The sequence below is a fragment of the Lactuca sativa genome, chromosome 4 (assembly GCF_002870075.4).
Source record: "Lactuca sativa cultivar Salinas chromosome 4, Lsat_Salinas_v11, whole genome shotgun sequence".
NCBI lineage: Eukaryota > Viridiplantae > Streptophyta > Magnoliopsida > Asterales > Asteraceae > Lactuca > Lactuca sativa.
Window position 1 is genome coordinate 249,744,997 of NC_056626.2, and position 72,089 is coordinate 249,817,085.

The window sequence follows — 72,089 nt, forward strand, 5'->3', positions numbered from 1 at the left end:
ATGGAGAAGTGTGAGCATGATGATTAAGAATCAATAGAGCTTTGATACAACTCATTTGAATGATCTCTACAATTAACTGAAAATACATGAAAGTGAAGTTTCAGAAATGTATGAAGAATCAAAATAGAGTATTGGAGGTCCTTTGGCTCTAGTTTCAAAGGTCTCTGAAGTTGATGTGAATGAAAAAGATGATTCAGATAATGAAGGATTTTTGATGAATTCGGATGATGAAGTTGTGGCATTCTACTCAAACAATAGAGTTAAGAAATTTTTCAAGAAGCCATTTAATTCAAAAGGAAAGGCTACTGATGCGAAGAGTGGAGTCACAAAAACTGGAGGAGAGGAGAGGAAGAAAATGGAGAAAGCTGAAGAAAAACAAAAAGATGCAAAAGAAGTGAAGAAGCTGAAAGGTGACTCAGGAATTTATTGTCACTACTGCAATGGTTCGAATCACTTCGCAGCCGATTGCATGTTGCGAAAGAAAGAAGAGAAGAAAGAAAAAGTTAAAGATGAAGCATACTATTCTAAAAAGATTGAAGAGATACGTGCTAAGAACAAAGGAGTGTCTCTGGTTGCGAAAGGTGAAACTGATAATGAAGAGAGTGGTACGTATCAGATCTGGTCTTCAGGATCTGATGACGAGGAAATGAGGCATCCCACACATGGATCCATGTTCGCAAGGTTTGAAGATTGCGAAGAGAAAATTTCAGGGGGGTGCTTCGTATCCAAATCCATGGAAAAATCACCCATGACCACCAAGGTACGTCTTATACTTGAATCTTTTAATATTCCTTTATCTGCTTATGATGCTGAACTCACTTCATTTGATGATACTGTGGCTTATTTTGATTATGTAATTGTGTCTGCTAGTACTGAAGCTCAAAAATTAAATATGCAACTAGGAGGGACACGAAGAGAATTAGAAATAAAAAGAAGCAGAGTAGACAAACTTGAATTACAGCTCAAAAATGTAGATTGTGATAGGAATAATCTTACAAATGATGTTAGGTTGTTGCTAGCACAAAGGAACATATATTGTAATTCTGCCAAACGATTGTATGCAAAATTAACTGCTTTACATCATTCTTCTGACATTAGCAAAGAACAACAAAGGAAACTTTTACCTTTTCTTGAGTATGAACGTGAAAAAGTAGATGTTGTTTCTTATGATTGCGAAAGTACAATTGCTCAATTTGACAAAATACCTGATGATAGATATCCATATGGTATTGTCGAAATTGATGAATTTCTGAATGCTGATGAGTTGGTTAACATTGTCAATGAAAGTTTGACAAAGAGTGAACAAGTGAAAATCTTAAAGAAAACAGAAACTTCATCTCTTGCATCTCAATTCAATTATGCTGATATTGATGACAATTCAGATAATGTGAGTGAAATCAGTGAGATAGAAGAGGAAGAAGAGGATGATTGTTCTAAATTGTCAATCATTAATATCACATCTAAGATCAAAGGTAAAGAAATTATTGTTGATTCGATAGTAGAGGAAGAAATTGATAAATCTTCAACTTCGCAACATTGTAAGTTTGATAATGTGGAAGTTGAAAGCTGGAAATCTGATAATAATGAAGAAAACAAAGAAGAAGTGAAAGATTCACATGAAATACCTCCACGAGTTGTGGTTGATCAAGTGTTTGAGAATACAAAAGAATTTGAAAAAATTTTAAATGACAAAGGTGCACATTATTTGGAAATCAACACTGTGGTATATCCAAATTTTGTATGCACTGATAAAACCATTTTTCCAAATCAAGTTTTTGTCACTACTGGAAATGCTGAGAAAATTCATCCCGAATTAAACAAAATGATTGAAAAAGATAATCTAAGGTCAACCACTGAAGGTTTTTTTCGCAAATTAAAACACAGAAGAAAACAATTTAACTAAAAATTCTTATGTGTTTCAAAAACAAAAATCATTACAAAAATGGGTGGTTAAAGGTGAAAAACCAAACAAAGTTTTTGAAAAAGTTGAAAAATCAAAGGCTGAAGTGAAATTAAATTCTCATGAATTCAAATTGATGGTTGGAAATTATTCAACAGAGAATAATGTTTCAAAAAGAAAAGCAAGAAAAGCAATATTCTGGAAAGTTGTGTCTAATGATAAATCAAAAGTTGAAAAAGAACAAATTTCCAAACCAAAATCATCAAAATTTCAAAGCAAAAATACACAAACAGATACAAGTTTTCACAGACCAATAAATTCTGTTGACAAAATTTCATATGTTCACAAATATGACAACAATAGAAAATTTGAGACTTTTCAAAAATTTGTGAACAATCAAAAGTTTCGAAATGTTGACAAATTCACGAATACTTCATCACCTTTGAACAATTCCAACAAAGCTAAAGGGAAGTATTCACCAAAACAACCAAATTTTCCAAATCCTTCAATTTCACAACCAACCAAAGTTTCATATTCAAAAGGAAAATCTGATGTCAATACAATCAATCGTTGGCTTGAAGGAAAAGGCAGAAAAGATCAAAGTGGGAAGTTTTCAGAGCAACAAATCAAGAATGCATTTGACAAGTTCGCAAATAATTCTTCCACTGCTAGTTCATCATCTCATCATTCGCAAGTTCCAGTTAAAAAATGGAAACCGGTTATCAAAAATGCGAATGTTGTGAAGGAAAAAATTACAATCAATGGAAATCCAAAACTATTGAATGATTATATTTCAATATCTAGACCTGATGATGTTGATATAATGGATTCTGTCACAAACAAAGTGAAAACATGGTTTTTAAATTCAAAGAATTTGTTTCATTCTACTAATGATGGACCCAACAAGTCTTGGGTTCCTAAAATTTTCCAATAAATGCAGGTGATGTGTGACGAGCAATATGATACGAAATGGTATATTGATAGTGGTTGCTCTCGTCATATGACTGGAAGAAAGGAAAACTTGCGAGATTATAGAAGCTTGGAAAATGATGGAGTAGTCAAATTTGGGAATAATCACAATTGTTAAGTGAAAGGCTATGGGAAAGTCACAAATGGACAATTCACTGTGAACAGAGTTGCTTATGTTGAAGGACTTCAACATAATTTGATAAGTGTGTCAGAACTTGTTGTTGGTACTGGAAACCAAGTTGTATTTAATGAAGAAGGGAGTATCATTTCAAATGCGAAGTCAAATGAAGTACTTTTCAAATCCAAAAGATATGGTGATATGTTTACACTGGACATCAAACCAATTGTGGGAAAACCTGCTGTGTGTTTACTATCAAAAGCATCTAATGATATCAGCTGGCTTTGGCATAGAAGATTGTCACACTTGAACTTTCGCAATATTAACAAACTTGTCACTGAAGATTTAGTTCGAGGGTTACCTGTACTAAAATTTGACAATCATTCTCTGTGTGCAGCTTGCGAACAAGGAAAAAAACATAGAAAAGGTCATCCGATTGTGATCGATTCAAAAATCGTAGAACCATTGGAATTTCTTCACATTGACTTATGTGGACCGTCGACTGTTGCTACAATCAATAAAAAGCAGTACATTTTGGTTATTGTAGATGATTTTTCTCGATTCACATGGGTATTTTTCTCAGGTTAAAATCTGAAGTTGCTCAGACGATAATTGATTTTATCAAAAAAATTGAGCTTAGTCTAAAAAAGAATGTTCGCAAAATTAAAAGTGATAATGGTTCTGAGTTTAAAAATCAAACTCTTGATTCTTTTCTCACAAGCAAAGGCATTTCGCATAATTTCTCATCACCATATACTCCGCAACAAAATGGAGTTGTTGAAAGAAGAAATTGATCTCTATGCGAAGTAGCCAGAACCATGTTAACATATGCGAATCTTCCTCAATATCTTTGGGCTGAAGCAGTTTCAACTTCATGTTTTACTCAGAATCGATCATTCATTCATCGAAGATTCAATGTTACTCCATATGAAATAATCAATAATAGGAAACCTAATGTCAAATTCTTTCATGTTTTTGGTTGCAGGTGTTTTATCATGAATCTCAAAGCTAATTTGTCCAAATTCCAAGCTAAAGCTGATGAAGGCATATTCTTAGGATATTCACAGAATTCAGTTGCATACAGAGTGCTCAACAAAAGAACCAGAAAAGTGGAAGAAACTTTCAATTTAACGTTTGATGATTACTATCTTAAACAAACGGATAGTAAATTTGAAAATAAATCAATACTTGTTGATTCAAATACTCAAATTGATAATTCTGAAATAAATGATTTTGATTATGACCTAATTTTCGGAATTACTGACAGGGCAATTGAAGCGGAAAATAATGCTCCTGATAATCAAATATCAGAATCCTTAAAACATACTGATGATTCGACAATTACAACAAGGACAATAACTTGGGAAAGTATGCCTGATGCTGGTATGACGGGGGTGCATACGAGTATCCATGAAGATTCTCAGCCAACTTTCGAGGGGGAGAATGAAATTATGAATCATCAAGTTGAGGGGGAGCATTCGCAAAATCAACAGGAACATCATTTTGAGGGGGGGGGGGCATCAAGATGAATATCATGTTGAGGGGGAGCATGATGAAACACAAACAATTAATCTTGATGAAAATGATGAGTTTCATGAACTAAATGATAATTTTTCTGTTGCAGGAACTGAAAATGAAGATATATATGAAGATGCACCATTGGAATTTGATCCTAATTTTCCACCACTTGAGAAATGGACAAGAAATCATCCAAAAGATTAGGTAATTGGTAATCCACAACATGGTGTGCTAACAAGAGCTCAAATTCGTGTGAAAATGAGGTAATGAATGCGAACCAAGAACTATGTATGTTTAATGTCTTTATTTCGAAAATAGAGCCAAAGACAGTAAAGGATGCTATGGAACACTCAGATTGGGTTGTTGCTATGCAATCTGAACTGGCTGAATTTGAACGAAACAAGGTTTGGAGATTAATTTCTAAACCTTCTGATGTTTCAATTGTCAGATTAAAATGGATTTTTAAAAATAAAACCGACAAAGATGACAATATTATTCGTAATAAAGCTAGACTAGTGGTTAAAGGTTATTCGCAACAAGAAGGAATAGAATATGAAGAAACATTTGCTCCTGTTGCAAGACTTGAAGCAGTTCGCATATTTTTAGCTTATGCAGGTCACAAAGACTTTGATGTTTATCAAATGGATGTTAAGTGTGCATTCTTAAATGGAGAACTAGAAGAAACAGTGTATGTTGAACAACCACTAGGGTTTATAAACGATGAACATCCTGATTATGTTTACATTCTAGATAAGGCTGTATATGGATTAAAACAAGCACCAAGAGCCTGGTACGCAACACTTACAAATTTCTTGAAACAATCTAAATTTAAACAAGGATCTGTAGACCCCACATTATTTCGCAAGAAAGTTGGGAATCATCTAATGCTTGTTCAAATTTATGTTGATGATATTATTTTTGGCTCGACTGACCCAGCATTGTCAATTGAATTTGAAAATCTAATGAAAAGTCAGTTTGAAATGAGGATGATGGGAAAAATTAATAATTTTCTTGGTTTGAATATAAGACAGAACAGGGATGGAATCTTAATCAATCAAGAAAAATATACGAAGAACTTGCTTGAAAAGTTTGGAATGACTAATAGCACGAAACTAAGAGTACCAATGGCAGTAGGAACAGGACTAACTCCTTCGTTAGATGCTCCTGCTGTTGATTTAACACTTTATTGAAGCATGATAGGGTCTTTATTGTACTTAACTGCAAGTAGACCTGATATTATGTTTTTGGTTTGCAATTGTGCTAGATATCAAGCTAACCCCAGAGAACCTCATTTGACTGCAGTGAAAAATATTTTTCGCTATCTTAAAGGAACAGTTTCATTAGGACTTTGGTATCCTTCGAAAACGGGGTTTTTCATTCAAGCTTTTTCCGATTCTGATATTGGAGGATGTACTTTGGATAGGAAAAGTACGAGTGGTGGATGTCAACTATTGGATGGGAAGTTGGTGAGTTGGCAATCAAAGAAACAAACTTGTGTGGCTATATCAACTGCTGAGGCTGAATACATTGCTGCTGCTGCTTGCACATCACAAATTATTTGGATTCAGAGTCGACTTCGTGACTATGGAATAAACATGAAAAAGATTCCCTTGTATTGTGATTCGCAAAGTGCAATTCGCATTTGTCATAATCCAATACAACATTCAAAGACAAAACACATTGCTCTTCGATATCATTTTATCAAAGATCATGTGGAAGATGGGAATATTGAAATTCATTTTGTTAAAACAACTGAACAACTTGCTGATATTTTTACAAAACCTCTTGATGAAAAATCATTTGTTAGAATTTTAGCAGGTTTGGGGATGATTGATGCGAATTCAGTTCCAAAAACTCAAGCATGAAAGTCTCGTTCAGCAGTTATGAGTCAAACTTGTTCAGATGTTACTGTTCATCCAGAGGCTTCGCATGGCTTCGCATCCACATCTTTTCGCTTTTGCGATCATAACAACTTGTTAGGTTTACGATTCATTTTGTAGTTTTTAATTTTTGAAAAATCCAAAATCCAAAAAGATTTTATGTTTATTCATTTTTGTTTTTGAAAAATTAAAAATCCAAAAAGATTTTATTTTGTTATGTTTTTAATTTTGAAAAATTCAAAAATCACAAAAATAATTTTGTTTTCTTTGTTCTTTAAATATTGTGTGCTAATAATTTAGTATAGGGCTTAATGCGAAGAGGTCATGCTTAGGTGTTTCTACGGGAAGGTATCAAACTTTTTTAAAACTAGTTAGGATGTCCCTAGAAGCATGCTGTTGTATGTAGACCAAAAGCCTTAACAAGACTCTATGTGTGAGAAAAGAAAGCCTTAATGAAATTATCTCATGAAAATTTCTTCCCAAAAGGCTTATATTCGCATAAGTCAAAAGAGCTACCTTACTCTTCTCGAATGAGTTAAGAGTTTTCTGTTTTGTCCATTATAACATAGGTACACTTCGATTCTTAACCAATCTTTTTATACCAAACAATTCTTTCAATCCAAATTTTCGAAGAGATTTGTCCTTAAGGTCTTTGATCAAACCAATCAAAACCTAGACAAATCACAAGTCTGTGTTTATGATCTAACATCATGAGACCGTGACGGAAGTGAAACCCAAATATCATAAACCTTAAGGAATTGACGGGGAACATCGTTCCAGATTTTAACGAAACCTTTGTTTCAGTATCAAAATTTTGAAACTCCAAATCATATTTAATTCGCATGTGTGGCCTTGATCAAACATTCGCAACCCACGATGTTTGTTACCCAACAAGATCCAGTTTAAAATTGTAACAGCCCGGAATTTCAGATATTGATATAATTATGTTTTGGGGGTGATTTAAGAGGGGACTCGGCGAGTTGGAGCCTAGACTCGCCGAGTAGGATCGCAGACTTGGTCGCGAGTTCGCGACTGGACTCGACGAGTCCAGATATGGACTCGGCGAGTCGACGCTGTTCAGCAGAAACCCTAACCGTTCGGTTTTGGATCGTATTTAACGCCTCTTAGGCCGTCATTTTCAGTCTTTTGGTCAATTGAGAGGAACCCTAATCGCTGTGGACGCCTAGAGCAAGGGAGAAAGCTTTGGAACTTGGAAGAATTGGTTAGGCAAGAAGAAGAGGGATTTGGCTAAAGGAATATCAAGGAGGATTGAGTCCTGAGATTTGGGGGACACAGAGAGTGCGTTTTCAGGTAATACTCGGACCAAATCTGTTATTTTGATGTATTTATGAAATTAGGGTTTATAGAACCCATTTAGTGATTTGATGAAGTAATGCCTTGTTACCCCACGATTATAGTTTTGCATTAGGACCTTTAGAGGTCCAGAAGGTCCCATGCATGCGTACTTTGGGACGAGACCCATCTCAGGAAGCAGTTACTCGTCTGCATGGCATGGACTCGCCGAGTTGTTCTTCAGACTCGGCGAGTAGCTTGAAGATTAACTGGGACTCGTCGAGTCGTTCTTCAGACTCGGCGAGTTGAGTCGGGGTGGCCCCACGATTCTTCCAGGAGGAACTCGTCGAGTAAAAAGGGGATACTCGACGTGTAGAAAGGGAATCTTAAGGAATCGGTGAGTCAAGGGCGAGTGGACTCAGAGTCGTTGAACTCGGCGAGTCTTGGGGTGACTCGGCGAGTTAGGTCGCGGGTTAAGCGAAGTTCTGAGTATGGGGACTCGGCGAGTCATAGGGTTGACTCGGCGAGTAGGGTCAGTCAGGGGTTGACTTTGACCTTGTCCTTGACCAAGGATTTGACCAGTTGTCTTCCAGGGGGTATTTTGGTAATCATGGGAGTTTATTGGGTTGTTGTTGATGTTCAGTGGAGGAGTTGTGTCAGAGTTCGGAGCAGCGGGATCTTATCTTTTCAGCCGTCAGTTCGAGGTGAGTTATCCTCACTATATCAACAGGGTCTAAGGCACCAAGGCCGGCCCTTTATTGTATTGAGATTCAGTTACGTTTATCATGTTAGTGCTGGTTGTGTCTGCATTCTGGTAGTTAGGATGGTACATGCTAGGTGACCTTGTAAAGGTCAGTTCTCGATATGCTGAGTAATGCTATGCTAGTGATCGAATAGGGCGGTAGCCCGGTTATGGTAATGATATGCTATGTGATCTGTTTACTCGGTTTGTTGATTATGACTGTTATATGACTGTATGTTTTGTGCACATGGTTGTTTGGACTAGAGATGGGTTGAGGCGGGTCCTGCTTCGTGCTGTAGGCCAAGATACCCAGGGCGGACCGGTTGTTCCGAAGGCCCAGCGAGCGGTCCGGATAGGCTGTAGGCCCCACGAGGGCGGACCAGACGTGCCGAGGCTCGGAGAGTGGACCAGGATGACTGAAGGCCCGATGCGGGCGGACCAGTCACACTGTAGACTCGAGAGTGGACCAGGTGGGTTGAAGGCCCAATGCGGGCGGACCAACCCCACTGTAGACTCGGAGGACATGACTAGACCCGGAGGATAGATCCGACGGACTGAAGGCCTGATAAGGCGGACCAGTCACGATAGACCCGATATGCATGACTGTTCTATGATCTGTTTTGTTATGTATGATTTATATGTTTTGGACCGGAAGGTCATGGCCTGGAAAGGCGTATACGTGGTTGGTATTTTGGGGGTATCTCACTAAGCTTTCGGGCTTACAGTTGTGGTTTAATGTTTTTCAGGTTCTTCAGGAGGCTGTGGCAAGGCGAAGGTGCGATCGTACCGTTCCTCATGATTTTGTAACAACGTGATTCTGGGAATACTTAAATGAATTATATTGAAAACCTTTCTGTGAACATTTTAATGAAAATCGGGTTGCTTTGAAAATTTTAAATTGGTTGTGTTTTTCGGATGTTACAAGTTGGTATCAGAGCCTTGGTTTGAGTGAATTGGAGGAACACTCGTGTGACTCCAGTCTCAAATCGAGGAGAGTTTTCAAAAAGAGAAATTAAAATGGTTTTCAAAACAAGTAAAGGAGGACGCGGAGGTACGATCAGCCGGAGCCAGTAAGTAACCCCAAAATATCATACATGGCAATTGTTTTATTGAGCTTTGATAGAACAGCATGCTAGAGTTAGGCTAGGGATCTTCAGGATTTATTGATGAGTTGCCTGATTTATGATGCCTGCTAGCCTAGGGTTCCTTGCGAGAGATTTCTAGTGTTCCTCTAGTGGTGAGGATAGAGCGTTGTTATATGTGTCGCTAGGGTGTTGTGAGAGTACTTCATACAAATATGGGTTGGTGCGGAAGGTAGTATGGGCCCGTACTACTGGAAGCACGGACTCATACGCGTATCAGGGAAATCATGACCTCTAGGGTTGGAATGAGAGCTGGTTCCCGATTAGTGGAATATGTCTGAGATTGGTGTTTTATTTTCAGTATGGAGATTCCAGGGCACGCTGGGGGTGGATCCGGGTCAGGATCAGGAGCAGGAGAGGGAGCTCCAAGTGGGTCTGCACAGCCAAAGGTTGTCAGTCAGATGAGTACGCACGAGTTGGATGCGAGAATTCGCGAGATTCTGCATGATGAGGTTGCCGCATTGATTCGGGCTGAGCTGCCAGAGTTGTTTGGGTCGATCAAGACCGCCATGGTGGAGTATTTTGATGAGCGTTATGCGGCTCTCACGGAGACGGCTGCCGCGGCGGCTACCGCAGCAGTAGCGGCGGCAGGAGGAGGAGCCAGTAGAGGTTTTCAGTATCGGGACTTCGATAATACGAAGCCTCCCACTTTTGATGGAGTTCAGGATCCGATCGTTGCTATGAGATGGTTATCAGATGTGGAAGGATGTTTCTTCACGTGTTCATGCCCTGCTGATCAGAGGGTGAGGTGTGCTTTGAACCTGTTGAGGCTCGGAGCAAAGGATTGGTGGAGATTGACCACGGGATCGTATTCGGATGTGCAGAGGGCTGCGATTTCATGGGATCGGTTCAGGGAGATGTTCAGTACTCGCTATGTTCCATAGGTCGAGAGGGAGAGGTTGGCTCAGGAGTTCTTGGAGCTAAAGCAGGATTCGGAATCGGTGACGGAAATCACCAGGATGTTTACGGAGAGGGCGATGTTTTGTCCTGAGTTCGCTTCGGAGCAGGCTCAGATGTCCCGATATCTGAGTATGCTAAAGAGGGATATCAGACAGTTTGTGTCTGCGCAGAGGTGCGAGACTTTGCTGGAGTTGCAGGAGGCCGCCAGGCGGCGTGAGTTAGAGATTGAGTTACAGATGCGTGAGCTGAGGCAAGCTCCGGTTCAGTCGCAGCCGGCGACGAAACGGTCTAAGACCGTTGATTTCAGGATGGGAGATCAGGGTGGCCACGTCTGTGGTAAGTGTGGTCGGGGTCATGCCGGGGTTTGTCGGTCCGGTGGAGCATGCCGCAAGTGCGGGAAGGAGGGACACTATGCGAGGGATTGTCGGCAGTCGGTGCCGGTTCGGGATTTGAGGATATGCTATCATTGTCATCAGGTTGGACATTTGAAGGTCAACTGTCCACAGATTGCTGCAGGATCGGTGCAGGCTCCAGCACCGGCTTCGTTGAGGATCACAGGTGGAGGTCAGGGTGGAGCGGAGCCCCCAAGGGCTTAGGGTCGTGTTTTTCAGCTTGCTGTTGCGGGTATGTTTCTTTCTGATGTTTTGATTATTTATGCTTGTTGTGGAGTATTGTTATCTGCTAGTTTCGTTGGTTGGCTATGGAAATTGCGTTTCGGATTTCTTGTGGTAATTGTTGTTCCTTGAGGGATTGGCGAGTTGTGATCGGAATTTTGGTTTTAGTATCTTGTGCCCCTTGAGGGATCGTTATGGTTTTGGGATTGTACTTCGAGCCATCATTGATTATCTTTGAGAAGATTGGTGGCGGACGCGGTGTTAGTTTGGAGGCTAGTTGGATTCTGCAATCTGAGGAATGGAAAGATGAAGATTGAGTCGCTTTCGAGCGGGTTGTACGGCGTAGGAGCATGATTTGTGTGAAAGTTGTCGGTACTGGTGAAACGCACTTGGAGTGCATGTGCTGATTCCTACGAGGTGCTTTGGGAGATCGGTGATGGCGACCGGTGATTATCTGTCAGCGTCTTAAGTGGGGGAGAATTGGAAATTCTCTGGATGGTCGTTGGGCATGGAAGGTTGTTTAGCCGCTTGGGAATTCAGCGGTATTTCTATCAGATGAGAGCAGGCTCGGATGGGTGAGCAGTAGGCGTGCGGGGCGAAATACAGACCTAGAACAGTTGATTGAGGAAGGCATGGGAGCAGGCCGGGATCGAGTATGTATGATGGAGGTAGAGTTCGGAACCCCTAGAGGGCTAGAACGGTATGCACGGGAGGATTTCCCGAAGAGATAGTTGGAATGATGAGTGATTGTGGGGCGGTCCGGATAGACTGAAGGCCGGTAGGCGTACCAGTCAGGCCGAAGGCTCGGAGGACGGTCCAGTCAGATTGGCTGAAGGTTCTGAGAGTGGTCCAGATTGGCTGAAGGCCCGGGGAGGCGGTCCAGTCATGCTGAAGACTCTGCGGGTAATATTGAATCGGTTAGAGGCTATGGGTTGCGTATGTCGCGATGGGATTACATTGGGAGGTCTGGCCCCGGCTAGCGATCTTGAGCAGTGAAGGTAGTGCATGGGCTTGAGAGTCCTTGTGCTAAGAGCCAGAGTAGCGGTAATGCATGGATATTGGGTACGCCCTAAAGTGGTAATGTGGCGTAGGATGAGCACCATGGTGCCTGTCATGGTGGCTGGGCAGACAAGTGGGGTTTCACGGAGGTGAAAGCGGCAGTGCAGAGTTGCGATCGCAGTGGTCCGTCGATGATCTTTGAGTAGTGTGTTGCGGCGGCGGAATATGAGTTTATTCGACTCGATATGTTGCTTTGGGCGCAGAGGGAATATCGCGACGTGGAGTCAGGGAGAGGAGTTAGGAAGGGATGCAGAGCAAGAGTTTTGGACTCTCAGTGAGATCATGATCAGGGTTCTGGGTATGTATCAGTGGTTTATCCTGGAAGGATGTTGAGGATATCGTCTATATACCAGGTTATCCGCACCTGAGGGTGCTAGCGCTAGATCGGCATGTAGGTGTGATTGCGATAGGAGAACTCGGGGGGAGTTGCTCCGAAATGGAAGAATGCGTCTTTCGGTCGTTATGGTAAGGGTAGGGTGGAATTTGGATCGGAATCCGAGGGTGCGTGGCTTTATAGCCATGTGAGTCAAGTGGAAGATGAGAATAGGAGCAGTAAGGCATCATGGGTAATTCTCGGTTGTTGAGTGTGGTTATCGGAGGGTACAGTGGGTGCCGGTTTGAGTAGGTGGTGGGAACACCGTATGGGATGAGAAAGTGAGCTTCTGGTTCTATGGTTGTACTTTGAGGGGCTTGGTTCGGTCAAGGTCAAGTGGCGCAGAGTGGGAAGTAGATTGAAGATGAGATGCCGAAGGCTTCGAGGGCGAAGCCTAATTTAAGTGGGGGAGAGTTGTAACAGCCCGGAATTTCAGATATTGATATAATTATGTTTTGGGGGTGATTTAAGAGGGGACTCGGCGAGTTGGAGCCTAGACTCGCCGAGTAGGATCGCAGACTTGGTCGCGAGTTCGCGACTGGACTCGACGAGTCCAGATATGGACTCGGCGAGTCGACGCTGTTCAGCAGAAACCCTAACCGTTCGGTTTTGGATCGTATTTAACGCCTCTTAGGCCGTCATTTTCAGTCTTTTGGTCAATTGAGAGGAACCCTAATCGCTGTGGACGCCTAGAGCAAGGGAGAAAGCTTTGGAACTTGGAAGAATTGGTTAGGCAAGAAGAAGAGGGATTTGGCTAAAGGAATATCAAGGAGGATTGAGTCCTGAGATTTGGGGGACACAGAGAGTGCGTTTTCAGGTAATACTCGGACCAAATCTGTTATTTTGATGTATTTATGAAATTAGGGTTTATAGAACCCATTTAGTGATTTGATGAAGTAATGCCTTGTTACCCCACGATTATAGTTTTGCATTAGGACCTTTAGAGGTCCAGAAGGTCCCATGCATGCGTACTTTGGGACGAGACCCATCTCAGGAAGCAGTTACTCGTCTGCATGGCATGGACTCGCCGAGTTGTTCTTCAGACTCGGCGAGTAGCTTGAAGATTAACTGGGACTCGTCGAGTCGTTCTTCAGACTCGGCGAGTTGAGTCGGGGTGGCCCCACGATTCTTCCAGGAGGAACTCGTCGAGTAAAAAGGGGATACTCGACGTGTAGAAAGGGAATCTTAAGGAATCGGTGAGTCAAGGGCGAGTGGACTCAGAGTCGTTGAACTCGGCGAGTCTTGGGGTGACTCGGCGAGTTAGGTCGCGGGTTAAGCGAAGTTCTGAGTATGGGGACTCGGCGAGTCATAGGGTTGACTCGGCGAGTAGGGTCAGTCAGGGGTTGACTTTGACCTTGTCCTTGACCAAGGATTTGACCAGTTGTCTTCCAGGGGGTATTTTGGTAATCATGGGAGTTTATTGGGTTGTTGTTGATGTTCAGTGGAGGAGTTGTGTCAGAGTTCGGAGCAGCGGGATCTTATCTTTTCAGCCGTCAGTTCGAGGTGAGTTATCCTCACTATATCAACAGGGTCTAAGGCACCAAGGCCGGCCCTTTATTGTATTGAGATTCAGTTACGTTTATCATGTTAGTGCTGGTTGTGTCTGCATTCTGGTAGTTAGGATGGTACATGCTAGGTGACCTTGTACAGGTCAGTTCTCGATATGCTGAGTAATGCTATGCTAGTGATCGAATAGGGCGGTAGCCCGGTTATGGTAATGATATGCTATGTGATCTGTTTACTCGGTTTGTTGATTATGACTGTTATATGACTGTATGTTTTGTGCACATGGTTGTTTGGACTAGAGATGGGTTGAGGCGGGTCCTGCTTCGTGCTGTAGGCCAAGATACCCAGGGCGGACCGGTTGTTCCGAAGGCCCAGCGAGCGGTCCGGATAGGCTGTAGGCCCCACGAGGGCGGACCAGACGTGCCGAGGCTCGGAGAGTGGACCAGGATGACTGAAGGCCCGATGCGGGCGGACCAGTCACACTGTAGACTCGAGAGTGGACCAGGTGGGTTGAAGGCCCAATGCGGGCGGACCAACCCCACTGTAGACTCGGAGGACATGACTAGACCCGGAGGATAGATCCGACGGACTGAAGGCCTGATAAGGCGGACCAGTCACGATAGACCCGATATGCATGACTGTTCTATGATCTGTTTTGTTATGTATGATTTATATGTTTTGGACCGGAAGGTCATGGCCTGGAAAGGCGTATACGTGGTTGGTATTTTGGGGGTATCTCACTAAGCTTTCGGGCTTACAGTTGTGGTTTAATGTTTTTCAGGTTCTTCAGGAGGCTGTGGCAAGGCGAAGGCGCGATCGTACCGTTCCTCATGATTTTGTAACAACGTGATTCTGGGAATACTTAAATGAATTATATTGAAAACCTTTCTGTGAACATTTTAATGAAAATCGGGTTGCTTTGAAAATTTTAAATTGGTTGTGTTTTTCGGATGTTACAAAAATTTTTTGAATATGATTTCTGTGTGAGTTTTATTGCCAAATCCTAGTCATGATAAATATTTTCAAAAGCCAACTTGTCACTGACTACACTGGTCAAACAAGTAATTTCATTTACAATTTCTTACCTTATGTTAAGGATGATATGTAATGAAATTTGAAACCAACCCAAAATATCTTTTAAAAGAAGCCCTTCGATACCTATCTAAAAGTATTCGATTGTAATTCATGGGAAACTACACAAGCTGTTGATTGTCTCTCTTGATGATTAACGAAGCAACCTTTGCCTGGGGTTTAACTGCATTCATGTCAAATTGAATTTTTGACATCACAGAATTCCAATTTTTTTTTGTTTCTCATCTTATTCTGTTGACACAATGCACACACGAAATCCTTGAGGTTCTAAGTAAAACCAACTCAGGCTGATGATTTCGCAAATCTGGCATATGACTTCACTTTACATCCCAAAAGTGAAAGAGCCTTGCCTCCATACGAAGGGTTTTAACGGTTCAGATTCTATAACGGGAAACTTGACAGGCTATATACTCAAGATGGTTGGTATTCTATCCGGTTTTCAAGGAGATGGGACAGTTACTTTTTACAGCATGGTTATCTTTTACAGTATTGATCCGATTTTCAAGGTGCCACATCGGATAACATTAAATGCATCCCGATTTAATTTCAAATCAATTTTAGGTAAACTATAAAAGGGGGATCAAGAACAGTATATACGGCTACGCGAACATAATTCTCACAAACCTCCAAAGATTCAAACTTGTTCAACTTCATCTCTTTCAAACCCTAACAATGGGAGCCACTCAATCCAACACTGATGAAGTTCTTTCTCAATCCCTGATGAAAATCCAAAGCACCAATTATCAAGTTGATCCAAATGTCTCTTCTTATCCCAAAGGATTGAATATGCTCATCGTTGCTCTGAAACGATCATCTCTATCAACTGCCATGTTTAGTTCATTCTTCGTTCCGATGACATGGTTATCCTTGGAAGCTTCAATAGCATCATACAACCATACAACTGATGTGATAACCTTCAACCTGAGAAACAACAAACGGGTAAAACTTTCCAAGAAGATGTTTGTTGAATTCTTGCAGATTCCGAACAATCCTCCATTTTTCAAACCTGTTAACTCTCAAATCATTCATATATTCAATGAGACGGGCCATCAACCAGAGCTTGAGAAGATAAGTGACTTTCGAAAGTCTGGGTTGCCGTGCATATGGAATTTCTTATTTGGAAATTTTCTTCGATGCCTAACGGGAAGAACAGTTGGACTGGATAAAGGGAGAATGGAAGTCTATGCCATGGTTATGGGCTTGTACTACAATATCGGTGTAGATTATGCAACCCAGTTGTGGAAGGAGTTTGTCAAGAGTCTAGAAAATACAAACTCTAAAAAAGGAATTTCGTGTGCGAGGTATTGGAGTTTGATTCTAGAGAAGGTGTATGGAAGAGAAGGGATTGTTGTCCCTGAGGATGTTGAAGTTGCTGAATTCTCTTTATATCAATTTCCGAAGGTAGTAGAAGATGATGAGGCAATTTTTACTCATGTTGCTCGCATTCCAGATGTGATGCTTCGCAAGGTCTCTCAAACTCACAAGGTCTTGGTGAGATATTTGAAAACAATTGATCAATCGGTGCCGACTGGAGTGTTATTAGAGGTTGCTGCACCATCAAAGAAGAAGAAGTCCACAAAGAAGGATGCAAAAGCCCCATCTTCGCAACAGGCTCAGGATGAAGATGTTCATATTGAAGAGACTTCATCTCAATCAAAGAAAGAAACAATACCTTCCAAGTCTGGGGTATTGAAAAAGATTCGCAAGACTGAGGTGAGCAGTAAAGGGGTTACGATTCGCAGTATTCCAGCTCCGGTCTCTCCAGGAAAGAAAAGGCAAAGAGCTGAAGACGTTATGAAAAACATGCAACGCACTCTAATAAAAAGACGGAAGCTGGTGGTTCGCAATGAATCATCTGATGAAGAGATAATTCCAGAAAACTCCACTGGTGACGTCTACGGTAAATGTTTCCTTACCAATAATTTCCATTACCCCGACTTCGCAAATATCTACCACAATACCACTCACCAAACCACTCGAAATAGTCACTACCAAATCAATTTCTAAGGAGCTACCTATTTCTGATACGGTTGTCAATGTATCTGATACGGGGGCACCTATCACAAGTGTTGAAACCACATTACCAATCACCTTACCCATTTCTTTACCACTTGTCTCCTTTCCATCTACAACTCTAACCACAACCTCATCAAATTTTGATCATCCACTTCAAAATCCATTTACAACCCTTTTTCCCTCACAATCACCAGAAACTCCTCAACCTTCGCAACCTTGATCTGATAATGAAGCTGAAGGAGGAGCCTTTGGAGGTGTAATTGAAGACATTCATTTTGATTCAGAGGAGGAGGAAATTCTTGATCATATGCTTATGGCAGGAAAACAATTTAAAATCCTGAATCATAAGCTGAATACTATAATTAAGTCGCAAGCTGATTCTGGCAAGATGTCTTCTATCTCAGCAATGGAGGTTGATATAATGCTCAAGGGTGCTGAGAAGCGTATCATGGAGAAATTTGATCAGTCTGAAAAAAATAATGAGCTTCGCATTAAAGCTCAAGGGAGTAATTTTTCTTCAGTGGTCCAGGACTTGAAAACAGTTGCAAAAGAACGTCATGTTCTTTTTGTACAGGATGTGAAGAAAGTTCAGGAAGATATCAAATTTAAGCTTCAAGAATTGAAAACCGAACTTGCGAAGGAGCTCAAGGATATTCATTCTCAAAATGTCGAAGTTCTAAAGAAGATTGATGATGTTTCTTCAAAAGTGCAAAAGGTTGTTGATGTTCCTATTCTTAAAGCTAATCACAAAGAAACCCAGGAGAAGTTTGATCAGCTTATCAAATTGGTGACTGAGCTCAAAACGGTAGTTTCACAATCTTCATCTACACAAATTCTCACTCTTGAGTTCTTGTCTCTAAAGGTTAATACTTTAGAACAAGCAATTCAGAAAGCTCTAGCTCCAATCGCCAATTTTACCTCTTTACTACCAAAAAGTACCCCACCTGCTTTCACAGGGGTGCAAGGGGGATAGAAGAATTTAAGTAAAGAGGAGGATGTGAAGACAGCTTAATACTACTCTTCCCATACTTACGAAGCCAATTTCCTCAACTACAATAACCACAAGACCGATTGCCAAAGGAATTTCTATTGGGGAAAAAGAAGGAGGTTCGAGTTCAAAACCTCAAACAGATGTAGTGGGGAAAGGAAAAGGGATAATGTATGAAAAATCAAAGGAGGAGAGAAAGCTAAGGCTGAGGCAGAGTTGGAGATAATGAGGCAAGTACAAAGTATCATGAGGCAAAGGGCAAGTGATCCTCCCACGATGAACAAAGGAGATCCTGCGAAGCTTTACTCTTACGAAACCATCGAGTCAAAAGTTGTGGGGAGGGAAATGTATGAATTCGAAAAGAAGCCAAAGAGAAGTTATGATATTACGAATTCAGACAACTGTCAGCTAGATATTCCAATTAATGAAATGCTCTTCATTACTGCTCAGTACAAGATTAGCGAGAAATTTGATAATCCTGATGATTATATACACATGAAAATCAGATTTCATGCTGTATTGGGGAAGAATCCGGATGAAGTTTGCTATTTAATGAAGATCAAAAAGGTGCTAACAATCAAGAAAGATGCGATGTTTGAATACATGCATCAAAATTTTTGTTACTTTGTCATTCGAGCAGACAACGAGCAGTATGACTTCACTGTAGCTGATTTTCCTCTGATGCACTGCAATGATTTGATTCAAGTGGCTCTGATTTTGAAGCATATGGAAGAGAATAAGCTCAAAGGCTCTGAGACTGAAGTGTTCAAGATAGGCTTCACACATGTTAAGACATACATCGAAAATTACTTCGACTGTTTGGCTCTTACTGATGAAGAATTGGCAAATGTGTTGGGACAAGAAGTGAACGTTCCTTGGGAAGAAACCTTATCTCAGTCAGCATTATCGAAATATGTTGTTGGGGAGATATGCCTGAAACCTTTCGGCATGGTGTTTTCAGGAAGAGATACGAAGGGGAAGCCTAAGAAATTCTTGTTTAAAGTATCTGAGGTGGAAAGATATACTTCTTCACAATATACGCACTTTATTGATCGTACGAACAATTGCAAGAAGAACAATGAAGGTGACAAGAAGGAGATCAAGAAGGTGATGTCCTGGTATGGAGAAGTGCGAAAGACAATTCACTCTGCTGTTCAAATGCTTATGGACTGAATAGCTTCGACTGTTTACAAAGGGGGAGATTGTAGATGCAAAATTGTAAAAGTCGAATATTATGTTTGTATAGTTTCGCATTTTATGTTATTTTACTAAGTCATATTTGTGCGAAGTGTAATGTTTAGACTTAGTATATTTTTTGTACACTCATGTTCCCTATAAATATGGACTGAGGATAGAAGTAGAGGATAACTTTCGTAAACGCAAATACCCTTTCTGCTTATTCTGTAATAAGTCTTCATCAATATAAGATCTGATTAATATTTACTCTTCATGTTCTAACTCTTCAATCACTCAAATCATATTTTGCTTTCGTAAATCTCGATAACAATTCTCTTCATATTGTCAGGTGCATTTGCTTCAGAATGAATGACTTTCTCTGGTTCATCAAATAATGACATGTATTGCTCAAATAAATTCGAAATGGAAACGATGACTTGACCAAACATTGGAAAGATTTCCTCTATTGAACCTTCTGTTGTTTGAAGCTTCTTGATGTAGTTGTCATCGAAGGTTACATAATAGGTTTCTTTGATTTTCTTGGAACTTTTGTTCAGAACCCTATATGCCTTGGAGTTTATTGAGTACCCAAGAAATATCCCTTCATCAGCTTTGACATCAAACTTGTTTTGGTGCTCCTTTGAATTAAAAATAAAGCATCTGGAACCGAACACATGGAAGAACTTGACATTTGTTTACAATTGTTCAAGATCTCATTGGAGTAATAGAAAAATGCTTGTTGAGAAGAGATCTGTTCTGAGTGTAGCGAGCAGCAGCAATAGCATCAGCCCAGAAATATAAAGGAAATGAGGCGAAACTGAGCATGGTTCAGGCTGCTTCACACAACGAACGATTTCGGATTTCAACGACACAGTTTTGTTGTGGAATGTAGGGAACAGAAAAGTTGTGAGATACTCCCTTTTCAGCAAGAAAGTCTTCAAATTCATTGTTTTTGAACTCCAACCCATTGTCACTTCGAATGTTTCTTACCAACTTTTGCAGTTGAAACTCTATTTGCTTGACAAAAACCTTGAGTTTTGGTGTAGCCTCTAATTTCTGTTTTAGAAAGAACACCCAGGTAAAACGAGAAAAATCATCTACTATTACTAATATAAATTTGTTAACACCAATGCTTTCAATAGCCGAAGGACCACATAAATCTATATGTAGAAGCTCAAGTGGTTCGATGATCTTTGTGTGAACACGTGTTGGATGACTTTTCCTGCTTTTCTTTCCCATTTCACATGCAGCACACAGATGTTCTTTATCAAACTTGAGTATTGGAAGTCCTCGTACATGATCACCAAGAACTAGCTTGTTGATGTCTTTGAAGTTCAGGTGCGAGAGCCTTTGGTGCCATAACCAAGTTTCGTCTGAGTGTGCTTTCATTAGCAGACACACAGCTGGCTTCCCTCGAATGGGATTGAGGTTTAGTGGGTACATTTCGCCTTTTCTTTTGGATTTTAACAAAACTGTTTTGGTATTTTTCTCTGCTATTTTAGACCCTTCATCATCGAAAGGAACCTTCAGTCCTGTTCCCACCACTAGTTGCGAAACACTGATGAGATTGTGTTGTAAGCCCTCTACGTATGCTACTTTTCTGATCGAGGATTCGCCATTTGTGATCATTCCATAGCCTTTTATTGTGCCAAATAAGTTATTGCCATACTTGACACAACCACTATCCGTAAGAGCTCGAAACTCCTGAAGCTCTTCCTTTCTCCCTGTCATGTGACGTAAGCAGCCACTATCAATGTACCATTCATCATCAAACTGCTCGTCACGCATAACCTGCAAAAATTAAGTAGATTTAGGAACCCAAAATTTCTTGGGTCCTTGTGAGCCTTTTTACAAAACAGAGTATCGCAATAGAAGAATCAACCAAGTAAGTTCGTTTTATTAGGGTTGTTTCGTCTTTTTGTTTGATTGTAACTACTTTGATTTTATTATCTTTTGATGCTTCCACCTTAGGTTTATTGATTTCTAACTTTTGGTTTTGTTTCCCTAGGTTAGTATTCATTTTCTTTTCGTCTTGTGAGACGATCTTCCCTTTTCCCTTCACATTTTGTTTAGGATTGTACTTTGAGTGAGAGGAATGTGTTTTAGAAGCAAAACTTTTCTTTCGAGTCCTTTCGATTGAGGATGAGTAGCCGAAAATACCCTTTTGGTTGTTGGGTTGAGAACCGAAACTACTCTTTCGGTTTCTTTCGCTTCTATTTCGGGGACCAAAACTTCCCTTTTGGTTTGCTTGGCTACATTAATAGCATTGAGTACAAGAAGTAGATCGATTCTTTGACACTCCTTTATCCTTAGCAGTTGAACTCTTGTCTGATCAAACGTAATTTGGGTTTTGGGACTTCCAAAACTGTTTCCTTTCAATGAGATTCTTCTTGTATCTCTTGTTACGTTGATGTTTCTTTTTAGACATATTTTTTGGGAGTTTTATGGATGTTTACCTTCGGTTTCGATCTTTCATTATGAGTTTCGCTCTTTAACGAGGAGGTTTCGCTTTTCACCTTAACTAATTCACTTGGAATATTTTTGGTACCACTGGTTGATGGAATATCAAAACGTGTAGGCTTGTTAAGTGGTTCTGCCACATATCTGCTTTTAACCCTCCATGAAGTTTTCTCAGAAAGACCGACTGTTTCATCAACATTGTGTATTGATGCTGGCCAGAAAAATTCATCACATCCTCCAACATTATCTTCGTCAACTAATGCTGTGAGTTCGGCTGTTTGCTTCTGTGTAATGCCGGTAACCGCATAAACTTGATTTGGTGTGGTTTGAACCTTCTGATTGTCACACCCCGCTAAAGCGGAAACACAGGGCGTGGCAGTATAAAGGGTTTCATAGCAAAAGTTAAAAGACAACATCAACCATAGTATTAAAAATCATTACAATTTTACAATGGGTTTGAACAACTTTTAAAAGAAATTACAATGTAAATTGAAATACAACACATGCGAATGCTCCTAAAAGTGAAGTGTCCCTAAGTGTCACTTACTCGATGATTCCTGAAAAAGCATGTAAAACAAGCGTCAACTATAAAATAGTTGGTGAGTACTCACAAGTTTAATAAAATAATATTGGTTCATGAATTGAAATCAAAGTTTTGATAAAAGTTTCCAATAATAAAAGTATATTGTTAAAAGGAGTAAATAAGTTTGTAAAAACAAAGTTCTTTGTCATCATGAGAGATATATGTTGCCCAAATAGGATGCAACATTCATATTCTCATGGAAGATAAAGTTCGTTACTTAAACGAGTAAACAAGTTTCATTGCTAAAAATGAGCAATCAATTTTGTTGCTTTCATTGCTAAAACATGTATATGAGTTTTCAGTAATAAAAGTTCGTTGTTGTAATGAGAAACAAAGTTCGTTGCTATAATTAATAAACAAGTTTATTGCTATAATGAGAAACCAGTTGATTGCTATTATTGATAACAAGTTTATTGCTATAACGAGAAACGAGTTTGTATGTGTATGAGCAAACAATGAGTCTCAACCAAACCTATGACTGAAGCCCTATCAAGATCTATGCTTATCGTTCCATAGATGAATATGGTATCATGCACTCCAGCAATAGGGCGAGTGAGGAGTTGTCAATTCCTAATAGCGCTATCCATAATGACCATTGGCTCAAAGAGTTAATGGTTAGAGATAAGGGAAGGGCCTTAGTACGATAAGTTCTCATGTTCCGTGTTGCAGAGACATACATAGAGAGACATAGCAATACAATAGCAATCGTGTTTGATACAAATCAATTTAAATACAACATGCAAATAATAGTTTTTCTGGACATGCTTTTCCACCCCAAAACATAAAAAAATCGAAAATAGGGGATTGGTGAATACTCACAATATGCATTGAGATGATGCAAATGGTGCCTTGAGCTAAGTTCCACTTGTACCACTATCAATTCCTACAATAATGGTATTCGCTAGTGAGTCTCTAATCGAAATCTAACACTAGTATACTTACTACTACAATAGAATTATGCCAATATTGTGTCAAAATTTAATATTGATAAGCTACAAACATTTTTCTGTGAAAATTTAATTTCAATGAATCAATTGTTATATAACAATTTAAGTGGAAATTTTCCGTTATTGAAATGTTAATATTTAACATTTTAAGAGGTGTTCCAATGATTAAATACTCAAAAACTAAATTAATTTAGTTCTAAAATTTCCCAAAGTTTGCATTTCAGTTTTAATTGAAGTCAAAGACCTCAAGATAATTTTTCTTGAATTTTTGATTTGTCTGACTATTTTTCACGATTTTTGTTTCTTGAATAACCATAAAATCATGAAAAATACTAAAAAATTAATAAAAATTACCAAACTTCAGATTTTGGTTCTAAATGTACTAAAAGACTTCTAGATAAAATTTCATGGATTATGAATATCTATAACCATTTTTCATATATTTAATCTTCTAAATAGATACAAATTTATGAAAAACAGAAATCAGGTTCCAAAATTACCCAAACGTTTTTTTTATTACTGTTATTAAATATTATTAAGCTGGGAAAAATATAAAAATGGATTTATAAACTGTTTAACCCAATTTTATGATTTTTGTACATTTAAGTGTATTAAATCTTGAGAAAATAGAAGAAAAATAGCATACAGAAGATAAAAATCATCAAAATTTTTATTTATCATCCGAACATACTTTAAGAGTTTCTGGTAAATTTTTATTAATTTTGGATGAGTAAAACTATTTTTCCTGTTTTAATTCATTATAAAGACAAAAACAATGGAAAAATAGATATACATTGTGAAAAATTCCCAAAATATTTTTTTGTCTCTTAAATACAGGTTACAAGCTGCGAAAAATAAGAAATAATATTTTCACTTTCCCTAAAGTTGTTTTGTGATTTATTAGAGCTAAATAAAAAGAAAATTAAAAATCATACTAAACAGTAACAAAAGTCATTGAGACTTCATGGGAGATGTTTATTAACTTAAAGAATCATCCAAGAATTTTTCCAGAATTTATTTACTCGTTTAAGTATTTTATATGATTTAACACTCTATTTTTTTATTATTTTCATATAAAAATAAAGAAAATATATATTGAGCTGAAAATTTCCAGAATGCATCTTCAAATAATTTAATAACAACGAAATTTTTTTTTCTTATTTTTGATGTTGAATACCATGCCTAAAGGCTCAATAAAATTTATAGAGAAAACTTGGTTCTTGTGATTTATGTAAAGATTATTGATGTTACTTTGACAATTTTTGCAACATGTTACAAGGACTTTTGAATCAAGATCTTTTTGTTCCTATTAATACATGATACTAAGAGTTCAAAATAATTTTTGAATGATTTTTAGTGGTGAATAAGTCCTTTGAACATGCAACACAAAACAAATGTTCATAAGGAAAGTGCTGTTTGAGCAACAGTTTTGTAAAAATTGGTAAAAATCTAAAGATTGGAATTTTCCAATGAGGTCAGATGGGTTTGAAAGCTAACTCAAAATATTATATTTCAGAAAAAGAATCACGAATTTTGGCTAAGAAATGAGTGAGATATGACAGTTTAAATTCAGGTAAAGAAATCTGGCAGATTGCATGCATGATGATTGGTTAGAAAAGTGGGTTTTCATCATTTCCTTGAGTAAATCTTTTCAAGTATTTTAAATATATCATGATAAACTCATATTTTAGTCATGTTTCCAGAGATCAAAATATTAAAACTTATCAAAATATATACATGCATTAATGAACAAAATTTTGTTTCTCAAAAACTCTTAACTTGAGTTTGATGTTTGAATCCTTAAAATCGATTTTTGCACTAAGATCATGAAAATGCAACCTTGTTTATCATACATGCATGGTGTTAAAACACATCCATCATGTTGTAAAAACCATTTTAACAAAAAGAAAACAAGTTTGAAGAAGATGAAGAAGGAGAAAGTGTAAGAAAAGAACAAAACTTGAAGGAAAAGTGAAGTAGAAATCGATTTTACCTTCAAGGATACCACAAGATGATGAAGATTTCGAGTTTGAGGAGTGTTCTTGGGTTTGTTTTCTGGAAAATTTATTGGTTCTTAGAGGGAGGAAGAGAGAATGGAGTGGTGTTTGGAGAGAAAAAGTAGAGATAAGGTAGAGAGAGTTTTCTAGAGAGAGAAAGAAGAGAGATGTGTGTGTGTTGGAGAATGAGAGTGTGAGAGAGATATGGGGAGAGAGGGATCCGATTTTTGGGGAGGAGAGGCTTTCTCTCTCTTGTTTCTTTTATAAAAATTCAAATCTTTTATAAAAATATCTAACTTTTTATAAAATGTGAACCTTAACCTAGTTTTTATGCATAAAACTCTTGATTTTTGACTTATAAATCAAGGGTAAATGTTAATAACTAAATCTTTATTTTTTATTGAATTGTATTTCATAATAATTATTATGATAAGATAATATTATAAGGTTCATAATTGTTTTTATAGGATTTTTAAGGTTAAAGTTTATAAATATGAGTTTTTAGGGCTTTTAGGATTTTGGAGTTTAATAAACTTTGAATATCAAAATAAATAGAATATTTGAGACTTTAAATTATCTTATGGTATTATAACTCTTTTATAGTTATAAATAATGTTTGTAATTTATTTTTATCGGTTTATTGGCATTCTATGTAGTGATTCCGAGATTCAAGCGAAATTGAGGAATCGAGTATACTAGTCCTAGTCTTCGACTTTGAGTTAAGTTCCTACGAGACTCAGACCTAATTTATACCACTAGGTCAAGTGCATGATGTGTGTATATGATTCATAAAAAGGTGTTCGATTCAAAGAGTGACCCGAATATGGATAGTCACTACAGTTAAGTAGTTGTAGAATTCACATATCAATGTGAAATCTAAGTACACCATCCATTGTTTCTATCTGTTTCCAAGTTTCTACTAGGTTATAACTTAGCTTCTAATTACTAAGTCTAATATGTGATGTGCCTATATGTGCAACTAAGTCTAGCCAAATCTAGAACCGACTCGAATTTTGACGGTTGTCACATTGATACACCACAACCTTTTCTTTCATGACTTTGGACTTATTTTGGGACAACGAGCAGACTCAACAAAATTTTCAGAAATGAGATTTTTGGTAGGTTCGGGTTCACTCTTGTCAAATTCAGAACATTCTACCTCATATTCTACAGATATTTCACTCATATCATCATCCTCATCAAATTCAGAAGTATTTTCAACATTAATTTTTGTTTCTGAACTCAACTTGGCATTCAAAGAGTCAAATTTATGTATAGTTTCGGTTTTAATTTTCAGTTTATCATTTTCGTCCAATAAATTCTTAAGCATGTCCTTATGGTATTTGGACTGGATAAAAGATTCAATTTTGTCAAGACCAATTTTATAGCCAGGAGAAACTTCATCAGACGAGACAACAACTTCACAATCATAAACATCAGCATCAATTTTGTCCTCCTTTAATTCAAGGAAGGGAAGAATCATAGTGTGAATTTTCCTGCCTATTTCACAATCCAGATGCAACTGAGTAATATTGGAATATAAACGTTTAGCAATTAAAGAAAAAACATTTCTCTGTTTTAAAAGCTTCAAATTATCCGTTTGTAAATAAATTGTCTCATCCTTAATTCTAATTATCTCTTTCTCCTTTTGCCCAATCCATATTCGCCTCTCCTCACTCTTCAAAGACACCCTCCTGAGTTGATCAGTTAGGTTAGAATTTGTGAGGCGATTTTGGGTTAAACTACCACTTAAACTAGAAAATTTAGATTTTAATCCGTTCAATGCTTTTTCATAGTTTGTGACAGGGATTTTTAATGATTCGAGAATAGATTGTACCGTCTTGATCAATTAATCGCACTCATTGATCTGTTCTCTAATAGGCTTGGCAGCGAAGCACCTGTCTTCTCATTCCTTTGCTTCTTATTGACCCCCATCAGTGGTGTAACCCCTCATCTGTGATACTCCATCTGTCACCATCAAACACTTTCCTTCAGCAGCATACTCATCTTCTTTTGCCACGAAAGCCCTGCCATGTGTAGGCTTTCTCACTTCTTCATCCTTTGAGTCAGTGGACCAAACTTCAACACCACCAAACTCATCATCTGCAACATTTTCCTGCACAATAAGAACATTCATAGTGTTATTTGCAGCAATTTTGTTCTTCTTAATCTCTTCTAGCTTTCGCAGGTAGTCTGCTTCATCATCTTCACTCTCATTCTTCTCTGTCATCTTTCTTAACATACAGTCCTTGGCAAAATGGTTTTTGCCTCCACAAAAGTGACAATTAAATCATGAGTCACTTGACATCTTGCTCGCTTTCTTCGGTTCTTCTTGCTGAGGAGTGATCTTCGGTTCCTCCTTTGCCTTTTCGGAACAATAGTTTCCTTGCCAGTTTTGGTTCTTATTGGTGGGAAACTTTCTGCGAATGAACTTCTTTGGGTTTGAAACCATCAAAGCATATTCTTCATTGGTCAAATAAAATTTAGAAAGATCGAAATCTTCTTCCTCCTCAACTTTATTCTTTCCTTCGGAAATTAGAGCCAAGGAACCCATGCTAGAAACCACATTTGCTTCTTTAGTCACAGCACCTTCATGTGACTTCAGTATCCCCATTAGCTTCGCCAAAGAGTAAGCCTTGAATTGTTAATGGGCCTTATAGTAGACACTACAACCATCCATTTAGATCTTAGGCCGTTCATAAATGTGACCTTCTGTTCAGTAACTTTCCTCTCTATGCCATGCTTTATCATTTTGCTAGGAAGATGATTAAAGTAATCAAAGGCTTGAATAAGCTTCTCTTCAGGTTTCTGCTTGAAGTCTCCAAACTCTGAAAGCAATAGAGTCTGAATCGAATGCTTAAGATCCTCATCGGTAGAATATATGTCTTTCAGTCTGTCCCAAACTATTGAATAAAAAAAGTGACCCTCTTGAACTTTAGCTACCGCAGCCTCCAAGCCACCGTAGTCAAGCAATCTCATCAACTTGTCATCCAGAGTCTTCATCACCGCAATGTTTATCTTTACTTAGTTTATTTTGTCTTTTATGTGAAACACTGTAATGTCCAGTATGCCTTGCATGGCTACTCTTAGAGTTGTAAACTTCTCTCTATAAATAGAGTTCATTTCTCATGTAATCGATACCGATGTGAATCTCTTATAAAATTCTAATACACATCTTCAAGTTCTCATTCTATCTTACTTATCAAAGCTTCTTACTCTCATAATTAATAATTATCTCTCTTCGGAGCAAGTCACTTGTGACTTAATCACTAAGCTAGATCTCACTTACTAACTTGGTTTGAATGCATTCCTTGTTATGAATCTGCTTATGTGTATACTTGATATAAGAATTGCTGTCATTTACATTTCTTTACTTTTCCGCATCTAACTCACTAAATTCTAACTCTTAATATTATTGTTGAGCTAACAGATCCTTCGAGATTAACTATTTCGTTGTATACTTGTTCTAACAATTTGTTCAAGTGTGTCTCAAAGTTTTTCTCTCAACAATTGGTATCAGAGCCATAGTGGTTGCTTTTTGAAAATCGAAACTCTGATTTTTTGAAGAGCTTTCTATACCATTGAAGATCATTTCTGAAAACAAAAACAAAATCTTCAAAATGGCACAATCATTATCTCCAACAATGTTGGTGGTTCTAATCTAGTCCCAATACTGGTTGCGAATGAATATCATCACTGGTCTCAAAGGATGGAAAGATATCTCAGAAGACTTGGTAGAGATGTTTGGAGATCCATAGAAGGACTCCATGTCCCAGTCCTTACACAAGTCCAAACTGATGGAGCCACAGCAAGGCTAGGAGGAGGTCAACCAGCTTTGATCCGTCCCACCAAAGATGATCTAGACAAGATGGAAAATGATGCTATTGCCTTTTATGAAATCTCTTGTGGAGTTGCTCCTGACAACTTGGACATCATCATAAACTGCAAATCAGCAAAGGAGATTTTGGATGTTCTCAAAAACTTGTACGATGGCTCAGAGCAGGCTCAAGACAAGAAGCTCACTACAACACTCAATGAATTCAACAACTTCAAAGCTCACTCCGGTGAAAGTTTGAAAGACTCTTTTAAGAGATTCAACTTGATTGTCACAAAACTGTCCAATGTGGGCACCATCCACAGCAATCATGAAACAAACCTATAGTTCCTTAATGGCTTGGGAAGACACTGGACAATAGCCAAAATGATTGTACAAGGTGACAGGAAGATTCACCAGTTATCCCTCTATAAGATCTATGGAGAGTTGCAAGCTCAAGAGTCCACCGTACTCAAGGACTTCTCAGACTTCGGAGGTTCACTTGCACTAGTAGCACAATCACCTCACACTCAAACCTATCCCACTTCGTATGACTCACCACCACAGTCATATGAAGCTGACTCAGAATATGACGATGAAGAAGAGTTTCAGAATGCCATCGCCCTTATCAGTCAAAAATTCAATCGCTTACCACCTTCATTTCGCAAAACCCAACAATACAATCGACCACCTTTCAACCACAACTTTCGAAACAATCACTTTCGTTCCACCTAGAATCCTCTCCCTCCACCACAACCTCAACAAACACAGTCTAAAGACGTACCACCGCAGTCTCAATCAACTGACTCCGGTACCTCTTTAGAAGACAAAAGTGACATTGTTATATGTCACAAGTGCAACAATGAAAACCATTTTGCCTAGGATTGCAAGACAAACGTAGTGAAAGATAGAGCCTTCTATCTCAGAATGGATCAAGAATTGGAAGACAAAGAAAATGGAAAAGCCTATGTTGCTCAAGCGAAAAGGAATCATCAAGTGTGGTCCTCATGAGATGAAGACGAAGACGATCATAGTAAAGGAAAATGCAAGATCTATATGGTAGCAACTGCTGATGAAGACGACTCAACCAAGCTAAAGAAGAACCATTGCTATATGGCGAAAGATGGAACTCTCAGTATTGTGGAATAGGTAAAACTTATGATTCAAACTTCAAATTACAACATGCATGATTTTCAACCTTTCATAGACACACTCAATGACACGTGTGCTGCCATCCTTAAAGATTACAATAAAGCCTTAGATGAGAAGAACATCGCTTCGCAAGAGATGTTCCATGTTAGAGGACGTTTGGACAATATGAGACTCAAAATGACAATGTTAGAGAAGGACTTGATGCTAGAAAAAGATGCTAGGATGTTAAGTGAAACACAACTAGAAATAGCTTTAAATCAGAGAGATTTAGCAGAGAGTGAAATTGTACGCTTAAATCTCTTAATTGAAAAGCTTTTTAATGAAACTGGGGCCATTGAGAATCTTGTTAATAATGGGAATGTTGACAACACTTTTAATTGGGGTTGGTCCAATGGATACCCAACCGTAACGGACTCCTCACCTCGGTTCACGCCGGAACGTCCCTATGACCGCAACTTCTTATTCCCAGTCAATGACAAAACATTTCTTGAGGATATCCAAGCTCATTTTGGTAAACTCCATGATCTGAGTAATAACTGTATTATCGAGGAAATTCTCCATGAATTTTCTAATCATGTTGATAACATAGTTCATTCTGATTCTCAGACATCATCCGTAGCCGATGAGGAAATTGTTGTAGAAAGTCCTGAAGTCTCATTAGACTTCCCATCTCTGCAGACTGACCGTAGTGTTCTAACCGCAGTTATGAACTGCACACCGTCCCATTACCATGTATCAAATATCCCATTGAAGTGTCCACCAAGACTTACTTTGCGGTTGTCCAAAGCACTACACCGCAGACTATAGTCAAAAGTTCTATGACTATTGAACCAATTAATCATGAATTACCAATTGAAAATTTTGAATTTGGTCAATGTTCTCAAGGTCCTGACTTCTCCAGTTCGGACGAATCAAGTCCTTGTTTTTCAAAATCTCCAAAAGATTTAAGGAAACCGCAATTGAATGTCAGTGACTGCCGTTCTCCTAAGTCAAAGAGTCCAGAAAAACTAGTTTTCTCAAATTATCATTTCAAGAAAACTGTTTCCAAGAAAACAAAAAGGAAGGAGTTCACTGTTTCTGACACTACTCAAAAACCATCTAACTCTAAGGATAGGCCTTTTCGATCAAATGGTTTTCAGGTCTATTATTTAGACAATCCAAAATGGAAAGGTATTCTACATACTCCAACCCTTCCAATGTCACTTTCAAAAACTCAAAAATGGAAAGGAATTTTTCCAACTTCGGTACTCAAAAGGTCACCTCAAGAGTTTAAGAAATCACCTCACAAAAGGCCTGCACGTGTCTACACACCTGCTAGACCTGCCAAAAACACCTTTTCAAAACACACAAACAAAAGCGTCAAATCTTACAATCCTCGGACTGGACAAAAGCATACTGTTTCGTCAAAACCTCAGACTAAGTCACATGTCAGGGGAAATAACAAAAAGTTCACGTGTCAATGTCAGTGTCAAAAGATCTTCTCTCATGACAAATCTCATCGTTCTCAAAAGACTCGTAACTTTCCACAATCTCACAAAACTCCAAAAAATCTCAAACACTCAGGACTAGGCTTGAAAGTTGACTTAAAACCTGTCCCTGCCACCTCACATCATGCATCGATTAATACATCATATGTGACTCCGGCCTCCAAACTCGCTTGGATGCCCAAATTAACCACTTAATTTCTGTAGGCTTTGTGCAAGGAGGATCAATAAGAAGAATGGTTGATCGACAATGCCTGCTCCTTGCACATGACCGGAAGGTTAGAATACCTTCAGGATTTCAGGCCTATATGCAATGGTGGAATTTTTACATTCGGCAACAATGCGAATGGCGTTATCTGAGGTTACGATGTACTCACTACGGGGAACTTCTCAATACAAAAGGTTGTCTATGTTGAAAGGCTTAAACACAATCTCATCAGTGTTGGCTAACTATGTAAGGCAGACCATCGAGTGGAGTTTGATGATCAATATGTTACATCATGACGAGTGATAGAAGCACTTGCTAAATCAAGTCACGATCCGAAGGCACCATGTATCCTCTGGTTGTTTCTCTCATCATTGATAAACTGTAGCTGTGCTTTCTCTCAAAAGCCGTATTCGAAGTTAGCTGGTTATGGCACCGCAAGCTCGCTCATCTCAACTTCAAATACATCAACACCTTAGTCACTGAAGAATTGGTTAGAGGTCTACCCATTCTTAAGTTCAGCAATGACATCCTTTTGTCCTGCTTGTGAATGTGGAAAACAGTCAAAAGCAAGCCACCCTATGGTGATTGACTTCTCTATATCCGAACCACTTGAACTTCTCCACATTAATCTCTGCGATCCATCAACCGTAGCCAGTCTCCATCATAAAAAATATATACTGGTTATAGTTGATGACTTCACTTACTTCACTTGGGTATTCTTTCTCAGACTTAAATCCGAAATACCGCAGATTCTAATAAGTTTCATCAAAGAAATTGAACTCCAGATCAAGCTTCCTGTAAGACGCATCCGTAGTGACAATGCCACTGAATTCACCAATCATCCTCTCAACAACTTCTTGGTGTCAAAAGGTATCTCTCATAACTTTTTAGCTCTGTATACACCTCAACAAAATGGTGTAGTATAGCGAAGGAACCGCACCCTTGTTGAAGCAGCCAGATCCATGCTCAAGTTCGCCCATATTCCTCTTTACTTATGGGCTGAAGCTATAGCAACCGCATGCTTTGTTTAGAACCGAAGCATTTGAATGCAAACGCCTCAACAAAACACCATATGAGGGTCTCAAAAACCAAAATCCTAATGTTCTTTTCTTTCACATCTTTGGGTGTAGATGTTTTGTGATCAACAATAGAGATCAACTCAACAAATTTGCACCGAAGTCAGATGAAGGCATCTTTCTCGGTTACTCCACAAATAAGGTTGTGTATCAGGTTCTCATCAAATGTAGAAGGCTAATCATTGAAAGTTTTGATGTAAAGTTAGATGACTCTTACATCCGTAACACCCCTCCATCTACTGAAACCACTGCCATCATGGAAAGCGACATTCCTCCTTCTTTAGGTCCTCTAAACCTGGTTGAAGTAAATTATGATGATCTTTTCAACCTTATTGAAATGGCAAAACTATCCGAGGTTCTTGTATCACCAACTGCTCAACAACAACACGCTGATGTTTCTGGTCCATCTCTATCCGTAGTAGCATCTCTCAATACTTTCACCTCTCCGGTTGAGGGAGAAAGTTCTACTCCGGTTCATACTACAACCATCGAGGTTCCAGTACTTGATGATGCTTAAGGTCCCATTCCGAGAAAACCACTTCCTTCAAATGTATCTTTAGATTTGGATGATGAAATCATAGAGAATATTGAAACTCGAACTGACTCAAGGATCATTTCTCTCCTATCAGCAGTCTAGGGGGAACCTTCTCAGGTTCCAGAGGAACTCCCTTCAACAATCCAGGGGGAACCTCTCCAAACTACTCAAGAAAATGTCATTCTCGCTCCAACAAGTCAAGATGATTCCGCAGGCTGTTCACAAATCCAGGGGGAACTTCCTTCCCCATCCGAAGCAACCTCTGATATTGAAAACATTCCTTCTACCACAGTTGCTGATCATTTGTTGCCTCGTCTACATGTATGGACGAAGGATCACCCACCAGGTCAAATTATATGCAACCCATCCGCAGGTATCCAAACTCGATCTGCCAAAGATTTATCTGATCATTGTCACTATGCAGCATTTATGTCCGCAGTCGAGCCTCGATCTATCAACGAAGCATTATTGGAACCAGATTGGATTTCTGCAATGCAAGAAGAACTGGAAGAATTTGAAAGAAACAAAGTGTGGCAACTTGTTCCTATTCCACAAGGACATACTATTGTTGGTACAAGATGGGTGTTCAAGAAAAAGCTAGATGAATCTGGTGCGGTTATTAGAAATAAGGCAAGACTAGTTGCTAAAGGCTATAGTCAACTGGAAGGTGTTGACTATGATGAAACATATGCTCAGGTGGCTAGAATGGAAGCAATCCAAATCTTCTTAGCATATGCTTCCCACAAAAAACATCAAAGTACACCAAATGGGCGTTAAGAGCACTTTTCTCAATGGGGAATTGAAAGAAGAGGTTTATCTTCAACAACCTCCCAACTTTGAAAGTATCGAGTCCCCTGATCACTGTTACAAGCTTCAAAAGGCTGTCTACGGTCTGAAGCAAGCTACTAGAGCTTGGTATGAGACTCTTTCTGAATTCCTAGTCTCTTCTAGCTACAAAAGAGGAATGATTGATCCCACGCTATTTAGAAAAGCAAACGACTCTCACCTTATGATTGTACAAATATATGTTGATGATGTCATATTCGGATCGTCTAATCAAGGAATGGTGGATGTATTTGCTAAGCTCATGACAAAAAAATTTCAAATGAGCATGACTAGAGAGATTACCTTCTTTCTAGGTCTTCAAGTCAAACAAATTCAGCAAGGGATATTCATTCATCAAGAGAAATACATCACTGAACTTTTGAAGAAATACTTTATGGACAACTGCTCCTCTGCTAAGGTTCCTATGGCCTTCAGATATAAGATCTCTGTTGATACTTCTGGCGAATCTGTGGATCACAAGACTTATGGAGATATCATTGGCTCTTTAATGTATCTCACCGCAAGCCGAATGGACATTGTCTTTGAAACTGGTGTGTGTGTGCAAGGTATCAGGCTGACCCAAAAGTATCACATATGACCATAGCCAAACAAATTCTCCGGTACCTAAAAGGAAGCAAATCTCTTGGTCTATGGTACCCCACAGGTAATGACTTCAGTCTTCAAGCGTTTAGTGATGCGGATCATGCCGAATGCAAACTTGATCGAAAAAGTACATCTGGTGGATGTCAATTTTTAGGAGGTAGATTTGTCAGCTGGTCCTCAAGAAAACAAAGTTGTGTTTCATTATCTACCGCAGAAGCAGAATACGTGGCCGCAGTCAGCTGCTGTTCCCAAGTCCTTTGGATGAAGACACAACTGTTAGACTATGGATACAGAATGCTGCGGATACCAATCTATTGTGACTCTGAAAGTTCCATAGTGATTTCTCATAATCCTATTCAGCACTCCAAGACTAAACATATTGAACTATGGTATCACTTCATCAAAGACTACATTCTGAAAGGTAATATTGAACTCATCTTTGTCCCTACTCATGAAGAGATTGCTGATGTATTTACAAAAGCACTTGACTCTACCAAACTTAATGTGTTCTTACAAATGTTGGGAATGATGAATCCGGACCCTAAATTCTTCTTAAATTGACAGGCACCGCAGACCTTCCTGGTCCCCATTGCGGTTCTAACTGAAAGTTATTGATAATAGATGTTTTTGGAACATTCTGTGTCCCGCTGTCAATGTACCGCAATCATATATTATATCTATCTTTCATGGGTCTTTCTTGTTTGTTCTTACTAACTTTTCTACAAGTGCTCTTCTCAGTTTTTATCAATGCAGTCATCCGCAATACCAAAGAAGCCATCCGTAATGATGTGTTCATCCATAGTCACATTAATTGATTTACAGACGGTTCATTCTTTTTGAAAAACAAAAAAAACATAGTGTGCTATTTAATGATCATTCATTAAATAAAACATTAAATAAAAAACATTCCTTTGAGAAACTGTCACATTCTTGTCTCCCAAAACCTAGTGTCAGACCTATTTTAGGTATGATGACAAAATAAAAGATTTTCCAAATCAAATCCTCTAAAATGTCTTTTCCTATTACCCCAACCTTCCCATCCGTTACAACGATATTTTTCTCACCCCCTCCACATGTTCTCATGACATGATTTTACATCAAACATTTCATGAAATGCAGAGTTCCTTTTTGGTTAATCCCAATTTCAATCTTTATCCCTTTTTGTCAATATGTGGTTAAGATTAAAGATGCTTTATCAAAGATAAACCCATTTTTTTACCCAATTTCACCTAGGTCAAAAACCTAAATGTTTCCCACTCCTGCAAATCACTATAAAACCTTTTTTCTCTCCAAAAAGAAACCTTTACGCTCTCAGAACTCTCAATCCTTTTTTGCATTCTTCAAGCTCTTACCAAATCAACAATGGTGAAATACGGCGCTTCCAAGAAACAATCCAAAGCTTCTGGCTCAGAGAACCCAACTGGTTCAGACTCTCCCACGATTGCCTCGAGCAATTTCAGAGCAGTGTTCGACGATCAATGTCACACCCCCAAACCAAGGATGGCGGAAATGTCCGGGGGTGGAGGACTTCATGTAGTATCACAACAACGGGTATAATAGTGCTCAAAGTAAATACAACCATCATAAATATAATTGAAAAAGTTACACCAAAGTATATGTTTACATGATTCAAATCAATTACATTATGATGACAAAATGATATGTTTGACGATTCAACGTCCCATCCTCAAAATGCTGTTGGTTTTCCTGTTTCACTGATTTCCTGAGAATACAAGTTGTTTGAAAAAGTGTCAACACAAAGGTTGGTGAGTTCATAAGCTTTTTAGATAAAGAGTTTGGAAACCGTTCTTTGTAATGTGCGGCATGTTACCAAGAAAAATCTAATATTTTCCTTATAAAAGTTATGTGGTCCAAAATGCCGGGACCGAGAATGAACAAGTATTTGTCATTCTTAAAGATATAAAAGTGGTTTTAAATTGGCGTAAAACCCTTTCTGATTTGAGAAAAATCCCGTAATGAATGGTGTGTAGTCTTAAATACCAAGACTGAAAGTATACAATAATATCTGTACTTATTGATATAAAAAGTGATTTTAAATCGACATAAAACCCCTTTTGATTTATGAAAATCCCCGTAAACTTTATGTGTTGTAAACTGCCTATGTGAGCCGCTATAACCATACTATGACTGAATGAACCTGCCACGACGTTTCTCAGGCGTCGCGAAACTAAAATGACACTTGTCACCACAGACCTGCCGGTCTAGCTGTTGCATGCAGCTCAGGTGTGGGTTCTCTAACCCAATATAGATCTATACACAACTATCACGTTCTCCCTACACGAGACTCTGATTATATCTACCAGGAATTTAGATCCCGTACTCGGACGTACGGGGAGAGAATGTCGCACAATTTAGGTTAACAAGTTTACGTGTGGTGTGCATGAGTGTAAAGCCTTTTTCTGTGGGAATAAAACCTTCCAAAATGTGGTTGTTGTGTTAATGGAAACATAAACCATACCTATTATTGTTTATCAAAACAAGGGTAAAAGTGGTAATGCACATGAACTATACTTTAACATAGTTTATTCAAATGTTTGTATGTAATAGATGTCCTATGATTTTAACAAATCGCTATTTCTATGCTTTGTCTAGCAACTCCATTTGTTAACTGATGTATGACTATATACTAAGTCAAAATTTCATTTATTTGCGAAAACATATATTCACATAAAGATATACACCTTGCTCAACATGTTACAAGGTGAAATGAAATTGATAGCATTTTTCTGTTATTAATATTTTCATTTACTGTTCTTAGAAAATTTATAGAAAAATCATCAAAGGTCCAAGTCAGAATCCGTAAATTCTGAGAGTTTGGGAAATGAGTGTAGTTTGTTCATAATTTTTATTATGAATTTTAATGACCTCCAACTTGTGTGAAAAAGTCCATAATCACAGACAGGTCCGGATTTGCTCTTGGAATGATAGGCAGTTTTGTAAAAATCACCATAAATTGTAGAAACATGGTATGGAGATGTGAAAGTATTCATTTTAAAGCTAGAAACTTGAACTATTTGAACCTAATACAGTTTTGAAAACTAAGGTGTTTAAGTTATCTAAAACAGTCCGTGAATGGAGTTGAACTTTTCTGATGAAGGCTGTTAAATGAATTTAGTTGTGTTCTTGGTGTTTTAACTTGTATTCCCCTCCTTAAAACTTAATAAAAACATGAAAATATAGGGGTATGAACTCACCTTGAGTGATTTCAGTGGGTGAATGTTGAAGAAGAGAAGTGTTCAACTCAAGAACACTTGAAGGATCACTTGAAGATTCGAAGATCTAACAAGAATGTGATGATGTTTGTGTAAGGAATCAATGATTTGAGTAAAAGGGAAGTGTGATAATCACAAGGAGGGTGATGATACTTACCAAAATGAAGGAGAAAAGCTGGAAAATGCCTTTGAAATCTCGAATTTGTGTGAGAGAATTTGAGAGAAAAGTGGTGTTTGATTTGTGGTGGAAATGAGTGAAGTGAGTGAAATGAAAGAGAGAGGGAGAGAGTTATTTAGCTCATTGGATGTGGGAGAGGCTGTAAATTGAGTGGGAGGGTACAAGGAAGTGACAAGGTATGGTGCGGAGGTGGGCCGGTTAGTCATGGAGTGGGGGTGGTGGTTGCTTGTGTCACAAATCAAAGATAAGTCAACACTCCATCACAAGATCTCATTTAATAGATTTTATTCTTAAATAATCATTTCCATAAAAATATATTTATTTTATGAATATTTAGGGTCTTATATGTTAAAATATGATTTTTGGAGAAAATTCCGCGTTAAAATGATGAAAAATGGGCTTAAAATGCCAAAAATACTAAAAGCCGGGTAGGAAATGCTGAAATCCGAAGTTCAGGGCCGGAGGTGCTAAGGTTCGGTCATCAGCAGCCTTGGAACCGGAGTGGCTCGGCTGCTGAGGAGGATGCGAAGTGAAGCTCAGTCGCGGATGCTGAAGGAAGGCGCTGCGGTCCGAAGGGAGTTCTGATGCGGGGCTTGGTTCCGGGTTCGGTGGCTCTGGCTTCGTGGCTGCGGTCTTGACGGCTGCGGCTCTGGGCTTCGGCTCGGTGGTTGCGGCTGGATGGCTGTGGCTACCCAAGGGGCCTCAGACTCAGCTCAAGTGGCCTCGGATCCAAGAGGACTTGGCCCCTATAGAGAGGCTTCGGCCCTAAGGGGCTATTTTCCAAACTATATCCCCTCTTTGAGTGGTTTCTCATCAAACCAAGTACCGGGATGCCCTCAAATGATCAAAATAAATCGAAAGGGGTTTTGAGAGAGATTTTGGGAGAGATTTCACATTCTTGGAGAGATTTCTCATACAAAGAGAGATTTGGGAAGGATTTCACATACAAAGAGAGATTTGGGAGATATTTCACATTCTTGGAGAAATTTCTCATACAAAGAGAGATTTGGGAGAGATTTCACATACAAAGAGAGATTTGGGATAGATTTCACATTCTTGGAGAGATTTCTCATACAAAGAGAGATTTGGGAGAGATTTCACATTTTTGGAGATATTTCTCATACAAAGAGAGATTTGGGAGAGATTTCACATACAAAGAGAGATTTAGGAGAGATTCTAGATTAAGAGAGATAGAGTGAAAACGATTGAGAGAGGTTTCAGATGTGACATTTGTGAGTGTTTGGCTTCGCAACACAAGGTCCATAAACCCCATTATGTCATGTTTAAGGATCTTACACACTCCCAATGAGTATGCAACAATGTTTTATCGGTTTGGTTCGTTACTTACCACAGTTTTAGGTTAAGGAAATCTAGATGTACGAACTTTTCGATTTATGATCTCTCATTAGAATAGCGAGTTGTTTAGTAATTACATAACGTAAACCCTAGTACCCATGGGCTAATTGAGTCGACTGGTTTGACTTGTTGACTTTAGTTGACTTTGACTTGACCGGAAATTGACGGTTGTCACATGATCCTCCCCTTAGAGCGAATTTCGTCCCAAAATTTGAATTTAGGCAAGGAGTAGGCATGAATAATCGAGCCAAGAAGTGGGGATACTTCCTAATCGACTGATTCTCGCGCTCCCAAGTGAATTCCAGGTCCTTGGTTAGTATTCCAGCGACCCTTCACTAATGGGAAGTTGCGTTGCTTCGTCCGCTTGACCTCTCGATCCATGGTTACTACGGTTCTTCCACGAAGGTGAGGCTCTTGTGGAACTCGATATCGTCGAGGGGGATTACAAGAGTCTCGTCGGATAGATACTTCTGCAAGTTCGAGACGTGGCGGGTAGAATGTACGTTTCCAAGCTCGCGGGGGTAGATTGAAGTTGTGAATTATAGGGCTGATTCTGACAAGAATCTCGAAGGGCCTAATTATCCTGGGTTTTAGCTTTCCATGCTTTCTGAAGCGTACTAAACCTTCCCAGAGTGAGGCTTCCAGAGGAATGTGGTCTCTTACTCTGGAGTTCTAAAGGTTTCTCCCTCTTGCTTCTCTTCCCAGAAAAGGGTTGCTCCCTTCAGGCTCAAAGTCGTAAGGGGGTTCCGTAATTTGCGAGAAGTTCTAAAGGAACTAAGACGGTAGGTTAGCGAGACCCAAAATTTCGGCGTGTTCCCGTCGACGCCTTTGGTGCTGACAATTTCTCAACGATTTTGATTACACTACTAGAAAACAGACCTTTAATGACGCGCAATTTATGACACGCGGTGATTTATGATACGCAAAAGCACGTGACCTAAAAATAATGTCAGCTCTCTAGAAATTTTAAGGATTTAGAACGCGCAATTTTGCGTGCCCTAGAATAAGTGTTAGAGAAAAAACACGGAGGACACTGATTATAAAATATGCGTCATCTAAACATGTCGCTTTATATTTTTTAATGAAACGTGCTCTTTAGTAATAAGCGGGAAAAAGAAAACCCAAAAATTAGAAAAGCCCGCTTTCACTTCCCTCTTTACCCTAGCCAGCTTTCGCTTCCCTCTTTACCCTAATCAGCGATACTTCTTTCCCCTTCCCACATCGACCACTAACTACTCCCCTCACACTCCGACCACCACTTTGTGCTATTTCCTGGTCGTCGACCCTCTACCACCGTTGACCCTCCGCCAACGTCGCATCTTTTTCACACCTTCCTCTGCCATCGACATATTAGCTCTTCGAAATTAGAAGGATTATGTAACAATTCCAGTAGAAGATCAAGGCCAACAAGACAACAATCCCTTCCAGTTCCTAAATCTCAACGGGAAGCCGAACCAGAAGACACAAAACCAACAACAATTTCTAGGGCTCGGATCAACATCTCGGCTACCATTTCATTGAAGGTACGATTTTGCCCCTGATTTGGTCATTGAACCCCATTTCAACGTCACACTTTTCATCTCCCTGATGATCTTACAGAGGTAACACAAATAAATTATTTACTTATTTATTATTGCCAATCACACATTCCTTGAGCAAATTGTTTATTTGAGGAAGAAAAGTTAGAACCTTTGAGAATCTGGACCAACGATCCACAAATCCGTCTCTTAAATAGGTTATATGCAAGAAAGAGAAAAGAATTAAAAATAAGAGAAAAAGCAAAGGTAAGCAACTATCACAGCCCAATTGTGTATTTGAACACAAAACTTATAGATGATATTAAGAAAGCTCCCCGAGTCTTGTTCTTGTGATGGATTTAGCAATATTGTTATTTTAAAATTTTATTATTATATATAGGCTACTTCAAAGAAAGTAATAACAAGGGATGAATGGGAGAAAAAGTTTAATGATGTTAAAATCTGAAAAGAAGACATGAACAAATTGGTTATGAATTTTCTTGTCACTGAGGGATACGTTGATGCAACAGAAAAGTTATGAATGGAATCTAGAACAGAACGTATCCATTTTCATATTTTTAATGAGTTTTTGTTAATGTTAATGTGTCAATTTGAATATTTCTTCCTTTATATGAATTTCCTTAATATATAAACAGCAGATATAGATCTTGCAACCATTACAGACTGTATGGTTGTTAAAAAAGCTGTTCAATCTGGGAATATTGAAGATGCAATTGAAAAAGTTAATGATTTGAATCTTGAGGTTAGCTTCTTGTCATGATTAAAAGTTTTTGAAGGGCATTCTAGTCAATTTACTATTTTCTTTTTGAATATTTCAACCCATATATGTAAAAATGGGTATAGATTTTTTAACTGATCTAATGTGTAAAATTAAAGACTTAGGGGCTTCTTTTCCCATTATGTCTTGTATGTGACTATAACTAAACTATTTGAATGAGACTAAAAGACTGTTTTGCCCTTACATTCCAAAAATACAAATTTCACAATATTCATCAATTTTAATGTGAGAGGATCTGGGAAAAAACAGGAAGGGAAAATTGGGTATACTACATTATGCCAGGTGTCTTGGCTTAACCCATTAAGTCATGTTGTTCAAGAAACAACTATGTATAGTTATCCAGATTTTGTGCTTAACTCATTAAGTCAAAGAAACAACCTCTTAGCTAAGATGAAAACAGGGCAAATAGGATAAAAAAAACTAACCTTTTGCTTGATAAAAATGCTGATGTGACAAATGTTTTATGCAGATTCTAGATACAAATCCACAGTTATTTTTCCATCTGCAACAACAAAGGTTGATATAATTGATTAGAAATGGAAAGATTGAAGAAGCTCCGGAATTTGCACAGGAGGAGCTTGCTCCAAGGGTAGAGGAAAATGTAGCTTTTGATCCTTCTTATAGTAATAATATTTAATTTAATATGCCGAAAATTCCCTTTATCTGATAAACTCCCACCATTGCAGTAAAGATTTCTAGAGGAGTTGGAGAGAACAGTTGCCCTTCCGGCATTTGAAGATGTGAAGAATAGCCTTGTTGGAGATCTTTTAGACATATCTCAACACCTAAAAACTGCAAGTGAGGTCAATGATGCAATCCTTACAAGTCAAAGCCATGAAAAAGGTTAGTTTTTTTAATCCAATTATCCATGAAACTTTGTATTTATTTTAGCATTTGACTGAATGAGAATTGATTTGACATATCCAAAGCTTACAAGTTTATTAAGAATGCTTTTATGGTCTCAAAATCAGCTTAATGAAAAGGCAGCTTATCCACACATCACCGATCAACCACACTTGAAGACCCCACTGTTTGACTTGGTCAAACTACTCAAACATTTGTTACTTCCAATAAAAAACCTCAAGTGTAAACAATTTTATCGGGTTTACACTTTTTTTCTCTGGTTGTAACCCTCAGTTTTGCTTTTTTGTTGGTTTCCACATTTTCTTAAAATGAGACTCACAAGAAAATCCTTAAGTTTGTAAAAAATTATAGTTTTATCTAAAGCTTTTTTTCCAATAATTTTTATCCAATTCTTTGATTTTATTCATTTTACATTTTTTCCCGGTTTACGCTAATTTGGCATATTTTGTTGATTGAACATTTTTTTGTGGAGAGAATGAAAAACAAAATTAATGAATGGCATGATGATCTGTTACAGGTTAGAAATGGAGGGTCATGCAGGATTGTTAATGACTCTAATGCTTCAATTGATCAGTTTGAGACCATCTTCTTTAAAATTCGTCTAGCCATCAAACTTGATGGATTTACTTCCTGCCAACTAAGGTTGATTAATTCGGTAATGTTTTTTATTTTATTTTATTTTAACATATAGTCTTGTAAAGTAATTTTGGCATGTTTTCTACTTGTTATCAATTTGTATGTTTTCACCAAGTAATTTCGAAATACAGAAAAGAAAGTGTTGTTTGATCCCTGTCTAGATAAAGTTCTATATTGGTACAGTGGCTGAATGGGTTATGATCCCTGTCTAGATAAAGTTTTTTATAACATAAAATCTACTTCTTTCCTAGACTGGATACGATCAAAAAAAGAATCACTGTATTCATCGATTTTATACTGAGAGGGGTGTTGGGAGGATAAACAAAGAAAAGGCAAATAGGTAAAAAGTTTATGGCTTAACCCATTATAATATTGATTAATTTAATCCTTTGAATCAAGTAAAAGTCCAAATCAATTTAAAAATTTATCAAAACTAACCACAACATAGACTTTTCTGTTTGTTTATCTATATCATGTGTGCATGTGGTTGTTTGTTGTTTGGGATATTTGTATTGAAATGGTTTTTTAGGTCAAACCAAAATATGATGAGAAGGATAAGGGGTGTCCTCGAATGAATGAACAAATATCTGCTCAATATGTTAGAATTGTGACAGTTGAAGGTATGTCTACTACTTATTCATGTACTTCATACAACTTTCAGAATGTAAAAAGATTAGAATTCATTTTGAAGGTCATATCATTTTACTATATATTATTATTATTATTATTTATTTTATAATCTTTAGCATAATGCTAAATTTACAGGACATGGTGTTGTTTCAAGGCATGAAGCATTGGAACGTGCAAGGAGACACAATGTTGATTTAGTTGAGGTATAAATCAGCTACCAAATATACTTTGTGGCATACAGGACCATGAGGAATGTCATGGAGAAACCGGAAAGAGACTTGATGTCATCAACCACATGGTTCTGTGGGGAAAGCTGCAAGGAGGTAAGAAATCAGCTCCCAAATATACTTTGTGTCATACAAGTTTGCTATTTTTTAGTTTTTTAATATTTATATGCATGCATGCTAGTACATTTGGTTATTTAAAGAAACTTGATGTTGTGGAATTTGATGCTAATATTTTTTACTCATATAAGTATATTGCTTTTCAAAATGCCAATATTTTTTACTCATATAAGTATATTGCTTTTGTTAGTGTTTTGACCTTTATACCCTTGTGGCTATCATATGTCTGCAGTCACTAATATCCACAAGATGTAAGTCTTGTTAACTTTCAGTTGGAACATCATAATTCACGTTACAATTTCAATAAAATAGTTTATGGATTAGGGCTTTTGATATGATGAATTAAATCTTGTGTTCAGGGGAAAGTAATTGCAGGAAGAAGTGTTGTGGATGAGTCTATGCTTACAGGAGAGTTTCTTCCTGTTTTTAAGGAAGAAGGGCTTTTTGTCTCAGCTGGAACAATAAATTGGGTAATATTCTTTGAGCATTTTATATATAAAAAAAATTTGGAATTATAAAATATTTTGTTTGATGATTGTCTTTCAGGATGGCCCATTGAAAACTGAAGCTTCTTCCACTGGCTCCAACTCAACAATAACAAAGATTGTCAAAATGCTATTAAAGATTAAAATTAAATGCAAGATAGAACTAGCATTAATAAGAAGATGTTCCTGACGAATTTGCATCACACATACTTAAAAATAAAATCCACCATTTTTTCTTGTGATTTTTTACGTGTCAGCAGTAAATGTAAGTACTAAGTATAGTTATTCTCATTTTTACATATTGGGATTTGTTAGTTTATGTGAATCTAATGGTTGCATTATCAAATTTGTAGGTCTTGTTGATGTGCATAATGTCAAGCAATGTAGCTCGGATGTTGTGAAGGTGGGCAACAAGTTCTTGTAGTTCAACTATTATTAGTTGATGACTTCATCTTTTTTCACATTTGATGTATTACATTTGTTTACTATTCGAATGATTATTTGTATAACATTAACTTTTGTGCAATGCATTGTATTATTTGTATATGGTATTTTATTTTCCATTATGAGACATGAAATGCAAATTTAATATGAAAATAAGTAAATCAATAAATATTTTTTTAAAAATAAAAAAAAAAATTAAAATTACGATACGCAAAAATGTGTGTCATCTTCATTTATGACATGGCCTTTCTTGATAGGGGCTTTCTTGATACGAATTGTGTGTCATTAACACACACGTCGTAAGGTTACGACACGCGAATGTGTGTCGTCTTCCTTTATGACAGAGCCTTTCTTGATACGCATTGCGTGTCGTAAACGCACGTCGTAACTGTGCGTCGTAAATGAGCGTCGTAAATGCGCGTCGTCTATAGACGACGCACAAAAGCGCGTCGTCTCTCTTTATGACAGGGCCTTCCTTGACACGCATTTGCGCGTCGTCTGAGCCTTTTACGACGCGCAATGAGTGTCGTAAAAGGCTATTTTTCTAGTAGTGTTAATTGAAAGGGGTCCTGAAGAATTTTAGCATCAATAATAGTGTGTCTTAGGAATTTGACTCTTCAATTCCAAAACTCGTATTTAGAGAAGTTCGTGTAAGGCTTCTCTGATGTTATTGTTCCCATGGTTTGTTGTAGCTGCTCTTTTTGGTTTTCTTCTTACTACTAGGGTAGATCAGCAAGTCATTTTCAAGGATAATGACGAACTGATCCCAGTAAGAATGACGTACCCTATTCATTAAGTTCATGAAGACTGCGAGTGGGTTGGTCCTATCTGAGGGGCATCACTACGGACTTGTAGCGTCCACATCGAATTTGTAGGATTGTCCTCGGACATCCTTATCCAATACTCGCGACTAGTGATATTCGGATCTCAGGTCCAATTCCTGAAAGGTACCTCGTTCCTTGCGGTTGGTCGGCCTATTTGTCTATGCGAGGCAGATAGTAATGATTTCTATTGGAGATATTGTCGGGGCCTCTGAAGTCGATGGACCTACGTTCATGGCAGGACTCGTACCTTGTCCATCTATCATTAACTTGCGCATATAGGTCGTATGTGCTTAAGATTGGCAAGACAGTTGGATGGGTGACTCTGCCCCAAGTCCAGAACCAGACATTGAACAGGAAATAGGGCGGAAGCACACATCCAACGTCTGTAGAATCTTAATTATCCATTATCCTCGCGTATAAAAGTAGTAGTGGTAGACTAACCGTATCCGTCCCAAGCTTCTGTGCTTGAACCTTGTCTGCTGTATGCGTGACATTCCCAAAGGGTCTCCTGGAAATACTTTTGATAAGGTTTCGGGAGGTATAACACTCCTCTGGTGCGTGTTTTGGGGGTTTCACAGCGAGAGATGACCTGGAGGTCCGTGCTGGATGTTTTTGAGAGACGAAGGTTTCGATATTCGAAGGGTTAGGTGAAGGGTCCTGTCGTAGCAGTTAAATTGGGAAGATGAGGACTATACTAATCGAAATTGAAAGGTGACAACAATATCTCTTTAGGTAAAACATGTGTTAAGTTGTATTCGTAAGAAGTGCTCACTAGAGTGATAGGGTATCATGTGTTTCTTTTCAGTGTGTTCCGTTTTGTTCGATATTATTATTACTGTAGATGATTCATACCATAGTGTCTAGCACTAGTAGTGGGTGTGTTTCGATAGCCAGTAATGATACACGATATCATGATCCCTGACAGTTCTCCCTATGATCGAGCGGTATATGAACGTCGTATGGAATTTGATGTTGGTGAAATCGTCGAGTGGGTGGCTCCACCCAATTCCCACTACTAGACATGGAATAGGAGTCAGGATGGAATTATTTGTTTCAATTCTTTAGTATTTTGATTACAATTAACCCCGATGTATATACAAAGTCATCACAGCTTACAGGTAATGATCGTAGGGTCATTTATGAGTGTCTTTGGTTTGATTTCGAACGAGAGAGTATTTTAACTACTTTTAGAGAGACGGTGATTTTAGCAAGCATACCAAATTCATTACAAACATATGGTACTTAAACGTTTTTGACGTTGGAAACATTACAAAAGCCCTAATATGGTTCCCTGCTGCTCCTACTGGTGTGTTCATCACACTCCTCCTGTTCCTCCGTCATTCTTCTCGGTTGGACACTCTCTCTTGAAGTCTTCCGTTTCACCGCATAGGAAGCACACTGGAATTACATTGGTATTGGGGGTTGAAGCGATGTACTGAGTCAGGGCCTTACAGAAATGGATGGTATGTCCTTTCCTATTGCAGTTGTTATAGTGTAAAATTCGGCAAGCTCCTGTGTGATGGTAGTTACACTTGTTACACTTTGGGAGTGATCCCTTATATGGTATGGTAGACACTTGGGTGACAGACCTTGTGGCTAGTGTCGAGGCATGTGTCGTGACTGCTGTTGTAATGGCAGGTGCAGCTACGGATTGCTTTCTTCCAGCGAATTTTTGAAGTACGTTACACTTCTTTTCTTCCCAAAACTTCCGCTTCTTGTTCATAGGTCTGTGGCTTGAGGCGCCTTCGTTGTTAGACATTCGTTGGTGTTCCTGGTTGTTACACACAATCTGTATTGTCGGTACCGCTTCCATTTCTGCTGGCGTTGTTAGCATTGAGTTGCGCCATGACGGCTGTCACGGCTGCCGTGACTGCAGCCTGAAAAGTAGTAGTGTCTATCTGTAGGATTGGCGCCTTGCTAGTTGGTTGGTTGCCTCTTGGTGAATACATAGCTCTGTTTCACGATGAAAAACGACTTCGTTAGTGGAAATAATTATCTCAAGTGCATCCTTACGATTTATATTCACGCATATAAATTTTTGCACATTACTGTACTATTCCTAGTGTTTCTGCAAACGTTCCTGAGATTGAGTTATGGCAGAGGGTAGGAGTAGCTTTCATACGGGCGTTAAGCTTTACTCATCTTAGAATCATGTTTTTCCAAACACACTTGGTTGAGGAGTTTTGATGGGACCCGGTGTATTAGTGCCTGTACAATCGCACCCCATAGGTCTATGAAGAAGGAACCTCTCAACAAAATGTTTAAAGGTGAGACGATAATGAGTTTTTAGAATGGCTATGTCGCGAGTTTTCTCACTAAGTTTATCTTATATCAATTTGTGACGTAATTCGGTTGTTAAGGGTATTCTATAAACAGTTCATAACGAGGGTCTTTATATGATAAAGTCATGTGTTTTAGTAGTTCTGTATCCCAGTAACACCTTGTAAGTTGACCCAAGCTAGGTCCTTATTATGACCAATTGATGTATGCTTAGGTATGTCCTAAGCCCCTCTTGTTAATATGATTCTAGTAATTATGGCTTCAGCGAAAATTTTGACCTAGATGTAGATTCTAGCAACCAAATCCCTTGATCACTATAACCACTTAAATCGCAGTGTCATGTTTACGCTTAGAATATAGTAGCACCAACGCATACTCATGAACCTATTTTACGAGGTCTTGTGAGCGGTATGAATTCTACTCCTGACGATCCATCCCTTGTGATATCTGAGGCAAAGTCGATGTACCTTGCAGCCTTGCCAATTGATGTTTGGTTGCAATCCTCCTCTCTCTGGATGTCGTGTGTCTATCATGTTACTCTCTTGCCTCGGTCCGAGCGGCGATAATGTCCTAAAAAGAGAGTTGGTCTCTGAAATGGAAGTCTCTTTCCGACTCTCGGGTACTTGAGACGGTGGGGTCCGTAGTAGCGCTAAATCCTCGAACTCGGTTTGTAGTATCCATGTGTGAATCCCCGATGTTTGCGATCTGCTGGGTTTTCGCCGGGAGGGATCTTGCAGTCGGTCCCCCGTGGTTGAGGTCATAGCACCCTCGTTGGTCTCCACATGGTGGTTGCTGTCATTATTGTCGACTTCAATCCTCGATCACGGTTGCCCAACGGGGCATAGGTTTGATGTAGCTGAAACGGTTTGTGGGAACCCTTGCTATGCATGGAGGGTTGATTACCTCCGATTCTGGTTCCGCTTCTGATTCTCCTCATAACCATCCACCATTTCGCTGATTGGGAAAGTGGGGGTTGCTCAGTAAGTAGGATCTTGCTATGTTGTACATGCGAAAATAGGAGTAAGAAGATAATTATTGGACGAACTATCTAGATAATTATTAGATGATCTATATCAGTTATATCAATACTTGTGTAGTGTATACCAGTTATATGAAATCAAGGCAGGATAGTCCTTCGAATAGGTCACTCTAACTTCAAATCCACAATCCAACGAGAACAGGAAGTAAAGCAATGGTCACAGATTCCGAGTCTATAATGCCTATATTTCATATAACCTTAGCGTATCCGCTTAACAACTATTGACCTACGTGATAGAGACCTGTTTAGCTCTCATGTAAGAACTTATAGTAACACAAAATACTCCCATAGTATTTTAAAATCATGTTTTGTACTAATGTTCTCATTGTGGTAGTGTTGGTAAGTTTTTAGACTTGTCACCATATCACAACCATTCTTGGGCATGTGCTAATCACTCCTCAGACCAGCATAGTTGATCAGGCTATGCCACTCCCAAGACTGACCATACATCCCTGAGCTTACCTGTGATGTTAAACAATCATTACTTTTGTTTTGTTCTAGAATGATGCTGACCTTAGTATGTATGCATGCATGTATACTTTTAACAAGAAACTATTTATTTCTCAAAGTATAGTTGTTTTGAAAAGTTTAAATCAGAGACCTTAGTCCCAATGCATTTATAGTTTGTATATCTTATGTGGTTCGATATACTTAATTCACTATAAACAATGCTCTGATACCAATCTGTCAAACCCCCAAACCAAGGATGGCGGACACGTCCGGGGGTGGAGGACTTCATGTAGTATCACAACAACGGGTATAATAGTGCTCAAAGTAAACACAACCATCATAAATATAATTGAAAAAGTTACACCAAAGTATATGTTTACATGATTCAAATCAATTACATTATGATGATAAAATGATATGTTTGACGATTCAACGTCCCATCCTCAAAATGCTGTTGGTTTTCCTGTTTCACTGATTTCCTGAGAATACAAGTCATTTGAAAAAGTGTCAACACAAAGGTTGGTGAGTTCATAAGCTTTTTAGATAAAGAGTTTGGAAACCGTTCTTTGTAATGTGTGGTGTGTTACCAAGAAAAATCCAATATTTTCCTTATAAAAGTTATGTGGTCCTAAATGCTGGGACCGAGAATGAACAAGTATTTGTCATACTTAAAGATATAAAAGTGGTTTTAAATTGGCATAAAACCCTTTCTGATTTGAGAAAAATCTCGTAATGAATGGTGTGTAGTCTTAAATACCAAGACTGAAAGTATATAATAATATCTGTAATTATTGATATAAAAAGTGATTTTAAATCGACATAAAACCCCTTTTGATTTATGAAAATCCCCATAAACTTTATGTGTTGTTAACTCCCTATGTGAGCCGCTATAACCATACTATGACTGAATGAACCTGCCACGACGCTTCTCAGGCGTCGCGAAACTGAAATGACACTTGTCACCACAGACCTGCCAGTCTAGTTGTTGCATGCAGCTCAGGTGTGGGGTGTCTAACCCAATACAGATCTATACACAACTATCACGTTCTCCCTACAAGAGACTCTGATTATAGCTACCAGGAATTTAGATCCTGTACTCGGACGTACGGGGAGAGAATGTCTCACAATTTAGGTTAACAAGTTTACGTGTGGTGTGCGTGAGTGTAAAGTCTTTTTCTGTGGGAATAAAACCTTCCGAAATGTGGTTGTTGTGTGCATGGAAACATAAACCATACCTATTATAGTTTATCAAAACAAGGGTAAAAGTGGTAATGCACATGAACTATACTTTAACATAGTTTATTCAAATGTTTGTATGTAATAGATGTGCTATGATTTTAACAAATCGTTATTTCTATGCTTTATCTAGCAACTCCATTTGTTAACTGATGTATGACTATATACTAAGTCAAAATTTCATTTGTTTGCAAAAACATATATTCACATAAATATATACACCTTGCTCAACATGTTACAAGGTGAAATGAAATTGATAGCATTTTTCTGTTATTAATATTTTCATTTACTGTTCTTAGAAAATTTATAGAAAAAACATCAAAGGTCCAAATCAGAATCCATAAATTCTGAGAGTTTGGGAAATGATTCTAGTTTGTTCATAATTTTTATTATTAATTTTAATGACCTCCAACTTGTGTGAAAAAGTCCATAATCACAGACTGGTCCGTATTTGCTCTTCGAATGATAGACAGTTTTGTAAAAATCACCATAAATTGTAGAAAAATCGTATGGAGATGTGCAAGTAGTCATTTTAAAGCTAAGAACTTGAAATATTTGTACCTAATACAGTTTTGAAAACTAAGGTGTTTAAGTTGTCCAAAACTGTCCGTGAATGGAGTTGAAGTTTTCTGATGAAGGCTGTTAAAAGAGTTTAGTTGTGTTCTTGGTGTTTTAACTTGTATTCCCCCCCTTAAAACGTAAGAAAAACATGAAAAGATAGGGGTATAAACTCACCTTGAGTGATTTCAGTGGGTGAATGTTGAAGAAGAGAAGTGATCAACTCAAGAACACTTGAAGGATCACTTGAAGATTCGAAGATCTAACAAGAATGTGATGATGTTTGTGTAAGGAATCAATGATTTGAGTAAAAGGGAAGTGTGATAATCACAAGGAGGGTGATGATACTTACCAAAATGAAGGAGAAAATCTGGAAAATGCCTTTGAAATCTCGAAATTGTGTGAGAGAATTTGAGAGAAAAGTGGTATTTGATTTGTGGTGGAAATGAGTGAAGTGAGTGAAATCAAAGAGAAAGGGAGAGAGTTCTTCAGCTCTTTGGAAGTGGGAGATGCTGTAAATTGAGTGGGAAGGTACAAGGAAGTGACAAGGTATGGTGGGGAGGTGTGTGGGTTAGTCATTGAGTGGGGGTGGTGGTTGCTTGTGTCATAAATCAAAGATAAGTCAACACTCCATCACAAGATCTCATTTAATAGATTTTATTCTTAAATAATTATTTCCATAAAAATATGTTTATTTTATGAATATTTATGGTCTTATATGTTAAAATATGATTTTTTTGAGAAAATCCCGCGTTAAAATGATGTAAAACGGGCTTAAAATGCCAAAAATACTGAAAACCGGGTAGGAAATGCTGAAATCCGAAGTTCAGGGCCGGAGGTGCTAAGGTTCGGTCATCAGCAGCCTTGGAACCGGAGTGGCTCGACTGCCGAGGAGGATCTGAAGTGAAGCTCAGTCGCGGATGCTGAAGGAAGGCGCTGCAGTCCGAAGGGAGTTCTGATGCGGGGCTTGGTTCTGGGTTCGGTGGCTCCGGCTTCGTGGCTGTGGTCTTGACGGCTGCGGCTCTGGGCTTCAGCTTGGTGGCTGCGGCTGGACGACTGTGGCTACTCAAGGGGCCTCAGACTCAACTCAAGTGGCCTCAGATCCAAGAGCACTTGGCCCCTATAGAGAGGCTTTAGCCCTAAGGGGCTATTTTCCAAACTATCTCCCCTCTTTGAGTGGTTTCTCATCAAACCAAGTACCAGGATGCCCATAAATGATCAAAATAAATCGAAAGGGGTTTTGAGAGAGATTTTGGGAGAGGTTTCACATTCTTGGAGAGATTTCTCATACAAAGAGAGATTTGGGAGAGATTTCACATTCTTGGAGAGATTTCTCATACAAAGAGAGATTTGGGAGAGATTCACATACAAAGAGAGATTTGGGAGAGATTTCATATTTTTGGAGAGATTTCTCATATAAAGAGAGATTTGGGAGAGATTTCACAGTCTTGGAGAGATTTCTCATGCAAAGAGAGATTTGGGAGAGATTTCACATACAAAGAGAGATTTGGGAGAGATTCTAGATGAAAAGAGATAGAATGAAAACGATTGAGAGAGGTTTCGGGTGTGACATTTGTGAGTGTTTGGCTTCGCAACAAAAGGTCCGTAAACCCCATTATGTCATGTTTAAGGATCTCACACACTTCCAATGAGTATGCAATAATGTTTTATCGGTTTGGTTGGTTACTTACCACAATTTTAGGTTAAGGAAATCTAGATGTACGAACTTTTCGATTTATGATCTCTCATTAGAATAGCGAGTTGTTTAGTAATTACATAACGTAAACCCTAGTACCCATGGGCTAATTGAGTCGACCGGTTTGACTTATTGACTTTAGTTGACTTTGATCTGACCGGAAATTGACGGTTGTCACAATCAACCCACTTACAATGCACCAACCAAACTGATGATCAAGTTCTTTAAGAATCATCCCCTTTTTGGACCTTTTCATGCATTTACAGATATTGTTCCACTCTCCACTCTCTACAAGTGTGCCTTTTCTGGCAAACCATCAAAGAAGAGAAATCTAGCACCCCCAAAAAGGATGCCCCAAACCATCCAAACCATCAAAGAAGAGAAAATCACCACCAGTTATCATAACTGCTGAACCGAGTCGTCATGACTCCGGTAGTGATTCTGAAGAGGATAACCAACCCATCTCTATCCTCAAGAAACGAAAAGATGACCCCACTAGCCAAATGCATGACCGAACCGATACCTCAGCCTCTCAACAGGCTCCGGTAGTCCTTGGGATGCTTGCACATCCATTTGACAACACCATCTTTTTCCTTTCAGACTCAGAAAGTGAGTCTGAATCACAACAGAGAGGAGACTCCCCACTAGTACATTCCCAAAGGGATAATATTAGTTCTCGCCCTCAAGTCTCCAGGGCTTCCCGACTGCATATTTTTTCATCCTAGGTGTTGAACTCCATCCTGTTGAATGTCACCCATACACTCCAAACACAGTCCCATCCGTAGGGCACTTCTTCCGCCTTTGCCAAAACTGAACCGAGGCCAAACTTGACCACGGGTCAACGAGACCAAGGAAGCTCAGGAAATCCTACTCTGCGTACATTACAATCAGGTGGTTTAGGCACGGTGAGCACAAATGTGCAAGGATCCGTGAACCCAAGGCACACCTTGGTGCGATTTACAGGAATTGACGAAGAAGACTCTAATGATTCTTGGAGCAGATATCAACCCTTTAACGAGGCTGAAGCCAAGAAATATGCTGCTTTTCGTAGGGCATTTCAAGCTCGCAAGGATCAGCAGATCAAGCAACAACAACTTAAGGAACAAGAATTCAAGCCGTGGCAAAGTATTGGGCATATGCCATCAACAATGCCAATACCGTAGCCACCATCCTGAAGGTTCAAGAATGGATGTCCGCAATGGCAGATAAAGTTCAACAAGCTCAGCAAACTGCTGCTGATCAGCATGTCCATCAACCTCCCCCCTCTCCCACTGCAGCAGGTTCACAAGATGAAGAACCTGAAATCGAAGTGAGCTCTACTCCCATTTTTGGCTTCAATGATGATGAACCACAAGAGGTAAACAAACCCTTTCCTTCAGATGATGACTTGATGATGTTTGATGAAGATGAAGAATCCAGTGGTTCTCATCACTCCACTACTAAGCCGAAGGAAAAGAAAGAGAAGAAGAAGAAGCATGCAGGCACAAGAAAAGAATTTCTGAGTCTTCGTGCTAAGGTTGATCAAATCTTAGCTGCGGTCAAGCCAAATCAACCGCAACTAGAAGACAGCCCGGGACCGCAATCCCTTATGGAATGAATAGAACGATTGGAAACAAGAGAGAGAATGGCTACGGAGCGCATCTCTCTAAATGTTGAAATGGGAATCAGATCACTTGACAACAATCATCAAGCTGATCACAAGGAGTTTATGGCTGCTGCGGAACGCCTCATTTCTGAGGTTACTGCAATCAAAACCGACCTTCAAGCAGCAATTGCGGATCAAGCCTCACATTCTGAGAAGTTGATTGCTGAAACTCATACTGCTTATGAGTCCGCAATCTCCATTCTCCAAACTACTATCAACAGAATGCAACGATCTCTATCGACCAACTTCTGTGGTCCAGAAATTCGTCAGCTCACCAAGGAGATTCACAAACTACTCTTCAATCCCTCCATTCCCAATAATCAACAGTTGGCAGAAGAGCTCAAAGCTCAATTTCAAACCATGTTTGACAAGGTTGATGGCCTTCGTCAATGGCTTGAGGAGGCTCCGGGTCTGAACTCCTCAAGAGGGGGAAGTGAAGAAGTCCATCACTTCGACCAATACTGTTCGCATCATCAAACTCCCCCAGTCTCTACTGAAAAAATTCCCACACCGCAACCGTCACTGCAACATGAAAAACAACTCTCACCGCAACCATCTCATCACAACTCCCCTCTCCATGTTGAAAATACTCCTGAAAAACTAGAAACTCCCCTGCACATCAACAAGCTGGAGGAGTATATGTCGTCTCCAAGCTCAAACGACTCTCCTGCCACTGCTCAAAGAAAAAGAGACTGGAAGGTAGCCAAGCTGGTTGAAGAAGTATGGAGACTCTACGGATTCGACACAGTTATGGATGAATCCTTGATAAATTCTTAGATCAATCCGCATAGAAGACTTCTTGATGATCACCTATGCGGAACCCCCCTCAGACGGTTACTGGGATGTCCCAATCTCACCGAATGCCAGATACTTCACTGTATTTGAGCAGTTCGACCGCAACCTTCATGACGACAAAAGACTTCCTATGGAGTTCGAGAGACTTAGCCAATTCTATGCTAAGCATGCCTTTCCAATTGAACACATATGGTCTAACGATAGACCATATGCAGTGAAGAATTACAATATATGGAAGTTCATGAAGGCTGAGTTCATCCAGTACACCCTGACCAGGAGGGAGCATGACTACATCAGCACCCAGGCTGATTTTCCATGTATGAACCCTGAAGAAGTGTTTCTCATCGCCAAGGTTTTTCAGCACAAGTCTGAGAAGCATCTGAAGATGAAGATCGCTCTTGAAAGGGCTAGTACCTTTGTTAAGGAAACAGTCTGTGACTTCGCAAAAATAGATGCAGACATTCATCCCATCATCTCCAAGATTGCTGACTTGCCTCCGCTTGACCCCACACCCATGCCTACCGAAGGCTATAAAGAAAGATCCTTAGGTTCAACCAACTATCCTGAGCTGGGAGGCATTTTCAAGAGGAAGACTCACAACGTCAAATATTTCATTCCTATGACTGCCATGCACCGTCTCACCAGAAAACAACTTGAGATCTGCCGCAACGCAGTTGAAAAATCTATGCATACAACCGCAGAGGTCAAGTTTGAAATACTGAGAAGAATCAACTGGTTAGGTAACGTCAGGAAGTTTTGGTGGATCCTGATCAAGTTCCTTAAACTTGATAACTGATCAAAGTTAAAGAAGTCACTTAGGGGAAATTATTGAATCAAAAAAGTGACCCTCTTGAACTTTAGCTACCGCAGCCTCCAAGCCACCACAGTCAAACAATCTCATCAACTTGTCATCCGAAGTCTTCAACACCGCAGTGTTTATCTTTACTTAGTTTATTTTGTCTTTTTTGTGAAACACTCTAATGTCCAGTATGCCTTGCATGGCTACTCTTAGAGTTGTAAACTTGTCTCTATAAATAGAGTTCATTTCTCATGTAATCGGTACCGATGTGAATCTCTTATAAAATTCTAATACACATCTTCAAGTTCTCATTCTATCTTACTTATCAAAGCTTCTTACTCTCATAATCAATAATCATCTCTCTTCGGAGCAAGTCACTTGTGACTTAATCACTAAGCTAGATCTCACTTACTAACTTGGTTTGAATGCATTCCTTGTTATGAATCTGCTTATGTGTATACTTGATATAACAATTGTTGTCATTTACATTTCTTTACTTTTCCGCATCTAACTCACTAACTTCTAACTCTTAATATTATTGTTGAGCTATCAGATCCTTTGAGATTAACTATTCCGCTATATGCTTGTTCTAACAATTTTTTCAAGTGTGTCTCAAAGTTTTTCTCTCAACACAAACCTCTTTTGCCGTCGTGCATGAGATAACCAACCGAAAGGTGTCAGACTGTAGGGCAAATCTGATCATTCTAAGCGCTTTAATATTGCATACAAACTTATCCTTTTTAAATTGAGGATCATATTTAACATCAACCATAAGTTGGTTGTACTCCTTTTGAGTCTTTATGATTCGTTCTGTTCCAAAGTGAGCAAACGGACCAACATTGATCGCTTCCCAGATCAAATACCGATTGTCTTCAGAACCGATCCCATAGTCTTCAAAGTGATGCATCCATACTTCGTAATCCTGAGTATATAGAATGGGAATCCTAGTTGTGGATCCAATGCTGTCGGAAATATTGATAGGGTTTGTGTTGGAATCGTCGTGTGACATGATGATATTGTGAAAAACCTGTTTAAGATCAGACTTGTAAACAAAGTTAGGGTAAAATCGAAATCTAAGAACTATGTCAACAACAAGATGACGGTTTCTAACTGAGATAAATATTAGCGGAAAACCTTGAAACCTTCTTCAACAGAAGAGATGCGTATAAATTACACAGTCTCCTGCTCTAATACCAATTGATGAGTCGAAAAACACTTTAGATCGATTAGATCTTCAACAGGCCAATAGAAAACAAATAATCAAACAATGTAAACACGATTTGACTCAAAAGAAAGCTTAATGATTCCAAAATAGTCACACCTCAACAAAGCTCGATAAAGAACTTCCGCTGTGGAGGTGAGCTAGCGTTTTACAATACAATTAATGAGAATAATAATGAAAGCGTTAATGATAAGATTGTATGCATGCAAATTATATAATAAACCCTAAAACAAAACACACGGCTGGACAGACCCAAGCCGGTGAAAAAACTAGACTAACAACCGAGCCTAAGACGCAACACTATAAGCCGAACAGGTTTTAATGAACAATTTCAATTTTTCACTATAATTTTCTATAATAAATTTCAATAAATCGAACTGCATGTAGTGGATAAAATATTCTTATACACGGTTTGTGGTGCAAAATTAAAGTTAAAAAATTCCATAAAAAATATATACAAAGCCTAATATAAGCTCTAATAGAGGATATAAGAAATATGGTAGAGATATTTGATTGAATTTTGATAAAATTAAGTAGTTTTCGATGGTTCTATACCTAATATTGGGTACATAATAGCTATATATTCTCCAAGCCCATATATATATATATATATATATATATATATATATATATATATATATATATATATATATATATATATATATATATATATATATATATATATATATATATATATATGTTCAGGTTCATGTGAGACCATGCTAATTTTGTGAGACTGTAAATATTATAATATGATTTTTAGAATGTTAGAATATTCTACTATATTTTTTCGATATGTAAAATATTCTATTATTCTATTAGAATATGTAAAAAGAATGTATTTTTTAAATTTTTTAATATTTTTTTGGTATTTTTAATTTTTTTTTTTTTGGAAAATATAAATGAAGAAAACAATATTTAATTTTTTTTTCGAAAATTTTCAATTACTTTTCATTTTAAAAATATTTTTTTTATCTACAAAATGAGTGGCTAGGATTGCGTCTCACGGTCTAACAAAATTAGGCCGTCTCACATGAATCTATCCCTATGTGTGTATGTGTGTGTATATATATATATATATATATATATATGTATATATATATATATATATATATATATATATATTCTTTCTGAAAAGTAGTATTGCGGAATTCGTTCCTAGAAAAACATGATAATAATATTATCAAATCATTTCCAAAGAAATGTATTTTATCTATATTAAAACATTGGGATGTTATCATCAATACAAAAACATAAGCATAAACAGGCGTTACATTCATATACACTAGTGGTTTACATCTCCATAATTCTCTCAATGTAACGTGTCTTCGTATCGATACCTGTGATACAAATAAACTGTGTGGGTGAGGTTGGGAAACCCGGTGAGTACAAAGGGTTTTCAGTCTACAATAATATAATTATTATGTTTAATCATCAAAAATTAACCCAACTTCCCATCCCCATTATCTTCTTTATTGTTAAGGATCTAATCTAAGAATCATCTATCCTTCATTCATTCATTCCTAAGGATTGTCCTAAGGAATTAGCACGAAATCCATCGCTGCCAGGATTTATGTAAAAGGCACTAAGTCCATAGCTGTCGATGTTATCTGATAGACACTAAGTCCATAGCTGCCAATGTCCATCTATAGGGCACAAAATCCATAGCTGCCAATGTTCATTTATGAGGCACTAAGTACATAGCTGCCATGGTTTTTAGAGTACATCTGGTGAACACATAGTTCAAAAGCACCTATTGGTTGCGAGCCTGCTAGCATTCCACTGGACTATCTAGAATTGCATGTGGCCGTCATCTATACTCTGCTAGATGACTGAATCATCGCTTGGGTCAAGGCTACTCATCATCTATACCATCTTTCATCTTTCATCATTCATCTAATCTTTCATCAACCCATCTTTATCAATCATAAATATAGGTATAAAATACGTATAAAGTTTAAATCGAATAAAACATGTATAATTTGTTCATCCAACATAGATATCAAGAACACAGATAATATGCACACATAACATGTAGTTTATATTAAATACTTCATATCTATGTGTAAGATGAAAGTAACTATGTACTTGTTAAAGTGATGCTTGAAATTCAGACAACGCTTCGCTTCTAACTATCGTCTTTTCCTTCGATGATACCTAGCATTATTATTGCTAAATTTTAGTCTAATATTTGTTGCGACTAATTAACTCAAGGTCTATGAGTGATATTGTTTTATAAATGTTAAACAATACTTTTCAACCACTATGTACAGACAAGGGCCAAACATGATACATGAATCACCGGAGGCTAGGACCATTTTGGCATTTAAGTTGTTTTGAAATCTAACAACCCTATGCGACCCTTCAACCAGATTACCTGTTCCGTGAATAGTTAAAAGATATTATAATAAAAGTTTTTATAATTTATAATACTTAGCACATGTATTGTTTATAGGTTCATAATAACAATAATGAACTTCAACATAAGTTATACTTAAAGTAGGGTAATCATAACTTACTTACAAGAGGGTTTTAGCTAGGAGTTGGGCTCTGTGGGGCAGAACTTCATTGCTGAATCTTTCTAAAAAGATTCTTGCAGCGCTTCAGCGCTCTTGTTGCTATACTAAAACTACAAAAAGAGAAGTCGAATCACGAGGGACCGAAATGCTTAGGGGATAAGAAGAGAAAGACTCTTGACTCAAGAGAACGGTTCAAGAAATATGAGAGCCTAGAGCATCTTATTTATAGTAATTGAATTTTCAAAAACCACCATCTATAGTTACATAATGACCTTATAGTTATTAAAACTACTAAACATCCCTTTATAATACTATTAGAAATATATTTAACGATATTTGTACTAATGATATATACATATGTATATATATGTATACGTATATATGATTTATACTTTATTTTAATTCATAAATATGATATTATAATTTATAACTAGTTCATACGAACTCCATTCTTGACGCTCTTTATATACAACGTAGCTATCGACGATATCTACAACTTTCTTTTAGACTCCGTCGGCGACTTTATTTTTCGTCCATATTTTTATAAAAGTAATAGATTTTGCTAAAATCATAACTCTCTCATACTGACTCCGTTTTTTGCATTTTTTTTTCAAAATTCCTATTTTAAGGAGTACTACGATTTTCTTTTTGCTGACATTAGCTAAAAGCCAACCATTCTCTTTGTAGCTTTTTACGTCACACATTCATTGTGCGCGACTGACTTTTATATCTTATAAAAATCATATCTAATTCATACGGATTCGTATTTTGACGGAATCTATACTTTCGGGATCGGGACGACGTGTACTTTCTATATTTATATGTTTTGGCGCACTTATTTTTACGATTTACGGACGACTCGACCGATTTTTCCTATTTTAGTATATTATAATAATCATGAAACACGTAATATTCATATAATTTTTTTTATTACGTCAAATAGGTTACAATTGTTGACCCTAACTATAACCTTGGTTAAGATTATTAATCATCGATAATCTTCTATCAAAAAAGTCATTTTAACACATATTATATCTTAATTGACTAGCCCAAATCTACGCGTGTAACAATATATATATATATATATATATATATATATATATATATATATATATATATATATATATATATATATATATATATATATATAAGGTTCATTGGTAGCCCTAATTTCCATGTAAGTAACCTTTTCTTTAATTACATCTCAAATCTCCTCAATTAGTTTTATTTTAATTATTACAAGATGAGGAAAAAGGTTGCAAGTATTTTGCTTGGATCGACCCCCCATTACCAAACAAGTAGTATAAAAACATGTTGATGGATTTTCACAACAATGTCATTAAGGCAACAATGATTTTGTGGACCCCCATGGAGTGAGCTTAGAGGGGGTGTAATGTATTTTTAGAGTTTTGGAGTTGTCTTGGATACCCTATGTCCATGCCCAAGCGTGTATATTTTACACACAATATGATCTAATTAAATATATCAAGACTTGGTTTTGTAAGGACATTTTTTCGTACCTATTGCTTTGACATCCTTCATGTTAATGTGGGGTTCACAAAATCATTTTTGCCATAGGTTATCCCATGCAACAATGATTTTGTGGACCCCCTATTAACAATAAGGATGTTAGACCCATAAGTAGCGAAAAACGTGTCCTGACCAAACCAAGTGCTGATAAATTTAATTGGATCCTGTTGTGTGTAAATTATGCATGATTGAGATTGGAAAGAGGGTCCAATTTCGTTACCTATTGATAATATTTTAATAATAACATGGTCCTCTTGGGATTACCTCCAGAATCAAATTAAGTAAAATAAATAAATGAAAGGGTTGAACGAAAACTCTTTTGCATAAGAGAAGATATTGAAATCTACTCCATCCTACATGCGAGGGAGTAGAAAAACTAGGAATATGTCAAAAGCTATTAATATGATCTGATATATTTAAATCTTCCTTGCTCACTGGCTATCCTTTTCGTCACCCCCTCCTATTGTGGACAAACTCTTAGTGAGATTGTTCAATTCCTAGGGTTTTTTTGTTCTTCTCTTTTGAGTTCATTGGGTGTGAACCAAGAATATTCTTATTTGGATCATTTAATCCAAACAAGGTGTTACACACAAGATTGAAAGCTAGAAGGTCGTTGGTTGCAAGAGAGGTATGTGGCTCTTCCTTTATTTATGTTTTCATAGGGTAGTTGTGTAATGTCCCAAATTTCACAATTAAATTTTCATTTTTAAAATACCATATACACCTATTTTCATAAAGATATAATCAATGTAAAACCATTTTTTCAAGAATTGTAATTTGAAATCAAAGTTATAAGGGAAAAGAGTGTGGAATCTTGAATCATAAAATTGCTGATATGTATGTATAGTCACGCCTTCGCATCCCCACGAACTAATAAGTACTTGAAAACATTTGATCCACAACTGTAAGCCAAAGCTTAATGAGTTCCCCAAAATACCCCACTCAAAAATACACATACAACACATGCACACCAGGCCTACAACCCAAACATGGAATGCCGTCAGAGCCTACAATATAAGGTTTGACCTATCTCCAGAGCCCACAACATTAAGCTGGACCGCTCTCCATAGGCAGATTGTGTCAACTGGACCACCGGAGTCTCTTGGCCTTTAGCACATAGCTAAACCTTCTGAACATAACCACACTATGTCCACATATGAACATAACAATAACAAGCAAGCACAGGTAATCATAACAAATCTACCTGCCAAACAGATCACTACAGTATCTCAACATCCTAGCACACAAAGGATACATACTGTAGTACTAAGTATCATGAGAAAACTCACTTGAGCAAATCAATAGAAGCTCAAAAGAGAGACTGGACAATAGAAAAACTAACATGAGCTACCTAAAACCAAACTTGAACTAGTCCTTATCGACATACTATATTCTACCCAAGTTTGACCAAAAGTCAAACTGGTTAAAAAGTCAATGGTCAACGGTTAGCCACCACGTTGTGGCCAACCACTGATCGTGTCATGGCAACCACACAACAAAATAGTTGTGGAGGAACTCGCCACCATGTCGTGGCGAGCATCATGTCAGGCCATAGTAACTAACTCAAAAAAACTTAATGGATTAATTTCTTAATCTATTAAGCCCTACACTCCTACTTTCCATAAATCTTCCTAGCACCCAAAAGCTTCATAAAAGTCCTTGCTTTAAAGACATGCATGTCCAATTCATGTCTCATCTCAAAACATGTCAAAATGGTGAGAAAAATGGGCTCAAAACTCCATGCATGGAATCTATGTAACTTAGAAGATCATATGTGAGATATATAATGTCCTTAGGACCTCAAGGAATAATAAAGTTTCCAACTTTATTAAAAACAACTATTCAAATGAACACCACATGAAGAAATAAGCTCATATCCTAGATCTACCATGGATGAACCAAAAGGTGTGAACTTGAAGCCTTACAACAGTCCATGATATGTACAAGAAAATGGAGATAAGTTAGCTAGGTGGTCCTTTTCTTAACAAGGCCTTCGTTCATCCTTCAAATGCCACAAAACACCATCAAGCAGCTAAAGATGATGATTAGGGGGATGTGGTTTGATTCTCTACACTTGGAGCTGATGAAGGATGAAGATGAATGATACCGTAGCCATTACATCCTTTAAATAAGGCCCTAGGCCCGAGATCTATGGTTTTGCATCCAACTACCACTACACCATGGCCAATACATGACCAGGATATGGTCATTGAAAATGTGCATTACATTTTAATGATGGACCTTGTCGTGGTGAGCTCCATCACCAAACCATGGTCAGCCAAAATCCTCCAAAACCTCCCAAATTAGAAATAGTAAATTCCAAGAGCAATGCCTGAAAAATAGATGTTACAAGACGTAATTAGTATGATATGTTACATCCTACACATATTAATATTTTGTTTGTACCTTCGTGGTAATCCACGATCCAAATACACATCTTGTGTTTCTGATAGTATGGGCCCAATACTACCTTCCACACCTGTCCGTATTTGTCCCAATAATTGCCTCAAAGTCCCCAAGTCACTACACACGACTAGAACTATGTGCCCTACCCAAATTATAAATAATCATTCATTGCTAATCTTCATAGACTCAAACTAGAACATTCTGGCGTATTTCCTAGGTCACCCGGAATTCAAACCTGTCCTTGCTATCAACCACGAAAGAAACTTCTACAGATTTTAAGTAACCATCTTATGAATACAATTTCATGCAACAAGGATTTAACAGTCCTTCGACTGAAAGATCCATCACTATAATGATTGGACTCAAATAAAAGCTACGCAATAGAGCCAAATCAACCATTCTAAAGCTATTTAATCCTCTTGGTAGGCAACCTAACTTATGTTGGATAAGGTGTCTAAGTCCATAACTATATTTGGTATGTACTTGACCCGACCCGGCATGGTCCATTTGGGTTGCACTTCACTGGAACAATTTATATAGATAGTCTTTTGAGAATAGTATATTTATGATTTATTAATATATTATAAGTTATAATATGTTAATATGAAATCATAATGTTTAATTAGTATTGATCAAGAATTAATTTGAAATTAATTTAGTGATAAAAAGGAAACTAATTAAATATGGACTCGTATATATATATATATATATATATATATATATATATATAATGGGCCAATGTTTATTTAGGATGGGCTATGCTTGCATGGAAGTCCATGGAGCTTTTAACCCATGGATCCTATATATGGAAATGAAACGTCATGGGTATTAGGGTTTACATGGATGTAACCCTAATCCACCATATTATATAAAGAGGTATTTGGCACTTGAGATGGCACTAGTGTGTGAGATAACAAGGGTAAGCCGATTTCAAGAGTGCATCATATTTTCTCATAGTCATCCAAGTTGTTTTGGTGAATTTTGATTCCACTTGAGGCATTTACATTATTGGTGCTAGGCTCTTGAAGCTCCACGCAATCAACTCCAAGAAAAGGTATGTCATCCTACCATGTTTTTATATTACTTGTACCCCATGATATGCTAGTTAGGATGAAAGCCTAGGAAAATAAAAAATTTCATGTATAATAGAAAAAAAAATAGATCCAAGGTTTTTGGGGTTGCATGTACACCATAGGAGTGTTAGAATGCTCAATACCTTTCGGTGATATTAGAGCCTAGGCTGGTTTTTAATTATACTTGATGCAAATTGCTGAAAAAAAGTCATATTTCTGGTCTCTGTTCAGTGAACTCGCTAAGTCCATGGGGGACTCGACGAGCCTAGGCTTTGAATACGGCATCCCTCTTCAAAGTTGTAAAATATTGTGTCGGGTTCTAGCCTTAATATTACATTTGAGTGTCTTCTTGAGGACTCTTTATCTAATCTAAACTTGTCTTTTCTTCTTTTCCGATGTCTACCAACAATGCTTCTGGCTCAAACCCTACCGGCTCCTTCTATCTCATGAATCTTTGTGAGAGAGTCGTCATTGATGGTTCCAACTTTAATGATTAGATCAAGAACATCAGGAAAGTCACACGTTACAAGGACAAGGAATATGTCCTCGAAAAGGCGCTAAAAGAAATTGATGAGTCTTTTGCTACTCCACAGCAGATCACTGACTTTAGGACTCATGAGAGAGATGCCACCAAGGTGGCATGTATCATGTTGGCCACAATGATAGGTGAACTCCAAAAGTCCTATAAGGACTTTTAGCCTTTTGAGATGCACATGGACTTGATGGACAGATACCATTAGAGTGCTCGTCAAAAGAGGTATGAAATCATCTCTTCCATGATAACAACCTGAATGAAGGATGATAACAGAAAATGAAAAGGTTTATGGACCGTTTATTGAAGTTGAATGTGAACTTCCCCGAGGAGCTAGCTATTGATATCATATTGCACTCCTTACCTCCATGTTATGATCACTTCCGAATGACCTATCATATGAACAAGGAGGAGGTCACACTCAGCAAGCTTCAGGGACTTTTGAAGACCGCCGAAATTCGTCTCAAAGGTAAATCAGTTGTTACCACTCATACTCCTACCACCGCCCTTGTTCTGGAAATCGGGCAAGGTAAAGGGAAGAAGAGGAAGACCCCTTCAAAGGGTCACAAGGGAATGTCCCTTGATGGGTCCTTCTTAAGTGGAACCAAAGGTGGTCCTGCTACTCCCTCTGCCAACCCTAAAGAAGTTAAATGCTTTTATTGTCATGACAAGGGGCACTGGAAGCGATGTTACCCCAAGTACTTGCAGGATGTTAAGAATGGGAAAGTAAAACCCACCCATGCAGGTATTTACACTATATTATCTAAAAACTCACCACATAATAATTCTTGGGTCCTTGATACATGTTGTAGAATTCACATATGTTCTTATTTGCAGGGCCTAAAAGAAGTGAGGATTTGGAGCAGAGGAAGATAAACTTGTTGGATATAGTGTCTAAGTCCATAATTATATTTGGTATGTACTTGACCCGACCTGACATGGTCCATTTGGGTTGCACTTCACCTGAACAATTTACGGATAATCTTTTGAGAATAGTATAAGTTATGATTTATTAATATATTATAAGTTCTTATATATTAATATAAAATCATATTATTTAATTAGTGTTGATCTATAATTAATTTAGAGATCAAACTACGACTAATTAAATATGGCCTCTATTATTTATATAGTGTGAGCTTTTACTTATCTGGAATGGGCTAGGTGTGACAACCCAAAATTTATTCCATCGTTAATAGAATATTCTATTTTTGTTAAGTTTCCGTTAACATTTGGGTTAGACAAATCAATATATGTTTTATTTTATTTTTTAGTGTCGTAATAAAATAAATAAGAACACGTAAAATACCCTCCAAATTATTGGAAAAAGTTTTTAATTACGACCATTTAATCGGGTAAAAATTTAAACCCCGTTTAGCGTCAGTATCGGGTAAATTCCCACCTAGCCACAAACCCAAACCCTATATAAATGGTAAGTGGGCAATAGATAGAGCTTTTTACCACTCTAGTCACTCTCTCTCTACTTTCTCTCTCTAGAAGTTGGGTTATTCAAGAATCACCTCATTCAAGCTCCAAAATCGTAAGTAATACTCCCTTGCTTGTTGTTTAGCTTTGCATTCATACAAACTCGAGATTTAATCACTCAAAAACCTTAAAAACTCGAGTTTACGGTTTGGGAATACCTCCCAAAACCGTAAACACCCTTAAGGGGGTTTTGTAGCCCAAAATCCCTTTAAAACTCTTCTAATACTCATCCTTGAGTTAGAAACATACATGCATGAAGCTAGAAACCAAAAATCGGGCCTTTAGGAGGGTAAACATGAGTTTACGGTCCATGAATATTCATGAACCGTAAACACAAAAACCGTAAACACCATAAATGGTGTTTTGGTGCCCCTAACTCCTTCCTTAGCATGATTATTGGGCTAGAAACTTGTATGATTGAGCTTAGGACCACAAAACACAAAGTGAAGGATGTGCTAGAGGGATTACGGCCATAAACCATAGTGTTTACGACCGTAAACTCCCAAGGAGTGGTCCAAGGACCGCAAACTCCAAGGGAGTGCCCCATTTGAATCCTAAACACCCCTTAAGCATTAGATTTGACTCTAGAACCCTTTCTAGTGATACAAGAAACCTTAAGACACATGAATATACTCCTTCGATGAGTTTACGGCCATAAACTCATGCGGGAATTGGTCCTACAACCGTAAACTCACCTAAGGTGAGCATTTGAGGAGTAAACTCCATAGTGAGGCCTTACACTAATTCCTTGCAACCCAATAGCCTTCTAGCATATAAAATTAAAGTGTTTTCATGCATTAAGGTGTAATTACTTACTTATGTAATGATTAGATAACTAATTAGACACCATTATGTGTCACTACGTGTTTCATAGGATCCGTGTGAGTGTTCATATTCTCATTTGGCGTCTAGCATTCTACCCGACAACTTCACCCACTAAACTCGCTACAGGTGAGTTCATACCCCTTAATGAATCTTTTCAAATGTTTTTACATGTTTTAGGGGGGGGGGGGTACAAGTTAAATGCACATGTATTAATATAAAATCATATGTGATTTATAACCTACAACTAAAAAGGATTTTCTATACTTTTAGCTACTTATCAATAAAACTGGTTTAAATAATTATCAAACGAATTTTCAAGGTTAGATTGTTGTTAAAATATTTTCAAACTGTTTTTAAACTATGTTTCTTTTAAACTATATCTACATTGATATAATTTATATAAGTAAGACTTGAAGGCCTTAGGACCGATAGCTTACCTTATTTCCTGTTCTTTTTTGATTGTGGTCTTAGGGTATACTGTTATCCATCCGACTGTCGTTGATTTCTTAGTTATATATCATATATATTTATGTTAGATATGAAAGTCTTCATCTTATTCAATACCTTTGAAAATCAAAGGCATGCTATCCTACACTCTATTTAACTATAATAGGTATAGTTAAGACTACTGCTCGTTACTTCTATTACTACTATACTCACTATGATTACTACTATTACAAGTTAATGCACGTTAAAGAGAACACTCTATGTAATATACTAAGGGTTTACTATACTATAACACAAGAGAATACACTAATCCAGAGTATAACACTCTACCCCTCTATACAACACTCTATTGCGCAAATACCATGTAACCAAGGTTTCCCGGAAGGAAAGCAACACTTCATGTATATATCTATACAGGACGGATGCTATACACCCCGACTGTTAACTACAGTCCGTGTCGACTAGGCCCAGGGGTGGCACTACATCACTACACTACGTATGACTGGGAAGGTCATTGGGCTCTCTATTATCATTCAGTTTGGTTATATGAGGGATTACATCCATATCCAAATTAATACACTAAGACTTAAAGTCTAAGCTAACATCCCAAAGTAAATAGACATCTATTACTAATTGAAGTTTGCAACACTGCTAGAATCTAGTCGGCATAACTTTTCCTCATCCACGTTACTTGAATGAGGTTTATTACTTTATTTTTATAACTGAAAGTTTCAATAAAATACTTTTACACACTCGAAGGATTTAACTTACAAATGTACACTTCTGGAAAATATAGGATTTTCTATGGATTTCTATTACTTACAAACATAAATATCAGCTTTTACATTACATGATTGCAAACACTTTTATATAAACAACGACACTAAATTCTTATGAACTCACCAGCTTTAAGCTGATACTCGTTTTCAAAATAACTTGTATCCTCAGGTCAAAGAGAGACAGGTATTGGTGCAGCTTTTGAGAAGATGGAGCATATATAAGATTCATCTTTTATTTTTGTTTATACTTTTGGTGTCTATTAATTGTGCAGAACACGTTTGTAATTATAATCACTATATTAATGGAATGGTTGTTGTCGCTTGTTTCTACTATTATGCAATTGTTATGATAATGTACATGACGTCCTCCACCCCAAAACGTATTCCGTCGTTCTTGGCTTTGGGGTGTGACAGATTGGTATCAAAGTATTGTTTATAGTGAATGAAGTATATCAACCCATAAAAGATATACAAACTATAAACACTTCGGGACTAAAACACTCTGACCAAGAATATATACTTTTAAATGCTAAAATATTTAATTAAGTATATATAATACATTCACCAATACAAAAGGGTCAGTATCATACTAGAACAGAACAAGAGTATTAAGATTGTTGAATAGCACAATTGGGCTTAGAGACATATAGTCACATCTGGGTCGATGTAGCCTGATCAACTACATTTTTCCAGGAGTGACTAGCATGTGCCTAAGAGTGGTTGTGGTGTTGCAACAAATCTAAAAACTTACCAACGCTACCATCAGAACATTAGAACAAGAATACTATAGGAGTATTTTGTATTCTACTAACTACATGTGTGATAACTAAAAGGGTCATTACTAGTAGGGCAATAGTTGCTAAGTGGATACACCACGGTTACACGTGACTAGGGCGCTATAGACTTAGATTCTATGACCTTTGCTTCATTTCCTGTTCTTGTTTGATTGGGGATCTAGAGGTAGGGTCGCTTATTCGAAGGACTATCTTGCTTCGTTACATGTATTTGGTATGCACTATGCAAGTATTGGGTCGACTAATAACGACCATCTTATAAGTATCCTAGATTAGTACGTCTATTAACCTTTCTCTCCCCACTCTCGCGTGGATAGCATGGCTGGCTTCCACCATCCCGGCGATCCGTATTATCCAAACCAAGGCAATGGAGGATGTCTCGATGAGGATTCAGAAGATGATCATCTGATCCCTTTGGATGATCACTATGCAGAAGGCTTTTCGGATAGCTCCAGCTCCGAGCCAGAAGTTAACAATCTACACCCTGTAGCTCGAAACCTCAACCCCCGTACGGCATTTCAAGGTCCCACTCCCATGTGGGCAATAACCTTGAACCGATGGAGCGATGAGTAGGGGCAACCCTTACCTTTCAATGCAGACCGAAGCTTCTACAACATAAGCGAAGGAGGATCAGCGGACCGAGTTTTGCCCATCATGGTCAGAAGGATTGCCAGGAACGTCGAGTAAGGTCAAGAAGCTATTGGCCGAGTTGTGGAAGTGGATGCCAACTCTAATCTCAACACTGTTCACATTCGCCAAATTGAAGAAACTATGGATAGGACGAAGAGGACCAATGAGGCTCTGCAGCAACAGCTAGCTGCATCCCGAGCCGAAGTTAGGGAACTCCGAGCACGTCAGAGGGCTCATGAACGACATCTTCAGGAAGTTATGCGCCAACTAGCTGATCTGAGGGTTTGCTCAATGGGTACCCGTCGCTAGTAGGAGATGTCAAAACATCTCACTCTTTTGTTTTAGGACTAGCCTTTTCTTTTCTATGCTCAGTAGAGCACTTGTCTATAAACATTCCTAACTTTGGAAGTACTCTAATTAGGCCTCTAGACTGCCAACATTTTTCCGTATAGTTTGATGTAAGACCTACTGTTAGGTCACTTTTCCCAAACTCATATTACATCATTACTACCAGTAAAATTGGCAGTTAACTACTCTACTGCTATGACTCTCTTTGATTATCTGGCTATGTTGATTTAGTCCATGAAACACTCTTATCATACTTACAATAGACTCTTACTATTGTCATCATCTCTATGAACTTTCAGTAAAAGATGCCTCCTCGCAAGCGCCCGAACAGAGGCAGACCTGCGACTCAAACCCCACCTCCACCAGCTCCTCCTCCGCAGTTCGATCTCGTGATGTTTCAAACAGCTGTGACTGCGGCTGTAACAGCCACTATGGCTCAAATGCATTCCGGTGATGCCAGTGGAGCTGGAATGGGCTTCAACTCCAGACATGGTGAAATTCCCTCACATACACAGGGGTGTACTTATAAAGATTTTATGAACTGCAAACCGACATTTTTCAATGGGACCGGAGGAATCGTTGCTCTGTCCAAATGGATCGAAAGAGCCGAAGCCATTTTCGAAATGTGCTCATGCCCCGAAGAAAGAAAAATAAAGTTCGCTGCTTCCACCTTCACTGAAAGAGCCCTGACATGGTGGAATGGCCATGTCAGTTCACTCTC

The 72,089-nt window shown here is 38.1% G+C and overlaps 1 long non-coding RNA gene and 1 pseudogene across 1 annotated transcript; one reads left to right on the top strand and one right to left on the bottom strand.

The window, feature by feature from the left end:
• Positions 1 to 22,148: 22,148 nt before the first annotated feature.
• LOC128133314 (uncharacterized) lies at positions 22,149 to 25,485 on the bottom strand. Its single transcript, XR_008231794.1, has 3 exons — positions 25,270 to 25,485; positions 23,149 to 23,212; positions 22,149 to 22,303 (listed from the first exon to the last, which is right to left on the bottom strand). It is a non-coding gene; the product is annotated as an uncharacterized LOC128133314 (long non-coding RNA).
• A 6,967-nt stretch (positions 25,486 to 32,452) lies between these two features.
• On the top strand, positions 32,453 to 43,089 carry LOC111914956 (protein GID8 homolog; annotated as a pseudogene).
• The last annotated feature ends 29,000 nt before the right edge of the window (positions 43,090 to 72,089 follow it).